Source organism: Phocoena phocoena, chromosome 16 (genome assembly GCF_963924675.1).
Source record: "Phocoena phocoena chromosome 16, mPhoPho1.1, whole genome shotgun sequence".
In the NCBI taxonomy this organism is placed as follows: domain Eukaryota; kingdom Metazoa; phylum Chordata; class Mammalia; order Artiodactyla; family Phocoenidae; genus Phocoena; species Phocoena phocoena.
In genome coordinates this window covers 60,705,514-60,775,764 of record NC_089234.1, presented here as the reverse complement: position 1 = coordinate 60,775,764, position 70,251 = coordinate 60,705,514, and the positions used below count along the sequence as shown (strand labels likewise).

Below are 70,251 nucleotides of genomic sequence, written 5' to 3'. Positions count from 1 at the left end.
TCATCTATGCTGCCAAGGAGCTGGACTACGAGATCAGCCATGGCCGCTACACCCTGATCGTCACCGCCACGGACCAGTGTCCCATCTTGTCCCATCGCCTCACCTCTACCACCACGGTGGGTGGGTGGGTAGATGGGACAGAGCCTCAACTTGGGGGTGGGGTAGGACAGGTCACAGAAAGGTCCTGTGGGGAAGCGGGGTTTCTAGGAGGAACGCCTAAATCCACGAGCCCTGTCCTGGTCTCAGCAACTCACCCAAACTTGCAGTGTGACTTTGAGGAGGTTACTGAACCTCTCTGTGTGGCTGCAGCTATCAGATACATGATGACACCTGCCTTCCTCCCCTTCATGGGAAGGGCACAAACTCCAGTCAGACCGACAGGGGTTCATGTCCCTGATCTTCTACTTCCTAACTGTGTGACTCTGGGCAAGTCACTTAACCTCCCTGAGCTTCACTTTCCTCCTCTGTAAAAGGGGGATAATAAAAAACTCTTTCAGGGTGTGGGAGGAGCAAATGAAACCAGAAAAACGATGACCATAGTACAGCAATAAACAGAAGTTCATGGCATTATTATTAATAATATTATTATGCCCATAGAGAGACTTTGGCAATAACAATAGCTTATCCACATGAGTAGCTTAAAAAGCCCTCCCACATCCGTTAACCAGTATGATTCTTCCATCACCCTATGAGGCAGGGTTACCAGATCCAGTTTACAGATGAACAAGGCTGGCTGGGGCGCAGTCCTGACTAAGTTCGCTCATCGTCTCAGGTGCTTGTGAACGTGAATGACATCAACGACAATGTGCCCACCTTCCCCAGAGACTACGAGGGACCATTTGACGTCACCGAGGGCCAACCAGGACCCAGAGTGTGGACCTTCCTGGCCCATGACCGGGACTCGGGCCCCAATGGGCAGGTGGAGTACAGCATCGTGGACGGAGACCCTCTGGGTGAGTGGGGCCTGAGCTGGGTGATGGGGGTGGCATGACCCGGCAGGCCTCTCCCTGACCCCACTCAGGAGCAGGATGAAAAAGGAGGTCTCAAGGCAATTAGCCCCACCATTGTGTGATGGGGCCTCAGTTTCCCCACCCATAAGATGATGAAAGTAATCTTCTCCCAGGAATATGGTGAGAACACTCTGAAATCTGGGAGCAGAGGCTGGTAGCCTTGGAAGGTCACAGACTCCTTTGAGAATCTGATAGAAAACATCCCTGTGTAATACCCAGAGAAAAGGCTCCAGGCGAGAGGAAAGACGAGCATCCTTGCCCCAGACCTACAGGACCCCCCCAGATGCACACATGCAGGGAGCACCCAGATTTCTCTGCACATCTCATCATCCCTTAATAGCCTTCACAACTAGCCCGACTCTTCTCCTCAGTTGAAGAGCAGGGCTTGCCTGGCCAGAGCAATTTCTCAGGATAGTTTTTACTCACTTTTGTAGAGTAGGAATCCCAAACTCAAGGCCTACTGGGGCCACGCAAGGAGCACACATGGGAGAAGAGGTCTGGGCAAGAGAAGAGGGAATAGTGGGGGCTGCAGCAGCCACAGCTCCGCTCTTGCCGGTTGTGGTCAGGTTGAAATGCAGGCCCCGGGGTTGGGGCGGGGGAGCCCTTCCCGTTTTTAAAAGAAATGCTGGAAATCCAAATCTTCGTGAAACATCCTGATTTTTAATTGAGCGCTCAATAAGTATGTATTGAGCATCTGCTGACCACATTCCAGGTGCTGAGGATACAGAATGGTAAAAAACAGATACAAATCCCTGCCCTTATAGAACATACGTTCCAGTTGGAAGGTACAGGCCATGAACATAACTGGTCAAGCAGACGACTTAGTCTATTGGGAGGTGCTAAGCGCTATGGAGAAATATAAAGCCAGGAGATGGGGAATGCCAGGGTGAAGGCTGCAGTTTTAGAAAGAGTGCTCAAGGAAGACCTGTGCAGGGAGGTGACATTTGAGCAAAGACCTGAAGGAGGTGAGGAATGGGTCATGTGGACATCCAGGGAAGAGCATGACAGACAGAGGGAGCAGCAAGTGCAAAGGCCCTGAGGTTGGAGTGTGCCTGGCTTGTTCACAGAGGAGCAAAGCGGCCCAGTGGCTGGCATGAAGCCAGGCAAGGGGAAGAGTAGGAAGAGATGAGATCAGAGAGGTAATAGAGACAGATGTTGGGTCTTGTAGGCCATTATGAGGACTTCGCTTTTTCTCCGAGTAACATGGGAACCGTAGGAGGGCTTTGAGCACAGGAGGGATGTGATTTGACTTAGATTTCAACAGGAGCATTCCATTTCCTGAGCTCAGACCAGACCATAGAGGTTAGGGAATGCCTGGTAGGAGCCTGTTGCAGTCACTGGGGCTAGAGATGGTGTAGCCGGGACCAGGGAAGCGGCGCTGGAGATCATGAGGGTTCTGGTATATTTCATAGACGGCCAACAGGACGTGCCGACTGATTGGATGTGAGATGTAACCTAAAGTCAAGGATGACACCAACATTTTGGCCTGAGCAGCCGTGCTGTTAGCAGATGGGAAGACTGCAGCAGGAGCAGGAAAGGTGGGGCAATGGGGAGGAGGGTGAGGTTAGGTTTGAGATGTCAGATAGGCCTTGGATATACAAGCCAGGAGTTCAGGAGAGAGGTCTGCAGTGGAGAGAGGTATTTGGGAGTAGTCACCCCAGAGATATTTAAAGGCATGAGATGAGAGGAGCGCACTGACACAGCAGGCGGAGGAGAGGTTATAGAACATGGGATGAATTTTCAATTAAGAGGCTACAAACACAAACCCACCTCTGTAGGGCCAGACTTGGAGCCCCTGCTGTCCAGGGCTTGCGGTGGGCCACTCTGTTCTGACATGTCACCCTTTCATGTCCCAAAAGTCCTTTCCCTGGCCAAGCACTGTGCCTTCCTGCTCTGCAACCAGGAGAGCATGGGCCTTTCTCCTGTGCTCTTGTCACACACACACCCAGCGGTTGTATCATGTCATGGGAGCCCTGCTCCTGTTCGGGAGGATGCCAAAGTCTGCTTGACAGGTGGCTGCTGGGTGGGCAGCTGAGCCCCTCCCTGGAAGGGACCCTCTCTGCACCCGCCTCCAGGGTGCAGGGCTCGCACTCATGCCCAGCAGACTGCAGACTGCTCCCTGCCACGGGCCTTTGCTGTCCTGAGCAGAACCTGCCAGGTTAAGTGCACACAGGATCGGGGCCAGCCTGGGGACTTGCGGCCTCATAGGGGCAGGCAGAGAGGCAGGCCCCTGGGGCAGTGAGAGGGGCCAGGAGTTTCCCCAGGCTGACCCGGCCTGGGGCTCCCTCCCCCTGGAAAGGAAGAGTAGACATTCACAGCCCAAAGATAACTTGGGGATCACCGAGCACTGCCCCCACTCCAGAGGAGATAAGCGGAGGCTGGGCAGGGTGAGGTGGGTGACCTAGTGCTGTGCTGGAGCGGCTCGCACAGGTCGCGACATCCACTCCCCACCTCTCTCCTCACCTCCGGGTTCCCTGACACCATGTTGGTAATTTGAAAAACTGACAAACACTATAAATCAGGGCTGTTTTCCTGGAAAGCCAGTTGAGCAACACCACGGGTGAAAGGATGTACTCCAAGCCACCTGGCTTCAAGGTCACCTTCCCACCACTGCAGCCTGAACCTGGAGGGGGCTCCTGCTGGTGGGAAGACATCAGGGCTGCCTGGGCTCTTATAAGCCCCACTAAGCTGCGAGGAGACACATGATCAAAGAGCAGTTGGGAGGACTTCCCTGGTGGCGCAGTGGTTAGGAATCCGCCTGCCAATGCAGGGGACACGGGTTCGAGCCCCGGTCCGGGAAGATCCCACACGCCGCAGAGCGGCTAGGCCCGTGAGCCACAACTACTGAGCCTGTGCTCTAGAGCTCACGTGCCACAACTACTGAAGCCCGTGCACCTAGAGCCCGTGCTGCACAACAAGAGAGGCCACTGCAATGAGAAGCCCGCGCACCGCAACAAAGAGTAGCTCCCGCTCAGCACAACTAGAGAAAGCCCGTGCACAGCAGTGAAGACCCAACGTGGCCAAAAAAAAAAGGAACGGTTGGGAAACAGGCCATGTCATTTGCACCTCTCCCCCCTCTATCCTGGCCTTCTCAGAACCACCAGCGGCCCTTTCTGGTCAGGTCCACTCGTTGGACCCCTTCCTTACATCCTCATCTTCCGTGTAAGCCCCCAGCTCCTTCACAGGCTGCCTGGGCTCCCTTTCAGGGTGCCCCTAATGATACAAAGAGCTGCCGTGGGTCCAGCATACACGAGGTGAACTGGGGCTTGTCCAGTACCTGCACAACCCGGCTGTGGTACCTCTTTATTAGCCCATTTTCCAGATGAGAACATCAAGGTGAGATTTAATCACATGCCCAAGGGCACACAGAGCGAAGTCAGCATTGCAGACCGGGATATGACTGATGGGAAGCCTTTGCTTTTAACCCTCTATCTCCAGAAGGAGTGGAGTGTTGGGGGGTTCAGGCCCCGGGGCAAGCTTCTGAGGGCATTTTGCTGTTTGGGGGCCTTTGACCTGCCTACCTCCCCCACTGAGCTGACCTTGTGGGGGTCTAGCCTGGGCCCAGCCCCCAGCACCTCAGGCCTGCTCATGCAGGCTGCCTTCGGAACCTCTTCCCTTCCATCAATGGGGTGGTTTGCTTTGGAGAGAAGGCAGCTGGCCATCTGCTTGCACGTGGCCAGGGGCTGAGACAGGGCTGGGAAACCCCTAGAAAGGGAATCCCCTGTTCTTTGGAGACCTTGGATTATCAGCCTCAGGAAATCCTGCTTCAAGTGGCTTCCGCCCCTCTAAGCAGGGTGTAGCCCATAGGACTGCTGGGAGCAGAAGGGCTGGTGGGAAATCCCAGCTGCAGGTGGGCCGCGGAGGGGCTGTTTTGGTAAATCAGAGCCGTAGGAGCTGGAGGCAGGGAGTTGTGAGGTAGGTAGAAGCAGGCAGAGAAGATCGTTGGGGAGCTTGGGCCTCTGTCCTTGCCACACCCTTACGTGCTGTGTGTCTCTGAGCGAGTCATTGCCCCACTCTAAGCCTTTTCCCCCAGATGCCAAAAGGGAAAGTGAAGGAAGTAACTTTCTCACTGTTCCCAGTTCCTGGGGGAGTGGCAGAGAGGTGACCCCCTCTTCCTCACACTCTCCCCTCCTCCCTCACTTTCCTCAGCCCCCTAAGCACTCCTGTCCAACTGGGACCCCACTGGCTCCCCTGTCATCCTGCCGCTCGGCTCTTCTCCTCCACCCCTACCTGTTCTTACCCCTCCCACCCTGGTCAGCTCTGAGTGGTAAGTCCCATGGATGTAGTGAGCTGAGATGCAGAGCCCTAGGTTCGAGTCTCGGTTCTACTGTTTACTTGCTATGGGGGCTCTAACAAGTCATCACCCTTCTCTCCCGTTTCGTTTTCCAAAGGACACGGGATGGTCTCTGAGGTCTCTTCCAGTTCAGAGCCTGAGAATCTGAGGTTCTTGCTCTAGACATCCTCAGACATCTGGCCCCTCAGCCAGGCCAAGACAAGGATTGAAGCCAAAGGGCCAGCTGAGGGTCCTCAGCAACCTCAAAGAAAGGAAATCAGGGCCACCTAGGCGCCAAGGGATGGCCATAGGCCTGGGAGAGCCCTGGCTGTGCTCCATGTGGCTCCATACCAGGGCTGAATGGAAGGCAGTTGGGGGCTTCCCTGTCCCCAATCCCTCCCGCTCCGTCCTGCCCCGGTGCCTCACCACTAGCAAGGAGTCCCTTTGGGGTTAGCTTTACCCTTCCCCCATATGCTGTTTTACAAGATGTGGTATCTGGAAAGGGTCGCACCTGACAAAGCTTCCGACACCTTCGTTAATTGATTTCAGATCAATAGTGGTGACAAAGAGAGTGCTTGTGTAGAAAGGGAGCCCTCACTTTTTCGACATAACCATCCTACCCAAGGTGGGTCCCTGGCCTGGCATCTCAGGCCCATCAGGGCATGAGTGGGCCCCTGCCCGCTTGTACCCTTAGGAGTTATCTGTTCTCCTGCCTCCTGCACTTCCCAGCCCTTGGCAGGTCCCACGAGGGTCTGAAGCGGGGGGTGCTGGAGGGCCCATGCCCCAGCTGCCCCTGCCCCTGGTGAGTAAGGCTCAGTAGAGGAAGCAGGGGAAGGCCTGGGCTCTCCACCACTCTTGGCCATTCTCAGCTGACGCTGGCTTCTCCTGGGTGACACCAGGGGAGTTTCTGATCTCTCCCGTGGAAGGGGTGCTGCGGGTCCGGAAGGATGTGGAGCTGGACCGGGAGACCATTGCCTTCTACAACCTGACCATCTGTGCTCGAGACAGGGGGGTTCCCCCGCTCAGCTCCACGGTGAGTCTGGGGGCCCCATTCCACTGGCTTCACCTCCCTGCCCCCTGAACTCTCCATAGAGGCTCCTATAAACGCTGCCACCTTCGTGCCCATAGCAACCTCAGGCTGCTCTGGAGCCAGTCCGGGCCCTCAGGGCCCCTACCAGACCTGCAAGTGCCTCGTGAGGCTCACCCGTGGAGGCTGGACCTGGCGCCTGGCAGCCACAGCCACACAGAGCTCCCTGGGGAGGCTGTGCTGTCAGCCAGGCCTCTGCACCTGTCACTCTGCCATTTCCAGCCTGCCTCTGCCTCTGTTTTTCCTCCTTCCCTCTTATCCTCGTTTTCATCCTCTTGCCTTTTTTGTTGTCATTTTCTTGGGCTTCCTCTTTCTTGCCCACGACGAGCTGCACCTTTCCTTCCTCCGTTACCACTGCTTTGCTGTCCCGCTCCACCTGCCTCCTTGCCTCTTCCTCGGCCGCCACGTCCACCATCCCGTTCTCTGCCTCCCCTCTCTCCTCCATCTCCCCCGCGCCCCCTTTTCCCCTGGTCCTTCTCCTTCACTTCCTCCTCTTCCCTGACGTGCCCCAGATGCTGGTGGGGATCCGGGTGCTGGACATCAACGACAACGACCCCGTGCTGCTGAACCTACCCATGAACATCACCATCAGTGAGAACATCCCCGTCTCCAGCTTCGTCACCCGTATCCTGGCCAGCGACGCTGACAGCGGGTGCAACGCCCTCCTCACCTTCAACATCACTGCAGGCAACCGAGAGCGGGCCTTCTCCATCAACGCCACGGTAGGGCTGGGTCTGACCCCAGGGAAGCCCCCAGGATTTTTCCTAAAAAACAGGACCCTGCCCTAGGGGCTTTTCTACTCTGCTGTCTGGGCTTCTGTTGGTTCCACTTCCTCCTCAAGTCTCTACCCTCCACTGGGATGTGGGGTCTGTGTGGGAAGCATGGAATCTTGGATTCCTAGGTGAGCCACTTCTGGGGTCCCTGTCACCCCAAGGCTTGTCGTGTGCAGGGATGGGACCAGAGCTTCGGTACCACTTGGTTTGTACCAAGATGCACCAAGAAGTCCTCGCTCGACCTCTTGGAGTGTTACCGGCTGCTGTCACCGTGGGGTCCTCCGAGGGACCGTCCCTTTCAGGCAGCAACACCTGGGCATTGGTGGGTCACTCTTGCTCTGGCAAGGCCCTGCTGATCCATTTTGGTCCTTCTAGACCCTATCTTTGGTGATTTAGGGCGAACATTCACGGCCATTCCTACAGGCAGAGCAGTTGGGCCTCCGTGGGCCAGAGCCCAAAGTAGGGGACAGGTCATTGCTCAGCTCACCAGCCTCTACATCCCAGACAGGGATCGTCACTGTGAACCGGCCCCTGGACCGCGAGCGGATCCCGGAATACAAGCTGACCATTTCCGTGAAGGACAACCCAGAGAATCCACGCATAGCCAGGAGGGTAAGGCTGGAGGGCATAGTGGGGAGCAGGGCCGGTGCTGGATATACCCAGGCGGCACGGCCCGCGGGTTAGATGCACAGGTTTTGGAGTAAGCAAGTGCTGGGTTCAAATCCCACTTCTGCCTGTCAGTGGGTGTGTGGCTTTGGCAAGTTATTGTCTCCCAGCCTCCACTTTCTCTTCTGCCAAATGGAGACATACCTACCCCAGAATCGTGGAGAGGACTTGAAGGAGCCAATGTCTGTCAAGTCCTCGGCACAGTGCCTGGCATGTGGCAAACGCTCAGTAAATACCAGCTATCATCTCTTCTCCCCAAACCACAGATACTTGGGCACACACGACAGCAGTGTCAGGGGTGGCAGTCGGGGGGACACACGTACACAAGCGCGTACTCTGGGGTTCTGAAAGGGTTGCGTTTTCCAGGTGGCTTTTCCCTCAAAAGCCGAAAGGTTGGCTCTTTTTACTAAGAGGAAGTGGGTATTGCAAAGCAAACAGTCCATTTCGGGGTAGGAATCAGCCCTCTTCCCAGCCCATGAGATGAGCCTAGGTCTGGCTCATCTCAGCTCTGCTTCTGACTAGTTGTATGGCTCAGCCCTTTCTGGGCCTCAGTTTCTGCATCTGTACAGGCTGAGGAGACTTCGGGCTGGAGGTGCAGGCCGCTGGCGTCTCTCATCCTGTGCTCCTCGCCTTCCTTCCTTCTCTCACGTCCTCCCTCCTTCTTTTCTCTCCCTCTGTCACTCCCCCGCCTCTGCCTGTCCTTTAGGAGGGCCTGGGTCATCCTGGAAAGCAGCAGCATTGGGTGGTGGGAACCCAGAAGCTTGGAGGCTGGTTGCCACTCTGCTGCTAACTTACCACGCGGCTGTGAATAGTCACCCCCTCTCTGGACCTTGGGTCCCCCACCTCTGCAATGGAGAAGCATCCGGGGCACTGGGAGGTTCTAAGAGATAGGATAACTGTGGTTTTTGAAAGGGATGAAGTGCAGCACTGAGTGGAAGTTTGGATGAACTCTGACCAGGGCACCAGGCCAGCCAGGAGGGTCTGGAAACTAAGACTCATCTTCCTGGCTACAGTCTTTCCTTACCACGAGATGGAGCATGATTGAGTACCACCCACCTCCCTTCCCCTGTGAACTTCACAACATCTCTGCGAGGGACTTAAGATCCCCATTTGTCAGATTGGAAAACTGGGGCTCAGATAGAGGGAAAGATTTGCCCAAGACCACCCTGTGAGCTACTAGCAGAGCAGAGGCTTGAACCACAGGTCTCCAGACCCGTGGCGGGGGCTTTTCTATCATCTATCTCTCTGCTTTGACCCCCGCCCTCCTTCCAAGTCCTTCTCCCACTGGTGCACTTTGCTAGAACGTGGCCCACAACCTGTCCCCCCGCCGTCATGCCTCCCACAGGATTTTGACTTTCTGCTGATCTTTCTTGCGGATGAGAACGACAACCACCCCCTCTTTACTGAGAGCACCTACCTGGCGGAGGTGATGGAGAATTCTCCTGCTGGTAGGTGCTGGGCCCACCTGCTGCTTCCAGGCACCCCCTGGGCCCCAGATGCCTGAGGACCTCCCTTGTGCCTGGTGGAGGCCCAGCTGAGGCCTGGCTGAACACAGACCTGGCAAGTGCAGAAGGGTGTGGAGGGGAGAAAGAGGCACAGCTCCGAAGGGCTGGTGGGCCAGGGCTGCCAGGCCTCCTAGGGGCCACCAAAGAGGCCAAAGGTCAGGTTGGATGTGGTCATTGGTCTCCAAGGCTGTCTGAGAACAGCCCCACTGCCCCTCCTCGAGGGGAGTTAAGGTGTAAGGACTACCCAGGAGGGGAATAAGCCTACTCCTCCCTGCTCCCTCCACTCCAGGAGCATAGGGCCCCCTAGAGGCTTCTGAAAGCTCAGGGAGCATCTGTAATCACAGGTGGGGGGCCGGGGCCCCTCATAGGTCAGTGTGGCCCTTTCCCCACACGCATGCACTGACCAGCCTCACCTCCCTTCAAAGGGACAGAATCTCCTCTTTACTGTCTCCCCAGGGGAGTCCCCTCACTCCTCCTCCAGCCTCCCCCGTAGCTTGGATTCTAAGTCGGAAAGGGATGGGCTGAGATACTCCTTGTCTCTGGCTGGGTGTCTCCCCTGAAGGAATTTGAAACTGCCTGTGTATATGCTCACATGTGTGCCAATGCACGTCCATGTAAGGCGTATGTGTGGGCTTACACCTGTGCACAGACACACACAGGCACATGGGTGCCTGCACAGTGCACTCCGTGTGCAAATATGCCCACCTGCAGAGGCAGACAAGTGCACAACCTGGGGACTCCCAGGCCTGCAAGTGCTACAGTGTGAGTGCTCGTGGCCGTGTGAACACGGAGTCCTGCACACACACGTGGGTTCCTAGCCATGTATAGTCGGACAGCTGTTAGAGCATTGTGGACACACATGCGTGGACAGACTGGGCTGGGGGTGCATACCTAGACAGGGCCCCCACATAGTGAGGGGACATCAGGGAGCCCCCAGACCCTCCCTCGGAGTGGCCAGCCTCAAAGGCTGCTGGGAAGGCAGGCGTGCTCCGGGCGGGCCGGAAGAGCTTGCTCACCATTGTTGTGTTTTCTCCCCAGCAGGGCTTTGAGGCCGCTCCCCAGCCATCTGCGTCAGTCTGCCAAGGCTGCCGCAGCCCGGCCCAGGGTCTCCCACCCCGTCCACTTCACCTCCTTCCCTCCCTCTCATCCATCGTCAGCCATGGCTCACCGGGACTGGGTGGGGAGGGGGAGAGGCGGGCGGGGGGCCAGGTCGGCCCTGCAGTGACCGATCTCCCCCGGCCCAGGGACCCCGCTGACGGTGCTCAATGGGCCCATCCTGGCCCTGGATGCAGACCTGGATGTCTACGCCGTGGTGACCTACCAGCTGCTGGGTGCCCAGAGCGGGCTCTTTGATATTGACAACAGCACCGGTGAGGCCTCTGCACCACCCCAGCTCTCCCATCCTGGCTCTGGGTACTCCTGCTAGGGTGACCCCACTGCTAGATCTAGGGTCTCCTTTCTCAGTGCTGGATCCAGGCTCTCCATAGAGACCCCATTCCTCACAATCCCCATCTTACAGCTGGGTTAGGCCACCTGGGGGCCGGGTAGGAGGAACCAGGAAGACACTTGGGGTCAACAGAAAAGACCTGCTGGTGCATAAGCTCTCAGGCTCGGCAGAGAGCATCCCCAAACCCACTCCCCCATCTCCCCTTCCCCAGCCCGGAGAATGGGGCTCCTAGTCTGCCAGAGGAAGTCAACGGTCTGTCCTCAAACCAGACCCAAAGCTCCCCAGAGACTGTGTTACCTCAGTCTGGCCCTGGCCGATTGAGTGACAGGTGACAAGGAGGGATATACTAGTACCTCTCTCAACAGAGCTGGTCAATCCTCCAGCCTGGGTCATTCATCCCAGGCGGGACTCGGGAGAATTGCAGAGGGCACCTGCAGAAGGGACAGGCACGGAACACTGGCACCTACGGGACCTCCCTAAACAATGGTTGTTGAGCCTTTGGGGAAGAAAGTCATTGGGTTGCCTTTTCTGCTCCTCTTTCACATCGGTCCCCATCAAGCCTTATCTTTCTCTGTCCCCTCCCTGTTGGTTCTCACCTGGTCTCCCACTGCATCTCTTTTCCTTTGTATCTCCCCGGCTGGTGGCGCTGGGTGCCAGGCGTGGTGACAGTGAGGTCAGGTGTCACCATTGACCGGGAGGCCTTCTCACCTGCCGTCCTGGAGCTACTGCTGCTGGCTGAGGACATTGGGCTGCTCAACGGCACAGCCGACCTGATCGTCACCATCCTGGATGACAATGACAACTGGCCCACCTTTAGCCCTGCCGCCCTCACCGTCCATCTGCTGGAGAACTGCCCACCAGGTACGCAGGGGCAGGCCCCAGGCCCCAGCCCCCAGGCAGGAGCTGGCTGGTGGTCTGTGGGGATTGGAGGCAGAAGTCACGTCCAGCGGGGAGAAGGATGGGCAGCAGGGTGGGTGGAGAGGGAGTCAGGAAACCCAAGTGCCCCTCACCTCCCTTCTCGGACCCACAGCGTCTTGTCTGCAAAATGAGATTATTAAGGTATGTTCCGTCCGTGTTACTGGATGGAAGAACTGACTGTTTGAAAATCAAAATCAAACATGATTGGGGAGATAAATTTGATTCTAATGGTCATCTGGAAGAAAAAGGACATTTTGAAAAATAAGTATAATAAAGCCAGATTTGTCTTACCAGACATTTATAACATATTACCAAACTACAGTATTTAAAACCACGTGATATGAACACAAGACTCTGGGGCAAAGTAGGCCAGCAACAGATACCGGTAAATTATAAGGAATGTAATATGCGATAAAGGAAACAATGAAACCAATAGTGAAAACTATTTCGTGTGCAAAACATCTCTTCTTATTTAGTCTAGATTCTCACCCCATATCAGACACCAAAAAGAAACCCAAAGACATCCTAAAGGGACTGTAAAAGAGTATAAAACATTAAAAAATGAAAGAAGACACTTCGGGTGAATATTTATCTGATTTCGGGATAAGAAGGTTCTAAACATATAAGAAACAGAAGAACGTCAAAAAGGAAAAATGCTAAATTTTGGTGCATATGAATTTTAAACTTCTCTACGTCATTTAATTATAACCAGTATCGAAAGGCAAACAACAAACTGAAAAAAAAAAAGGTATTTGTCACAAGTTATCATAATTATACAATTTATATAAATTGACAAAAATGGGCAAAGGACAAAGGCCAACACTTTGCAGAAGAGAAGATGCAACTAATCATTAAATTATTAAAAACTGTTCGGTCTCACAAATAATCAAAGAATGCAAAATAAAATAGGATACCATTTTCCTAGAAAATTGCAAACATGCAAAAGGCATAAAAGATAGATGCTTATTTGCAAAATCAAAATAGACTCACAGACTTTGAAATCAAATTTGTGGTTACCAAAGGGGAAAGCGGGGGTGGGGAGGGATAAATTAGGAGTTTGGGATTAACAGATGCACACCACTATGTAAAATAGACAAACAACAAGGACCTATATTCGATATCCTGTAATAACCTATGATGTAAAAGAATCTGGAAAAGAATATATATACGTATACGTATCTCGAAATATATAACTGAATCACTTTGCTGTACACCTGAAACTAACACAACATTGTAAATCAACTATACTTCAATTAAAAATAAATAAATTTAAAAATAAAGTAGGCTTTATATATAACAATAAAAACAAAGATAGCTGCTGGCAAGGCTATGGTGGGAAGAGGCCCTTGTGAACCTCCAAGAAAAGTATCTCGGTGTGGTGTTTTTAGAAGAAGCCACTGTGCTCAGCTGCTCCCCATTCCCACCCCCACAGGATTCTCAGTCCTTCAGGTCACAGCCACGGATGAGGACAGTGGCCTCAATGCGGAGCTCATCTACCGAATAGAAGCTGGGGCTCAGGACCGCTTCACCATCCACCCAGTGACTGGTGTCATACGTGTCGGCAATGTCACCATTGACAGGGAGGAGCAGGAATCCTATAGGCTGACAGTGGTGGCCACCGACCGGGGCACCATCCCTCTCTCGGGCACAGCCATCATCACTATCCTTATCGATGACATCAATGACTCCCGCCCTGAGTTCCTCAACCCCATCCAGACGGTGAGCGTGCTGGAGTCAGCTGAGCCAGGCACGGTCATTGCCAACGTCACCGCCATCGACCGTGACCTCAACCCTAAGCTGGAGTACCACATCATCAGCATCGTGGCCAAGGATGACACTGACCGCCTGGTGCCCGACCAGGAGGACGCCTTTGCCGTGAATATCAACACAGGTACAAGGGCCTGCTCCCCCCAGCCTTCCTCCTGACTCCCTACCCCAGTCTCCTGGCTCTGCTTTCTCCCTTACCCTCCTTCTATCGGTTCTCTTGCTCTGTTCCTCCCTTTCCCTCAGCTGCTCCTTCCTCCTCTCGTTTCCCCACTATTGACAGCACATCCTTCCCTCTCTCTGCCATCTCTCCCCTGGCTCCTTCCCTCTCTCCCTTCTCTTCTTCCTTCTCCCTTGACCAGCTCCCTCTCTGTCTGACTCTCTTACTCTACTAGTATTATATGAGAGTGCCCATGTCACCACACTCTTGACGGCATTAGATATTACAGTTTTCGTGTTTGTAATTTCATAGGTAAATGGCATCTTGTTTTAATATGCATTTCTTTAATAACCGGGTGGTTGAACACTTTCTTCATATATATCCGGGCCATTTAAGTTGTCTCTAAGTTTCATATATATGTATATAATACAGAAAAATATATATGATATATATACACACATACATATTTCTATATTACATATGTGTGTGTGTGTACCCTTAATGATTTTCTTACACTATCACAGGACAAAGCGAACTGTGGCTTATCTTTCATGACTTACGCAGCTTATCATAATTTTGATGGTTTTACCATTTTTCCAAAAGTTCAGTGTTTTTGCTCCTTTGGGGAGTTAAGGAGGGGACATGGGACAAACTTACAGGTGTCCTTCTTGGAAGGCCCAGAGGAGTGACAGAAAAACTAACGTGGCTATGAAAAAAGGCTAAAAATCATTGTTATTCAGAGAAATGCATAGTGAAACATCAGTGAGATGTTGGTTTTCCGTATGTGATTAGCAGACATTAGGATGCTGGGCAGTATTGAGTATTGGTGACAATGTGGGGACATCCTATACTGCTGTAGGAATTTTGAATAATTTCACATCTAGACGGCAATCCAACACAAAGTACACTCACACCCTCACACCCCATGACCCAGCAATTCTGTTCCTGGGTATACGTGACAAAGAAACTCCCAGGTCGATAATGGGACTATCTGAGGAGGTTCACTGCGGTGTTACTGGTGACAGGAACTTGGAGGCAACCAAGGCATCCATCCCTGGGATGTTGGAGAGTAAAATGTGGTGGGTGCACATCATGGGATACCAGGAAGCTATTAGAAGCAACAGATGAGACACACACAGAGAAACATGGGTAGACCTTAGAAACAAGTGCTTACTGAAAAGAATAAGAAATAGGATGGGTTATATATACCAGAATCCCATTGCATAAAATTAAAATACATACACAAAAACAATACATGATTTTCGGGAACACCTTCGAATAAAAAATACACTTTAATACATTGCCCAAGGGGAGAGGAGTATGAGAATAAAAGGGAATAGATACGTACATAAAACAAGAACAGTGCCCGTGACCATAGTGTGCAGTGAACCAGAGAGTATGATTAACTCAGTATGCCTCTGAGGAAAAAGGAAAGAAGAAGACAGGAAAACCATGAGCCACTAGGAGGAATTAGGTAGCTTAGTCGTGTGTCAGGTTAGCAAAATTCCTGCTGCAGTGCTCTCTCAGGACCATGGAGAGCTACTCCATGACCCAGCCCAACTTTATGCTGTACTGTTGCCCATTTTTTTCTGTCCTCCCTCCCTCCAACTGACTCTGTTCTCTTCTGTTTTCCTTTCCAGTGTCTTCTCTGCCCCTCTTCCTCATGCTCTCCCCCTCCCTCGCTCACCTCTCTCTCCTTTCTTCCTGCCAGAGCCTCAGCCCTCTGAGTGCGCCTCTCCAACTGGGTTCCCACTTGCTCCGCTGGCTTCCTGCCCCTCTGCCTCTTCCCGTCCACCCCATCCCTCCCAAACCTCCAGCCCTGGTCAGCTCTGAGCGCTTCCATCCCCCACACCCTACTCTGCTCCCTCCCCTCTGCACCCTGAACTAACTGACGTTGACCCTCTTCTCTCTTCCTCACGGCTGGCAGGCCCACAGGTTTGAGCTCTGATTCTCTGTCGCCTCCCACCTCATCTCTTCTCTGCTTCACCCCATCGCCTTCCTCCATACTCACCACACCCCTACCACCCTTCCCACCCCGTGGGGCCTGGGCCAAGGCCGTGGCTCAGCCTTTGCAGACTGAATGCAGCCACCCTCTCCCCATCCTCGCTCCCCAGCCTCGGGGGACGGGGAGCGAGAGTAGGAAGAGGAGGAGGAGGAGGAGGAGGCGGCGGCCCAGGGTAAGTGACTGCCCCCTGGCTGGGGCCCCGAGGAGGACAGGAGCTCAGCAGAGGGATCTGCCAGGGGGACGGGAATCCCAGACACCCCAACGCCTGAGTGGGAGCTGGGAAAAGAGAGAGAGACGAGGTTTCACCCTAGGATGAGGCCAATGGGAGGAAGAGCCACCAGGCCCTCAAACTGGCAGGAAGAAGAGAGGTCCCAACAGAGCCAGGCTGAGATGGGCAAAACTCGTTCTGTCCAGTTCAAGCCCAAGCCTCTGGAGGGCAGGCAGGGGCTTGGGGAGGCGTTGGGTAGGAGAGAAGGAAACAGCTCCTTGCTAGTACTGCCGTAGGGCGGTGCTCCTTTCACAGTGCCCCAGGCAGCCCAGCCACGTCATGTCTCACGTAATCAAGACAAAGGGGTGGGCCTTACTGTCTAGGCTGTGCCACCACTGTCCCCTCCAGGGAACCCCCTCAGGGCTTTTTAGCTGCCTTGACCTTCCTTTATGCTTGATCTCCCTAGAATACAAGCATTTTTTTAATCTTGATAAAATACATATAAAATTTACCATCATAACCATTTTTAACCACGAAGCGTGGAGTCCTAACCACTGGACAGCCAGGGAGTTCCAACAAGCAGTTTTTTTTGTTTGTTTGTTTGTTTGTCGGCCTCTCCCGTTGCGGAGCACAGGCTCCGGATGCGCGGGCTCAGCGGCCATGGCTCACGGGCCCAGCCCCTCCGCGGCACGTGGGATCTTCCCGGAACCGGGCACGAACCCGTGTCCCCTGCATCGGCAGGCGGACTCTCAACCACTGCGCCACCAGGGAAGCCCCCAACAGGCGTTTTTTAAACAAGCAATTGCATAGCACTTTTTCTAAGTGCCAAGCACTGTTCTAAGCCCTTGACAAATGTAAATTAAGTTAGTTGTTATAACCCTCTGTGGTAGGTACTATAATTACCCTCATCTTACAAATGAGGAAACAGAGGTGTAGAGAGGTTAAGTAATTGCCCTGCTAGTAGGCGGTAAGTGAGGGGCTGAGTGACGTGCCCCCAGCTTGCAGATGGCTGTGGTGTCATCCCAGCCAAAGATGAGACCGGCAAGTCCTGGGCCCTTTGGGGATCATTGCCCTTGGTGGGGATTGGGAGGGTTGGCCAGGAGCACCCCTGGGAGGCCCAGATTTTAGGGGGTTCCCCTCGGGCTGAACCTGACCTGGTCTGGTCTACAGGGTCTGTAATGGTGAAATCCCCCCTGAACCGGGAACTGGTTGCCACCTATGAGGTCACTCTCTCAGTGATTGACAAAGCCAGCGACCTACCAGAGCTCTCCGTCAGTGTGCCAAATGGTAAGGCTCCCCACAGGCATCTCCCACACGATCCCGTAGAGAGACAGACCCAGAACCGGCACAGGCCTGGCCCCGGGGGGGGAGCAGCGGGACCCAGCTACTGGGCTGCCAGTCGTCAGGCCACAGGGGGGTGGGGGAGGTGGCAGCTACAGTGAGGCTGAGGGAGGAGAGGCCCTGGGTCCCAGCTGTCAGACAGAGCTCAGCAGTGGGGGATCCAGAAGCCCAGAATTGTGTGTGATCTTGAACTCCAAAGGCTCAGAGTAGGGAGAAGGCTTGGTAGAGGCTGGAAGGGGACTGAGAAGAGGATGGATTGACAGAGACTTAGGTTGGAATCCCATTGTCAGAACTGGGAAGCAGGGTGTGGGTGGATGTGAGATAGGAACTTCAGGTCTGAAAAGAAGCCACCTGGTCAGGCCAGAGGAAGCAAAGAGCAAGGAAAGGTGAATTGAGGCCACAGACACCACCCTGGGGGACACAGTCACCACGGCAGAGAAGAGAGGGGCACGCGTGCTGCCTTCTGCAGCTGGGCACAGGCCACCCGGCCTGCAGCCTGAGCCCGGACGGGCTGTTTAGAGGCACTGGATTTTGTGGGGGCCAAGCAGGGAGTGGAGAGGAGGGTGTAGGGATGGGGTGGCCTCACATGGGCTCTGCCATGAGACAAGGACAGCTGCTGGGGTGGGGAGATAGGCCTGGCAGATACTGGCTGCTTATCTTTACAGCCCAGAGGCCCAAGTTTTCAGGAAGGAAGGGCAGACCTGGCCTTCTCCTGTGCGTTGGCCAAAAAGTTCATTCCGGCTTTTCCGTGGCATCTTACAGAAAAACCCGAACAAACTTTTTGGCCAACCCAATACTTGTCCCAGGCTCAGAGAGGCAAAGGGCCCAGGCTGGTTATATAGAGGGAACAACTCAGAGAGGAAACAAAAGGCTAAATCATGAAAAGGGTCTTAAAGATCATCTTACTCCCGTCTCACGGGACAGGTTAGGAAACTGAGGCACAGTGAAGGCCAGGGGTTCCACCAGGGTTACCCAGCCAGTTGGCAGAACCTGAGCCCCTTTCCCAATGGAAGAGTGAGTGACCATACCAGAGGCAAGGGTCACATGCCATGCCACCGCCTGAGGCTTGGGGCAAGCTTTAGGGCGCCCCAGGGGGACTGTGAGATGCTGCCATCCCCTCTGGGTTTGGCTGAGGCGTAGGAAGGCCTGGCCCAGCCACACTGGGGCCCATTCATGCCACTCTCACCCCCTGCCTCCACCCCAGCCAAGCTGACGGTCAACATCCTGGATGTCAATGACAACACGCCCCAATTCAAGCCCTTCGGGATCACCTACTACACGGAGAGGATCCTGGAGGGGGCCACCCCAGGCACCACGCTCATCGCTGTGGCAGCTGTGGACCCCGACAAGGGCCTCAATGGGTTGATCACCTACAGCCTGCTGGACCTGATACCCCCGGGCTATGTCCAGCTGGAAGACTCCTCAGCAGGTAGGTGGGAAATCTGCCAGAGGAGGGTTGGGGGACAGGTGTCTGTACCTGCTTAACCTCCGAGAGGGGCCGTGGTTCGCTTCTCACCCTCCAGTTGGGGCCCCTCAGTGGGCTAGGCCAGATCCAGTATGGCTAACATTCTAGTCACTCCCAGATGCCCAAACTACAGGCAAGGACAGAGTGCCTAGCTCTGGGTCGGGATGGAAGCCCCTTTCGGTGTCTGCTGGAAACCTGGAATACTCCATCACCCTCCCTACCATCCAAGCTCCACAGTTAGTATCACTCAGGGGGCAAGAAGCCCAAGAGGGAATTGTCCCAGAGGAGGTCCTCAGCGTGCTAGTGTACATGCCTTTGACTTGTGCATAGGAGAACAGCTGGATGCCAGTGATTCTCGGCCCTCTGGCCTGGGCAGTGCTGCCTGGCTACCCTCCTCCTTCAAGGGACCACACTCATCCCTCAGAGCCCCAGATCTCTCTCTTCATACTTTAGAGAGCTTCCACGAGTGAGGGGTGGCCAAAAGGGCAGTGGGTGTCTCTGTGTCTTAGGCAAGGTCATTGCCAATCGGACGGTGGACTATGAGGAAGTGCACTGGCTCAACTTTACCGTGAGGGCCTCAGACAATGGGTCCCCACCCCGGGCAGCTGAGATTCCTGTCTACCTGGAGATTGTGGACATCAATGACAACAACCCCATCTTTGACCAACTCTCCTACCAGGTAGGTGGCCAGGCCAACAACTTGGGTCTGGGACCTGCATCCATTCCTTGGCACCTTTGGGCATCTCCCACTCCTACCCTGCCAGCCTTTAAGTCCCGTGGGAATGACCACCCATGAGTAGCTTGATGCCCTGGGTTGTCTGCATCAGTGAGTTTCTCGGGCAAGGGCTGAGACTCTAGGACTGACCATGGCCCATGCTTTCTCCCTGCCCACTGGGCTCCAGGGAGCCATCTTTGAGGATGTTCCTGTGGGCACAGTCATCCTGAGAGTCACTGCTACTGATGCCGACTCAGGCAACTTCGCCCTCATTGAGTACAGCCTTGTGGACGGCGAGGGCAAGTTTGCTATCAACCCCAACACAGTGAGTGGGCAACGGAGGGCCTGGGTTCGGGGAGTGGGGAGTGGGAAGTGGGAAGGGCCCAGGGTCACAGGCTGAGAAGCCACCAAAAGTATTACAGTCATCCCCCTGTTTCTGGGTCCTGCCACCTGGACATCTATAGCCTCAGAGATCTTTCAGCCAAGTTGGCAAGCCCTGTTCTCAGAGTCCCAGACATCCTGTAGACTGCGGCCTTTCTGTCCCAGGAGACATGGGAGGAAGTGGCCGAAGTCTTTTGGAACTAGCCCCTTGTGGGACAAAAACTGAGATGTGTCTCCACCAGACCGGAAGACTTGATTCAAGTCCATGCGACTGCTTTTTGAAACTGTCAAAAATAGGAAGCTCTGCGGAAAGTGGGCGCAGTATTTGAGCACCTACTGTATACATGGCCCTATCCTCAGTGCTGGGAGAGGGAAGAAGCACCCATGGACATAGCCCCCATGCTCCCATGGGTCTCAGACTTGTAGGAATGCAGAAGTTCAAGAGAAAAATGGGTGATGATTTTAAATGTCGGCAAATTGGTTCAAAGTTGCTCTTGCAGTACAGCGAGAGAGCCCTGTGGCCTGGGGGTGGCTGGCCAGGCAGGGCCTTCCCCAGCTGTGGGGCTGGAGCTGGACTTTCCCTCCCACCGCCTGCCCACATCCCCCTGCACTCTGCCCTTTCAGCAGGGTTTCTCTCCTTCCTCTTGGTGTGAACAATAAAACACACTCCTGGCCTGGCACCATGAATACTTATGGAGTACTACTTTGTACCTGGCCAGGTAGTGAGCTCCAGCCTGGGCCATTCATCCCATCTCCAGGTGAACTGGGGTAGTAAGGACAAGAAGAACCACTAGAATGAGAGCTGCACGGGGCACAGGGGCTGTGGTCTCTTCAGTGCTATATCTCCAGAGCCCAGAACAGTGACTGCACATAGCAGATGCTCAATAAATACCTGTTGAATTGATGAAGGACCTGACTCCACCCTCCCCCTACTAGGGTGACATCTATGTTCTGTCCTCTCTGGACCGGGAGGAGAAGGCTCACTACATCCTGACTGCCTTGGCCAAAGATAACCCTGGAGATGTAGCCAGCAACCGTCGAGAAAATTCGGTGCAGGTGAGGGACCCCTGCTCTCTGCGTGGAGCAGAGACACTAAGGACTGCCATTGTGGAAGCAGTAGGCAAAGCCTTTAGAGCATGGCTGCTGCAGGGCAGGAACAGAACCGTCCTGGCCCCTCAAGAGGTGTGGTGGCAGGAAGGAGAGGCAAGAGCTTAGCTGGGGGTTCACGATGGCTGTGGCTCAGGGAGACGGGGACTCTGTAGGAGAAACTTCTTGTGTCAAACCCCTGCTAAGGCAGCTAAACATACCTGGCTGTAACCCAAATAAAGGCTGGGGCTCCACATGGCCCAGTGTCTCCATGCTGTCCCATTGAAAGAAACACAGTCCAGCAACCAAACATAATTATAAAGCATTTATCTTTATGTCTCTTAACAGTAATGAGGAACTTTGGTCTTCAGAACCGTGAGAGAATAAATTCCTTATTTTAAGCCAAAAAAAAAAAAAAGAACATTAATGAGGGATCAAATTCACAACCCCATTTCCATTCCAGGTCTACTGTCCACACAGTTGCTCTGGGGAGGCCAGCATCCCACCTTTAGGCTCTGTCCCCATTTCCATCCAGAGTCCCACACCTCAAGACTTTGCTTTCTCTTTCTTTCTCCCCCTTCTTTCTGCCCTTTCCAGTCCTGTCTTTCTGTATTCAGTTCTTCCAATTCTCAGCAGTGACCTAACCATCCAAAGAAAAGTCTCCTGAAGGGTGGTGGGGAGGTGAGAAGCTGGGTGGGCAAAGAAGAATTCTCTTTGGCAGGTAGGCAACCGAGCTGGGAGCGCTCGCACATACCTGCATTCTGTCCTGTCACATAGGCACGCGCTGTATTGGGAAGAGCACAGTATTTGTAGTCAGAAGCCTAAGGTTCCACTAGCTGGGTACACTGCATTTGTCATGTAACCTCTCTGAGCCTCGGTTGTCAAAGCTGCAGGGAGTGGAGGGCAGGGGCAGTGATGATGATGCCTCCCTCCCAGCCTGGTGGTGAGTCCAGGAGATGGGAGGTGGGAAAGTGCTTTGTGCCCTGAAAGGGGTTCTTAAAATCATGGCTGTGAAGGGCTCTGTTACGGATGCAGTCAGGCAGGGCCACAGCAGCCAGGGAAAAAGGGCCTCCTGGTGTATCCACAGGACCTGCCTTGGGCTCTGGGGTCAGCAGAGCCCAGTCCCAGGCCAGACACAAATCCCAGTCAAGAGGGGCGTCCAGAAAGTAGAGTCAGATATATGGGGCCACTGTGGGAAGGAAGAGAGGACAGAGTAGGAGATATGTGGGGAGGAGTCCCCGCTTCAGGACCCAGACACAGATTACCTGTTAACCACGGTACTAGTTGCTGAGCATTTACTCAGGCCGGGGACTGCGCATAGACCATCACGGACAAGCCTCACAAGCCCGAGAGATAAAATCCTATTGTCCCCAGCGTACACCTAAGGAAACTGAGGGTCAGGGGGTTAAATAAATAGTTTGGGGTCGGACTAAACAGTGGGCACTGTCCACCTCGGCTTAATCCTGTGTGACCGGGTCACCAGAAGCAGCCCCCAATGTGCTCCTGACCTTTGAGCTCAACCTCCCCTCCAGGTGGTAATCCAGGTGTTGGACATCAATGACTGCCGGCCACAGTTCTCCAAGCCCCAGTTCAGCACGAGCGTGTATGAGAATGAGCCAGCGGGCACCTCCGTCATCACCATGATGGCCACCGACCAGGATGAGGGCTCCAATGCGGAGCTGGCCTACTCCCTCGAGGGCCCGGGCGTGGGTACGTAGCCTGCTCCCCACCGAGGATGCCTTAGGGGGTGGGAGGGGCGGGCTGCCTTCCTGCAGCCCCAGGCCAGGCGTAATAGGAGGAAGGATGGGAAGGAGGTCTCAGTTGGAGCCATGCCCTGCTCTCCTGCCCCCACCTGCCAGAGGCCTTCCACGTGGACATGGACTCGGGCCTGGTGACCACAAAGCGGCCACTGAAGTCCTACGAGAGGTTCAACCTCACCGTGGTGGCCACGGATGGCGGACAGCCCCCACTCTGGGGCACCGCCATGCTCCTGGTGGAGGTCATCGACGTCAACGACAACCGCCCCGTCTTCGTGCGCCCACCCAATGGCACCATCCTCCACATCAAAGAGGTACTGCTGACCCCCGGGGCCTCCTGCTACCTACACCCCCTTCCAGTATTCAGCCCGCTCCTCCATCCTGCAGTCATCCTGCAGCCTGAGAGGGTAAAGGGGCCCCCACTGCAAAAGCAGGGAAACTGAGGCCAGAGTAGGGAACGGGCCAGCTCAGTGCCACACAGGGCAGTATTGAACAGTCGTTAGTAAGAAGGGCTGGGCCAGCAAAGGCTCTTGGATTCACATCAGACTCTATCGCTTACCAGCCAAATGACCTTGAGCAAGTGACTTCTCTGAGTCTGTTTTTTCATCTGCAAAGTGGGACTTATAATAGTAGATGCCCCATCTCTTGCTCCTAAATGTCTGCCAAGAAGGACAGTCTCCCCGCAAGTCACTTCTCCTACACTTGTCTCAAAATAAACACATAGCCCCTTCCGTCTGTCTGTTGTTCCTGCTGATGCCAGTGTGGAGACAGCCTGGGACTTGAGGATGTGCATCAAAATAAGAAACAAGGGGAAGTGGCTGAGCTTCTGACTACCTCCAATTCTTCTTTCATGCCTTGCTCTCAGTTGTCTTGTAAAGATGGGGAAGTACTCCTTTGACTCCTGCCCTTCCCCTCCTTCCTCTCAGCACCCAAGCCCAAAATGCTCCTTGGTAGAATACTTGGGGTGTCTCCCACTTGTTCTTTGCTCCCCAAACTTCAGCATGTCTCCACATCTCAGAATGTCAGTGTTAAGTCCTTGCTGTCACTCTTATCTCCTCTTTGAGGTCCCACAAGAGAAATTTCTCCCAGGGCTGAGCTCTAGGAAACTCTATGCTTTTACCTTGTGATTTGCCCTTTCCTGTGTCTACTGCAATGATGCAGTGGCCCTCTTTGCTTTGCCCACTAGGGAGCTCATAGTGGTCAGCCCACCGTGAATGATGTTGCAGGGACTTAGCACACACGCCTTATCTCCCATCCCTCGGTTTCCATCTTCCTGCCAACCATGGTTTTTCTTTACCCTGATTTTTTTTTAAACTTATTTACTCTTATTGTTGTGTATACATTCTTGTAAGCTGCCTCAAATCTTTTTCTGTAGCGTGAGGCAGGGTATCAATTAATAATAATCTAGTTCTTTTGCACGCCAAAGCCCCCCCTTTTACTAAGTTTCTTCCCTTCAAGGGGTCCCTACTTTGAAAGATTCATGTCTCCCAAACAACCAGCATTTGTTAAGGAATTATGTCTGTCATCCCACTTTCTGTCAATTAGATGTGACTGCCATTTGGAGTTTCTGATTGTCGTGATCAATGAGATAAACAGCGAAACCATGCTGAGCTGATCATTTTTGAACTAAAAGCAAAGAAACTTGTTTTTTTCTTGTGCCCTTGGCAGCCTTTTCATGGGTCAATGTCTGACGTAAATTGGGTTTTTTGATATATCAGACTTAACTCGAACTCGGGAGGCTGAGGCACAGAGAGGTGAAGTGACATGTCTAGGTCACGTGGTGATTTAGTAACAGACTAGCATGCACGTGTCCAGTCTCTAGCCACCGTGTCATACCATGTCACCCTACCTGCATGCCCCCCATTTTCAGGTACCCCATTGGGTGGATGGTGTTGTTTGGGGATACCTAGAACTTCTGTGATTGGGGTAGAAGAGAGCAAGACAGACCTGGGAACAGAGGCTGGCTGTGGCCTCAGCTTTGGGATTCCCCTTCTGTCTTCTCAACCTCAGCATGCAGTGGGATCGGAGGGATGGGATAGCCCCCGGCAGGGTGTCACCCTGAGAGAGTCTGCAGCATGGTGGATCCCAGGCTGGACTTTCAGTGGTTAGTGGCCTTAGCTGGGGGTGGGGTAAAGGGATGTTCTAGCAGATGCTCAGACTCCAGGAGAGTCCAGCCAAGCAGACAGGCGTTTCCTAAGGATGCTGAAAGGTGGTGAGGACATTCTGCTAGGGGAGGAGAAAGAACAAGAGCTCCATTGGGTCTGGGAGCTGGGATTCTCTCAAGACGCCCCAGGAGCGTCCCTCCTGTGCCCCCTGCAGGAGATCCCACTGCGCTCCAACGTGTACGAGGTCTATGCCACAGACGAGGACGAGGGCCTCAATGGGGCCGTGCGCTACAGCTTCCTGAAGACAACAGGCAACCGGGACTGGGAGTACTTCACCATCGACCCAGTCAGTGGGCTCATCCAGACCGCGCAGCGCCTGGACAGAGAGAAGCAGGCAGTGTACAGCGTAAGGGGGTGGGGCATGGCATGAGGGGCGGGGCCAAAGAAGAGACTGCTCTGGGCACAGGACCACAATGTCCCCACCTAGAATGTCTGCGAGGGTAGTGACCTGTCCTCTGGGGATGCCTGCCTGGGGCCCTTCGTCTCTTCCTCTGACTGCACTTCTCCGCCCCCCCAGCTCATCCTGGTGGCCAGCGACTTGGGCCAGCCGGTGCCTTATGAGACTATGCAGCCACTGCAGGTGGCCCTGGAGGACATCGATGACAACGAACCCCTCTTCGTGAGGCCTCCGGTGAGCTCACCCATCCCCTGCACTGGTCACCCACACAGGGACTCACCTGCCTGCAAGCACACACTTTCCTGTGCACACTGTACCGTAGACACACGTGGTTGGTTACACGTGGAAACTGCACAGCACTTCACAGAACGAATATTTATTGAGCAGCTACTAGGTCAAGGCACTATCCAGCAGTCAAAAAAGCAGACAAAAAAAAAAAAAACAAACAAAAATGCCTGACTCGTGGAGCTGATGTTCCCATATTTGTACACACGCTCACACAAGAAGCCTGAAAATCAGTTCTGCTTTAGCGAGCTGGGGCTAAACCTCTTCATGTGGACTCAGACCCTCTAACTTGGTGGTTTTTTCTTCTTGTGCGCACCTAGGATGTGATGTCTCCTGGAGACCGTGTGCGTGCGTGCGTGCGTGCGTGCGTGTGTGAGAGACAGAGGGAGAGCACGCTCAAGCTCATGCCCTCCTCATTCAAACATCCATCTAAGTGCTGGGAGACTTCAGACAATGTGCCAAGCCCAGCCCTGCCCATGGCGGATGTCACGGGTGACACTCCCTGAGGGCAGAGCTGGAGTGTCTCCAGCCCAGCCCCTGCTCCCTTGAGGTTACAGCAGTTTCTCTCGCCCCACAAGGCCTGGGCAAAAAATTCCCTCAGCACCCACAAAAACACTGCCTAGAGCCCTCTGGCAGGAGCCAGGAGCTCAGGTCTTCCCTTGGCCTCCCATGACCTCCCTCTCCCCCTGCAGAAAGGCAGCCCCCAGTACCAGTTGATGACAGTTCCCGAGCACTCACCACGTGGCACCCTCGTGGGCAACGTGACAGGCGCTGTGGACGCAGACGAGGGCCCCAACGCCATCGTGTACTACTTCATCGCAGGTGAGGCCTGACGGGGCTAGTGCCTACCTACCCTGGGGCTGGAGATGACCCAAATATGCCCCCGCCCTGCCCCTCACGCTGTGCCTTGGTCCCCCCCTCAGCCGGCGACGAAGAGAAGAACTTCCAGCTACAGCCCGACGGGCGTCTGCTGGTGCTGCGGGACCTGGACAGGGAGCGCGAAGCCGTCTTCTCCTTCATCGTCAAGGCCTCAAGCAATCGCAGCTGGACACCTCCCCGTGGGCACTCCCCAGCCCTGGACCTGGCCACTGACCTCACCCTGCAGGAAGTGCGTGTCGTGCTGGAGGACATCAACGACCAGCCCCCGCGCTTCACCAAGGCTGAGTACACTGCAGGTGTGCAGGCCCAGAGCCCGGGCCCGGGGCGTGGGACGGCCTCGGCCCTGCCGCTTACACCCGCTTGCCCGTTCCTGCAGGGGTGGCCACCGACGCTAAAATGGGCTCAGAGTTGATCCAAGTGCTGGCCCTGGATGCAGATATTGGCAACAACAGCCTCGTCTTCTACAGCATCCTGGCCATCCACTACTTCCGGGCCTTTGCCAATGACTCTGAGGATGTGGGCCAGGTCTTCACGATGGGTAGGGGCTCCAGCCACTTCATGGACTATCGTCTGGAGGAGATATGGTCTGTAGGGTCACCCCAGGGTATAGGTGGCCGGCCAGCCAACCAGCCGTGTCAGTCCTTCCATTCGCCCACCCATCCATCCATCCATTCATCCATCCTTCAGCCAGCCAGCCAGCCATTATCTGTTAATCCTTTTATTCATCCACCTATCTTTCGATCTATTCTCTAATCCACCTATCCATCTCTACATCCTACCCACCCACTTTCTTCTCTTCTCCTTCCCATCTCCTCATCCATCCACCCACCCACCCACCCCACTGAACAATCCATCAATCCACCCACCTATTCATCTATCTGTCCACCCATCCATCCATCCTCTCATTCATCCATCTGCCCACCCATCTACCCATTTGTCCGTCCATCCGTCCATCCATCCTCCCATTCTCCTTTCCATATATCCACCTATCTTTCCATCTGTGCACCTCACCCTCGCCTGCATCAGGCATTGCGCCAGGTAGGCACTGGGGAGCCAGAATTCTCCCCAGGTGTACAAAGCACACTTGTACGTAGAAGTATGCATGTTTGCTTGTGAATCTGCCTGTGTGGATAGCTGAGCGTCTCTGTTAGGTTCTAGAAGGTGTTCTAGGAGGTGTCCCAGTGGGTGTCACATTGCCATACCTCCAGCTCCAGCCCCTTCCCTGCTCTTCTCTGCCTACAGCAATCAATCCAGCCTCCTTGGCCTGGCTTTCAAAGCTCCCCAGGTCTTCCTCCTAATCCCTCTTTCTGGTTTCACAGCCCCTTACTACCCTTGAGTGCACTGCGCCCACCCAGGCTGACCTGCTCACCATGGCTTCAGCCTGCTCCACACCGTCCTCCCGTGGCCTTCACCTCCAACTCTGCCTTCAGATATGCTCCCGCTAGCCACCCTTTGTAGTCTAGTTCATGAGCTGCCACCCCCAGTCACACAACTAGACACCATCCCTTTGTCCTCTGAGTTCGCACTGCTCTTAACCTTAATAAGCATACAGAGGCTTGCTAGAAAGTGGCAGATTTTGAACCCAGGTCTACTGCCTTTTAAGAGCAGACTATGCTGTACCACTGCTGGTCATCTCTCAGCTATGGCTGTGGAATTACGAAGCACATGTGTATGTGTAGGAGACAGAGAGATGATAGGAACTCAGAAGTGTTCTGTAGCATCCCAGCATGGGACAGCAGAGTCCCAAACTTGTCCGAGTTGTGTTTTAATATGCAGCGTGTTTAAATAAAAACTTAGAATTCTCCAGAAAAAGTGCACCACCGCCAGGCTTTCCCTACAGGGAGTGTGGATGGCATCCTGCGCACCTTCGACCTCTTCATGGTCTACAGCCCTGGCTACTTTGTAGTGGACATTGTGGCCCGAGACCTGGCAGGTCACAATGACACAGCCATCATTGGCATCTACATCCTGAGGGATGACCAGCGGGTCAAGATCGTCATTAATGAGATCCCCGACCGTGTGCGTGGCTTCGAGGAGGAGTTCATCCGCCTGCTCTCCAACATCACTGGTGCCATCGTCAACACCGATGACGTGCAGGTACCCCATGGAACCCACCCTGGGTCTAGGGGCAGTGGAGGGAGAAGGGGGACCAGGCCGCAGGGACAGGGCATTGCAGAGAGGTCAGGGGTATGAAGGGGGATCAGTCATTTCCTAGATGCATGGCCTTGGAAAATTCCTTCCGGGTCTCTGGGTCTCAGTTTCCTCATCTGTAAAATGGGAGCTAATGGTAGTGCCTGGTTCAGCGACTGGCATCGAGCTTGGCCCCTGGTGAGCATTCAGTAGTGATGGGTTTACTGGCAGGGTAGGGCAGGAGAGGCTGTTAGAAGAGGCGCCCATCCCATCCCTTGCTCCTGCCACACACCCCATGATGCCCCTTCTCGCCTAGTTCCACGTGGACACGAAGGGTCGGGTGAACTTTGCACAGACAGAGCTGCTTATCCACGTGGTGAACCGCGAAACCAACCGTATCCTGGACGTGGACAGGTGGGTGGGCGTCTGAGCTCAGCCTGTCTTTCGGTCTGCCTCCCTGCCCTGGAAGTCGGACAGGGGACCCACTAAGGAGGCACGGATGACGCCATCAGGCCTGCTGTATGGGGGCTCTACCCCAGACGTGGGCAGGGCGGGTGGAGAGCACACGGTCTGGGTGTATGAGCAGAGCTCCACCCCCCTGAGCCTTACCCTCCCCACGTGTGAAATGGGAGTATTACAGCAATTGTGAGCAGCAGACAGGAGCTTGTGTGAAGGGATGGTGAACCCTGTTAAGATACAGAGCTGTCCGAGCTGGGTGGGCCTTAATCTTGCAAGGCTTGGTCGGGGATGTGAATGTGGGGGGCAGGCTGGCCTGAGTGGGACGGGCTCTTGGGGAACGGCCGAGGATGGGAGCTGAGGCCCCTGCCCCTCGCCCAGAGTGATCCAGATGATCGATGAAAACAAGGAGCAGCTGAGGAATCTATTCCGGAACTACAACGTCCTAGACGTGCAGCCCGCCATCTCTGTCCAGCTGCCCGAAGACATGTCCGCCCTGCAGGTACCCCTGGTGACACCGCCCCCACCGTCCCCTTGTTGCCCCGGGTGCTCTCAGCCACTCATGCTTGGCCCTGCTGCCCTAGATGGCGACCATCGTCCTGGCCCTTCTCCTCTTCCTGGCTGCCATGCTCTTCATCCTCATGAACTGGTACTACAGGACCGTGTGAGTGACCCCTACGTGCCCTGCCTTTTGAGACAGGCTGACCAGCCCCGCTGCTGGGACAGTCAGGGAGGCAGGCAGGGCCATCAGGCCCTGAGACGCCAGCCCAGCCGCAGCCTCCTTCACCGGCCCCTCTGCTTCTTTCCAGACACAAGAGGAAGCTCAAAGCCATCGTGGCTGGCTCGGCAGGTCAGAGGGCTGTGATGGGTGGGGAGGTGGGAGGGCAGGAGGGGCCCCTGAGGGTCTAGGGTGACAGCCCGGGCCCCATAGGGCTGGCTCAGGCCCAGCTCCCCAGCCGGGTCTACCCGTCCCCCGACACCCCAACCCTTCTCTTGCAGGGAATCGCGGCTTCGTTGACATCATGGACATGCCCAACACCAACAAGTATTCCTTTGACGGGTGAGTGAGAAGTGGTGTCCCTGAACCCTGCCGGGTGCACTTTGGGGAGACCCACCCAGGACCCAGCTGCGGTGCAGTCCCCGCTGCCTCTCGAGCACTGAGGGCATCACGGACTGGCTGAAACCTGGGGTGTGGGCGCCCCCTGCTGGGCCGGGTACCCCTCTCTCTCCACCGAGTTGGGCTCCCCACCCTGACTGGGTCCCAAGTTCCAGGGGGCGTAGGCTTTGGGCATCGGATACAGGGTGAGGACTGCACCAAAGCTGATCCAGATGGACACGTTGTCCTGGTTCTAGCAGGATCCTGAGGCGGGAGGACGCACTCACGGGTACCACAGGCAAGGGCCCTGCTTCTCACGGCCCTGAAGGCCCAGTCCTGTGGAAAGCACAACTACGGCCTGGGAAACGGTTTGGGGGGGGGGGGGGGGGGTTAGGGGCGAGACTTCAAGGGCATCTGTCCACTCGAGCCTGGAGTCAACCCCACTCCCCACCTGCAGGGCCAACCCCGTGTGGCTGGATCCTTTCTGCCGGAACCTGGAGCTGGCTGCCCAGGCAGAGCACGAGGATGACCTGCCGGAGAACCTGAGTGAGATCGCCGACCTGTGGAGCAGCCCTACCCGCACCCACGTGAGCCCAGGCCTGGGCCGGGGCAGGGATGGGGTGGACGGTCAGGAGGGACAGGTGGAGGTAGCGTACGCTCTTTGCCATCGCTGGCCAAGGAGCTGGCTGGCTGGGGGGGAACCGGTCCACTGCCCTGGACGTGTGCGTGCGCGGTCTACCTCAGCTCCAGCTAACGCGCCCCCTCTCTCCCCAGGGAACTTTTGGGCGTGAACCGGCAGCAGTCAAGCCTGATGATGACCGGTACCTGCGGGCGGCCATCCAGGAGTATGACAACATTGCCAAGCTGGGCCAGATCATTCGGGAGGGGCCCATCAAGGTGAGCCCTCCTCGCAGCTCCTGCACCCAGACCCCTGGCTGCGCTCGGACTTGCTCCAGAGGATGCAGGGAGTGGGGAGGATCCTGGGAAACAGCTTTCTCCACCTCTAGGGACTCAGCTAGACCTGCCCTCCACGGGGGCAAGAACACCAAGGCAGATAGGGGCCAGGGCCCCGGGCTGATAAGGAGCTGCTTCAGCCTGCAGTGTCCTGGAGGCCGGGACTCTGAGACACAAGCCCACGTGGGCTCTGTATGGCCGCCGTCACCAGGCTCTGCTCTCAGTCCTCTACCCTAGGATCAGAGGCCTGTACATCCTACACTCCCAGAGTGCCTTCCGTCACCCCCACCCGAGTTAGTTATGGGAGTGAGTGATGGGCGGCGCAGGCAGGGGAGGGCCTTGGTTGGGGGTTAACACTTTCCCTCCCCCAGGGCTCGCTGCTGAAGGTGGTCCTGGAGGATTACCTGCGGCTCAAAAAGCTCTTTGCACAGCGGATGGTGCAAAAAGCCTCCTGCCACTCCTCCATCTCCGAGGTAGCGGGTGGGCCGGGAGCTGTGTGCTGTGCCCCAGCCCTGGGGGTGCGCTCTCTCTCTCTCTCTCTCTCTCTCTCTCTCTCTAGTTCATCCTCCTCGGAGTCTCTGGAGATCAGCAGCTAGGGCCCAAGACTGCACTGGGTGGGGGTTCAGAGAGTCAGACAGCGGGCTCTGCTTCTGCCATCTGGGCTCCACAGCGGGCTTCCCCAGGGGTGGGTGGGTGTCGAGGCAGTGTTTCTTAGACTTCAGGAGCCCCAAGAAGATACCTTTGAGAGGTGATATCATTTTAAGAAATGGGCTGTAGGGTCAAGTAGATATACGTATTTATTTGCCTGCAGTGATATGTCAACACTTTAGAAAGTCAGACTTTATCTAAAAACCCAGATTTCCAGCTGGGCCAATATTCTCAACTGGAGTAGCTAAAACCGAACAGCTCCACACAGGACAGAAGTGCCGTTTGTGAGTCTCTGCTCTACCTTATTAATCCCCTCCAGCTTCAACTGTGGACACTTTCCAGCTGGCCACAGTTAGGAGTTGATCCTGCTTAAGGCCAACATGGTAACCAATCCAGATGCCACAACCACAGTCACAGGGTCTTTACAGACCAAAGTGAATACAGGAGATTTGAAAGATTCTCACGGGAAGCCCACGCTCCGGAGAACACATCTGTAGCACCAGAAGTAGCCATGGCTTCCCCTCTGTACCCAGTTCGAGAAACACTGCCACAGGCCGCACAGGCCTGCTGCGGCACGAGCCCGGGGTTCCTCGTGTGCAGAAGGGAGGCAACAGGCCCATAGCAGGTGGGACTCGGGCCATCCACCTGCTCGGGGCCTGGCCCTGCCCTGAACATGTGCGGGTCCCGGCCTTCTTGCAGCTGATCCAGACTGAGCTGGAAGAGGAGCCAGGGGAGCGCAGCCCCGGCCAGGGCAGCCTGCACTTCTGCCACAAGCCACCTACGGAGCTCAAAGGGCCAGACGGGATCCACGTGACGCACGGCAGCACCGGCACGCTGCTGGCTACCGACCTCAACAGCCTGCCCGAGGATGACCAGAAGGGCCTGGGCCGCTCACTGGAGACGCTGACCGCCGCCGAGGCCAGCGCCTTCGAGCGCAACGCCCGCACCGAGTCCGCCAAATCCACGCCCCTGCACAAGCTTCGCGACGTGATCGTGGAGAGCCCCCTGGAGATCACAGAGCTGTGACTAGATGGGGGGAGCCCGACGGGTGTGAGCAGCCCAACCCCACCCCTCCCAGGGCGAGAGCAGGGGCAGGACCTCCGGGCGGGGGGTGGGGGGGCCGGGGGAGGGCCCTCCCCAGGCAGCTCTGGGCGCGCAGCCTTGGGTTGGCCCGGAGGCAGGGCCCACGTCAGCTGCTCAGATTCCACTTCTGCCAGACGCTCGTTCGGCATCTGATCTCTACCTTCATAAAATGTTATTTTTTTAAGAAAACCAAACAGAAAGGGTGAGTATCTAAGAACGAGGTAAGGAGGGTCACCGAGAGCCCAGGAGTCTGAGGATGATCTCAGCCCAGGCTGAGCCGAAAGAGGCCAAGCCGGCCCTCTGCCCCTCCCACCCCGCCTCACAGCACAGGAGTCCAGCACCAGGGAGGGAGCCCAGAGCAGGCATACCCTGCCTGGCCTTGACTCTCTGACCCCAGTTCAAGTCCCAGTGCATTTCTGCCACATCCCTGGCCGGACATCCAGGTGGGGACAGTGAGTAATCCCTGCTTCCCCACACAGACATGGTCATTGTCGGCCAACGGCATTCTCTCCATTTCCCTGGCTTTCCAAACGTGCCGGGCTCATAAAACGACTGATGTTCCCTTGGGTTTTGAATATAGTGTTCGTGTGTATTCCTTTTTTAAATTAAGTTATTCCCTCCATATTCTCCCCTTGGTTTTGTTCAACTGATACGCACTGAACGTTTCTGGAATGGTCTGAATTTAAAAAAAAAAAAAAGGAACCGGCAATTCACTCTGGCTCTGGTAAACTACCCGTGGGGCTGGGCCGGCGGGTTGCAGGGGTAAGGACAGGGCAGCTCTGGACCCACCTTTGGGGGCACTCCCCTGACCACTTGCCCACTGCTGGCCCCAGGTGTGTCAGGGAGGACCAGATGGCATTTTCTTTCTCTGGCCAAACGGGGCCATAGGACTGCTGGGCACTTACAGGTTCACGGCCTCGGAGCTCAGCAGCAGCCACTCTTCCGGCTGAGGTGTCACAGAAACACTCGGCCTCTGGTTGACAGACTTTATTGTTAAATCACAGAAATTTTAGTGCAAAACAAACAATATCGATAAGTTCATTTAATAGCAACTGCACGTCTCGCTGTCTCCTGGCAACTGGAAGTGGAGGAGAGGATGCAGCCAAACTGGAGAGAAGGCAGGGCGACGGCTGAGGCCCCAGGCCAGCAGCCCCTCTACCTGGAAGCCAGAGGCTTAGGAGCTTGTCATCCACATTTATTTGCAGGTCAGAAAGACCATCTACAGGGAGGGGGGGGGGGTCAGAGGGGAGGGGGCTGTACTGCCCAGAGCAACGGGGGCGCTGAGCAGCAGGGTGGACACAAGAGCGGGCATGGCGCAGTCACCACTGTCCACACACACAAAAGCAGGCCCCCAGGACCTCCACAAAGAGCTAGCAGGTTACATTCATGCAGGTTTTTTCCCCTCCCACCCCAAACCACAGAACTCCAAACACGGCATCAACCAGGAAAGAAAGACAGGAAAGCCGAATCAAAGGCTGACCCAACGGTAGCAAGCCCGGCCCCACCAGGTCTCCTGAGCGGCTGCTTCCAGCAGCTCTATTACAGTGAGAACCACACTGTTTGTTTGTTTGTTTAAAAAGCCTAATAATTATTCTGAGCCTCTCATCTTTCCTATAAAACTGCCTCTGTCTGGCAGATCAGCAGGCCCAACGAGGTGGGAAGGTCCCTCCTTAGAGCAGGCCTCCGGAGGCCTCAGCACCCAAGGCCCATGCAGGAGGACGGACAACCTCAGTCAAGAGGCTCTGGCTCATGCCCACAGCCAGAGCCCCGTCTCCTCCGGGTAACCACCATGCAGGGACAGACTCAAGAGACCTCCAGTGTACGGTATGTCGGCATCCATGTAGCAGGGAGGAAAGGGACACTGAAGCAGCTACGCCAGCGGCCTGCTGACAGCGATGCTAAGATGAGGGTGAGAAGAAAGGGACTGAGGGAGAGGGCTCCTATCATTTTTATAACAACAACAAAGCCAACAGATCTGTGTGTTCGTTCCCCCAGACACAAGCAGGGAAAGAGGCTGCAGTTTCTCTAAGACAGACCGTGCCTTCTAGTTCCACACGTGACGCTTGCAATGCTCGACAGCCTGACAGGAGAGAGGAAACAGTTTAGTCTGCAGGTGACAAACGCTATCCCTGGCCCATGAGTGCATCAGCCGGCACCCGAAAGTGGGACCCGCTATCCTGTCCCAGATCAGCCGGGATGGACCAGATGCTAATAAAGGCCCGGGACAGCATCTCATTTAAACTCGGGGATAGTAGGTGGCTATGAGTTTTGGGGACTCATAAGGCAAGAGTCACAGCACCCCTGCAGGTAGGACCCAGGACCCCCTTCCTCTGGTTACACACCCGAGCCCCTGCCTCGAGGCCCCCGAGGCAGAACTCCTCACCCAAGAGTCAGAGGTATACATCAGCTCACGCAGGCTCAGAAACGGGCCCCGGTCCCCAGGAGAGCGACAGAAATGCACTCCACCACTGACGGTGCTACAGGGTGAGGGTGCTGGGGCAAGGGGCTCGGCAGGGTGGGCCTCACCCTCCTCCCTGCAGCGGCCCTGACGCCGGCTTACCGGTCATGAAGAACCCCCACGAGGAAGAAGGTGCACAAAAAGGAACATTAAGTAACAGAGGCTGAGCCGAAACGTCCCCACCCAGGAAAGCAGCACGGGTCACCCCGTAGTGGCTGCCCAGCCAGGAGCCAACTCCCGGGCTCCCTCCTCAAAGACAACAACGCAGCGAGCCCTGCTTTTGCTGGTGCCCATAAGTAAGCCTAACTGCCCCTCTGGGCCTCAGTCCCCCTCCCCCACCCAGCTCCCCACCAAAGACAGGGTACAGCTGATTGCCAAGGAGCCTGTTAGAGCAGGTTCTCCCTCGAGCTGCCTGCCTGGCGGGGGTCCTGGGGAGCAGCTGCTGAGCTACTCACGTTGCACAGGGCTGCCGACTCCATGTTCTGGCACCAGTAGCTCGGGCCCCAGACACACTTCTCAGTTCCCAGAAGAGGCTTACGGGCTGAGGGACAGGCTCCAATTTTCTATAAGGTCAAAGGAAAGGGGGAAGAATTAGGTCTGCCCAGCTAATCCTTTTCAAAACTGAGATGATTATCAGCTTCTAGAAGCAGCTAGAATCAGAGCTCTAATAAGCACTTTCCAGAAAAGGCAGGGTTGCTGAGTCAAGTGGTGGGGCCTGGACGCCTGGTTCTCCCGCACACCAACCCCAGACTCCGGCCCCGGCCCCAAATCTCAGAGGAACCCTTTCCAGGGTCCATGCAGCACCTCCCAGGTCACACTGCCCAGGAACCCATACCGGGCCCAACGCCGCTTACCAGGCACACAAAGGAAGGGTCCAGCACGTCCACCAGGATCTCTAGGAGCACGGGCTCGTACTCCGTCACAAACTGATCACACTGTTAGGGAAACAGCAATGTGGGTCTAGGTGGGCCCAGCCAGAGTGCGGGGCGCTGGCCATGCTCTTCCACCAGAATTCCTGGCCTCGCCAGCCCAGTGGGCCCAGGGCCCCCCTGCCTGCCCGGGTGACACACCTACCCCCACCTGCTCATGTTCTTCTCCCCCTCGTGGCTCCACTTGAGCCAACAGAGCACCTTTAAGAAAATCTCAGTGGACTCCACGCCAGAGGCAGAAATGGCTGCTTCTCCCTCAAAACTTCAACCAGCTCCTGCGTGTCCCAAGCAGGTTCTGACATTCTGGCCGAAAGCAGCCCACAGCGTACCTGCTTCTGGTACGGGTCAGGCAAGAGGCTGCAGCCTTTCTCGAAGGCAGCAAGGATCTGCTCCTTCGTGCTGTTCTTCTCCAGGTTGTGCTCCAAATAGGTCACCAGCTTCTTGCACACCTCACAGAAGCCACCGTCCTTCCGCGGCATCACGTGTGCTATGCAAGAGAGCACAGGCTCAGTGCTGGCAAGGCCCTCCCTAACCCGAGAGGGGCCGGCCGGCCTCACGCGCACTGGGCTCACCGGTCAGCGCAGGCAGCCCCCGGCTGGAGCAGAGATGGAGCATGCTGCACACCAGCTCAGGGCTCGCCTCCTGCAGGAGGATCGACAGGATGGAGCTGCCGTAAGTGTCCACCACCTCCTGGCACTCCTCGGATAAGGACGAGGGCAGCTTCGAGCACACGGTGTCCAAAGCATGAATTATTTCTTCCTGAAACACAAGAAGAGAGGCTCATGTGAGAAGATGGGAGGCTGCGTGGGGTGGGAGAGACTCTGAAAATGCCAACAGCAAGGCGCTGTTTTCTCCCTCAAAGGCTAGACCTACAGAGCAGGACAAAGAGGCTGCCTCCGGCCCCAGCCCAGAGGGATCCGCTGCTGGGAAGTGGTGGTTCCGACTCCCGGGCTGGTGTCCCATACCCACAAGGGCCAGACCCAGCTCTCGGGCTGGGTCCTCCCACCAGGCCGTTCTGGCTCCAGGGCCAGGAGCGTTCGCGATGGCAGCATTTCCCGAAATCCACGTACCTCGGTCCTGTTGTTGTCAATCAGCTTGACCACCTCCTTCACCACGTACTCGCACACCTCACAGTAAATATCAGCCTTCGCCGGGACCGGATCCTTCTGTTGAAAGGGCAGAAGAATACTAACCCTGAGGGCCTCGCCTCACTCCTCGGTCCTGCTCCTCTAAAGGAGTGGGGCAGAGGTCAGGACGGGCTAGCGTCACACAAAGGCCACTTCCTGTTGCATTCAGAATGGGGTGTGGCTTCCTCCCAGTGTCCAAGCCCCAGTCCCTGCTGCTCCTAGATGGTGGGAAACCTGTCCCTTTCCCCAATCCTCTATCACCACCCCAAAACCAGGAACAGAAGCAGTGAAACTGTCCCCCAACCCCAAAGAGCTGTCCATCCAACGTCCGTTTGGTTGCAATCACCTCATCATTCAGCATTCATTCTGGGGAGGCGAATGGGGGAGCAGGAACAGAGAGAGGATTCACTACTGGTCTACTATTTAGAAGACAGCGTTTTAAACGTGTTTCGGGTCTGCTCTTGCGTTTCGAGTCTCAGCGCCCGAGACTGCCTTTCCAGAGCCTACCTTTGATAAAACAATACTGTTGAACATAATTTTCTGTGACAGTGGCAACATTCTCTGGCCGTGCCACGCGATACAGCAGCCGCTAGCCACGTGAGTCTACGACTAAGCACCTGAAATGTGGCTAGTGTAACCAAGGAACTGAATTTTTTTCTTTAAATTTTAAGTATCACATGTGGCTAGAGTACAAGCTAGAACTCTCCATCTTCTCCAGCCACTAATTCAGTCAGCAAGGTGGGCGTCTCGACTGGACAGGAGGGGCGGCAGCAGCGCTTCCGACTCTGCCAGACACAACCCTTGTGTGGTCCACACAGTACCCGTGCCGAGAGAAGACAACAGGAGGAGACGAGACAGCTAAAGGTCAAGTGACACTGACATGGAAAGTTCTGGAACAAGAAGTGCACACACGTGCCATGTGATAAGACGTCACATGGCTGGGCGCCTGTTCTGGAAACATCAAGTTTGTACCACGGCCACAGCATGGGGGAGGAGGTGGGCGAGGCCACAGAAAGCACATCGGAAAGGTTCGGTCGGAGCCGGGCACTGAGAAATGATTTCGAATGGTGTGCTAAAAACGTAGACTTGATCCCACGAGCACTAGGGTTTATAACCAAGGAGATAAATGTACGAGGGTAGGGGGCGCTGCATCAATTTAGGGGGTACTGTAAACTAATGGTCTCAAACTCAAATACCTGTAAAAGCCAAGCAGGGAGGGCTTCCCTGGTGGCGCAGTGGTCGAGAGCCCGCCTGCCGATGCAGGGGACACGGGTTCGTGCCCCGCTCCGGGAGGATCCCACACGCCGCGGAGCGGCTGGGCCCGTGAGCCGTGGCCGCTGAGCCTGCGCGTCCGGAGCCTGTGCTCCACAACGGGAGAGGCCACAACAGTGAGAGGCCAGCATACGGCAAAAAAAAAAAAGCCAAGCAGGGAGCCAAATGAGCTGTGCCTTGTAGGGCGTGACAATGTGGAGTGGCGGGGCATCACAAAACCAACGGCACCAGGTACCTTTATGGGCTCCACCAGCTCCAGGGCAGGGATGACGTTCTCTGAGACCACCTTGGCAGGCACCAGAGTCTTCATGGGCACCTCCTTCACCTCGTCACAGAACCCAACCAGCCCACAAATCTCCTTGGGTTGCTAAAAAGAGCACAGAAGCAGCAGTGAGAGGCAGGCCCAAACCCACCACCCCGTCCCACGCTCTACACACAAAGTCGGGGTGCTGGAGGAACATCCTAGACCCAGTGTCAAAGCTGACTGCCCCCCAGACAGGCAAAGAGCCCACATTAGATCTAAAGGGGCTTGTGCAAATGCAGATGTACCAGTTCCACATGGGGAAGGAGGTCATGCAAAGCTTTGAAGAGTGATCAGACAGAACTACTATCCGCTCCAGCCGGGGAGCACCCAGGGAAGCAAAACTCCTGGCACCTTTCAAGGGCAATCGAATCAACTCCAAGGACACCTGGTCTGTTTTTCAGTTGAGCTGGCTCGCCCTCAGGAGGAGGAAGTAATAAGCTACATGTTCTTTCTAGAGGAAGAACTACGATGCCCATAAACTAACAGAAAGCCAAATGTGTTAGAAATAAGACCACACCGGATCTTTCAGTAGCAGGACCCTTTAAAATTATACATTAAGGGGAAATACTGTCTTTTTAAAAAGCCACATTACATTCTACGTTCACAATTGCACACACATGCGCACATACACACACACACACACACACACACACCCCAAACGAAAACCCAGTCTCCCCATGTCATGAATCTTTTCAAGTCACAAGGTCTCCAGATCCCCTTTCCCCTCCAGATACCAAACCACAGAAGAACTAGATAGTTTGGACAACATCTTGACCATTTCACTACGACAATGGCCAAGAGCAAGTGAAGTATACGCACTTGGTATACTTTGTAAACAAATGCAACTAGCTCTGGCCTGAGATGGCATCTGCTCCCACCGGCAAATCATAAAGCAGCAGGAACAGGATTGCTAAAACGGGCTCTGTTAAGGGGAAAGAGTAGCTCACGGCTATGGTTCATCTTGTTTTAATATGCGGAAGGCTCTAAAATTAAATAAGGCTGGAGGATTCTGAAAAGTATATCCTAGAAGTATCCTATCTCTGGCAGGCTTTAAGAGCGGGCAAAAATCAGAAAGGGGTGGAAGATATAGCAAAAGCTTTTTAGAAAAAGGACAAAGATGAGGAGGTGTGGCTGCTTTGTCTCAGATCAGCTTTGCTACACTAACTCCTTGAGGCCTAGGTGGAAATTCAGATATTTCAACCAAAGTCCTCTCCTCTTAGACTTCACAATGCCTTTGAAAATCTTTAATTCTAAAAATGGATACCAGTACTCAAAAGGAGGGCAGTGCTCAGTACAACCCCGAAAGGGCACTAGCTCGGTAAGTCTAGTCTGGGGGCTCGGTCCCCATGTCCCCATGTCTTGCCCCCAGTGGCCTGGCTCCTGAGTTGTCTCGTGTGGCTCCAGAACCCAAAGGACCCCGTCACCCAGAGGGGCAGAAGCCATCAAGAGACTGTTTCCAGTTCTCTGGATCCAACAGACAGGGGAACAGTCTGCCGGCTATCTGCAAATGACTCGCTCATGCAGCAGAAGCATTTCTGGGGCGATGAAAAAACACGACCAATGACATGCAACGCTCTCCCGAATCATGACAGAAACAAGGTGTCCCACTGAGGTCGGGCCTGCACTGAAGGAAGCCGAGGCCACCGACGGTTCCCCACCACACTGGTGGCCTGCACGTGGCTGGCTGGGCGCCGATTCCGACCAGGGTGCAAGGCTCCGCGGGCCTCATCTGCTGGGCCCCCCGAAGGGGAAGTGAGGCCCCCGGCCCCTCCCAGTGCTGACTCACACGGGAGAGATGCGGAAGCTCCCTCGCCAGCCAAGTTATTAACACGGAGAGGGAGCCCGCCTTTCCCAATCCTTCCTTGTTATCTGTCAGAGCTGACGATGCCGCACAAAAAAAGATGAGCAAACTTAACAAGAAGCAGCAGCAGACCCACTACTACAAGCAAATCCCCAGCACATACCTGATCCTGCTGAACAAAAAAACAGGAAATCGGAGATGACAAAAATGAGAGAAAGGAAAGGACACAACAGTTAAGAAAAAATTAAAACACCAATAATCAAGCAGTTAACCAGGTATAAGGATGTCTGTCACCAGAAGTTTAGGTGAAATGCCCTTCCGGTCACCTATCAGCAACCTACCTTGTTCCTACTATTGCATGCACATGGGGACCCTGAAAGCTACTCTCTCCTTCAAGGGTCAGACCACGCTGCCCCCAGAAGCCTGTTGGTGCACCATCCCCGTGCCCCTAACACGCCACGGCAAAACACTGAGCAGCAGGTCCCCAGAAAACATGCTAGGAGGGGCTTTCCTTGCTCAGAAGCCAAGCCCACCACGCCTGCGAGGCCCACACCTCAGACTGGGGATGAGCGGCCGGGAACGAGACACAGGGCTGCTCAAATCAGGGGCGTGTGTCCGAATACCTAATACACCCGGAGGCGTCACGGATCCCCAGCCCAGGTCTCAGGGCAATCTGCCCCCAGGTGGCCGAATGCCAGCCTGGAAGGCTGGTTTGACAATGCAGGCGTACCTCACTTCATTGAGCTTCACAGATTTTACAAATTGAAGGTCTGTCGCAACCCTGCTTCAAGCAAGTCTATTGGCCCCCATTGTTCCAATAAATGGCATTTCCTCACTGCATGTTTCTGCGTCACATTTTGGTAATTCTCACAATATTTCAACTTTTTACTGCTATGACTCACTGAAGGCTTAGATGATGGTTAATGGTTTTTAGCGATGGAGTATTTTTTAATTAAGGTATGTACACTGTTTCTTTAGACCTAACGCTACTGCACACGTAACAGACTACAGTGTGGTATACACGTAACTCTTATATGACTGCGAAGCCAAAAAATTCGTTTGACTCACTTTATTGTGATATTCACTGTACTGCAAGTGGTCTGAAACCAAACCTGCAGTATCTTCGAGGTAAGCCTGTGTTATTAAAAGCCCTGCCCTTTGACTCAGCAATTCCAGTCTTAGTTACCTATCTTAAGGGAAGGGAAAAAAACAGGGATGCGCATGTGTATCTACTTGTCCCTGAGGAGAACAAACTCAAGGACTGTAGGCCAGTCTCAACATAGTTAGGAAGTCAGCATGACAGAGAAAAAAAGGACAACTCACCCCTCACCCACTGCAGATCAGATCTCAGGAGGCCAATGCATCTTCCCCATGTAAGGATGCCTTCAGACCTCCCTGCCCTGTACAGTTTGCTGCATGGATCGAGCCGGCTTCACTGTGCTTTCTGGATATTTTCTACCTCTAATAATGAAGGAATGCCCCTACCCCCTGGATGCATGAGAAGCAAGTGCAGGAGTTACGGGCTCCAGCAGCAGCTAAGCTAACACTGCTGCAGAGTGCAGGACCAGCTCTGGGAGGCGGATGCTCCCCCCCTCAGAACTCAGGCTGGAAGACAGCAATCCTCAGGCCTGGCCTAGCTACAGAGCAGACTATTCCCAAGGGTCCCAGAATGAAAGCCAGATGCTAGAAATCTGATGGCCAGCTCGCATATGCACCGGCAAACAAACCACCAGGAATCCAGCAGGGCAGTCCCGGGGATCAGGCTACTTGAGCCTTTCCCCTACCTGGGGAAGGCAAGGGGGAGGTACTGAGTTGCAGGTGGACAGTCTGCTGGTCAAAGAGGGCTCATTTTGGCCCAATTCAGTACTTAAAGGTAAAAGGGAAACTAAACCATATAATTTTCAAAATCCTAGAGATCACAGTTTGAGACAAAGAAAAATGCTAACAAGGAGCTTCCCCTGCCACCTACCATATGCATCACCATTTGGATAGCAATTTCCGAATACTGGTTGATATAGTTCTTGCACTGGGGAGAGAGAAACAGACGGTTAGCGAAACTCACTGCTACAACAACACACCAAAACCCCACCCTTTCCAACAGTGTCAATAGGTGAGTATCAAGCAAGTTGCCAAGAGTGGCATCATCAATGCCTGCTCTGGGCCGGTCTCAATAAGATAAAAAATGGCAATCTGGTTACTCCATACCTTACAGGAAAACATGTGTGCAAAAGTGTTTTGAAAATGTTTTCCAAAGGCCCTTAGAGATGAGGTCCTCCAATCTCCTTTTATGGCCCATACTTTCCCCGCGGTCACACGGCAACTACTCAGTGGCAAATTTAGAGTTGAGAGTGGCTACAAGATACACTGTGATGGATCCGAGATCACCTTTCAAATCCGTTCACACATTCTTGGACAGGATCATAAAGTCTAAATCCAGTACAATCCAGTTAAGTTATAATGATTTTCATAAAAATTTAGGTATCACCTGCAGACCCTATCTGGTCATGACTGGGGAGCCTCTATACGTGAGAAAACAGGGTGATATGACAGCTCTCAGAGAGGTTAACCTGGGGAAGCCAACTGACACAGCAAATATACCAAGATCCTTCAACGAGGCTAAAAGATTCACAGGCTTTAAAGAAAGTTAACAGAAAGGAACGCTTAGCTCCCAGAGCCAGCCATGCCCACCCAGAAAGGCTGCTCTAGATCCCAGGCCCACGGACTTCTTACAGCTGGCCTCCCCACGTCCAGCCTGGCAGAGGTTCATTAGTGGTCGGGTACTAAATGGCATTTTGGTTTTAGACATCAATCTCGTGAGTGTGGGTAATAGGAACAGGGTCCGAGACATAAACCCCCCACGGGGCTAATGAAGAGTTTCTGAGCCTGGAGGACCAACATTCACCAAAGTAAGGAAGGCATCCCGGGTGAGCCTCTTACAAGCCAGGCGCGTGCCTTCCCCTGGGCAACCACCCTGCTGGCGGCGGGGACAGCACACCTAGAATTACGAATAGACAACTCAGGCCTTAGAACCGGAACAGGGTTCTAAGTGGTCCTACTGTTGTTTCTTAAAGTTGTGGTGACTGCGAGAAAAAAAGAAAAAAAAAAATCTTCACAAAAGTGGTCTCCTTCTCCTTCCACCATTTTGTCCCACGAGTTCTGTTACATATCCAAACTCAATTAACCAACCAGGTATTTAAGTCCCCACCACATATCTGGCTGCTTTCTGGGAACTGGGAATTGTCTGAACATCTCTTCCTCAAAGCCCTCAGGCTGGATCTTGAAATGGCACCCCAGGAAGTGAACTTTTCTTGCCTCCCCCACTGCTGTCTCCACAGCCCAGCTCCCTGGCCCAGAACGTCCTCCGATGCCTGAGGTAAGGCTCACCATGTCGGCCATGCCAGGCCCCAGGCGGTCACACTCCTCCCTGGCGTGGTCCACCAAGGCCTCGACAAAGCTGGAGTTGGTCCTCACAGCAGTCTGCACGTCAGTCACCATCTGAATGCAGTCCTGGCAAACGTCCCCATCAGCCTAGAGACACAGGGGCAGTTGGTCTGTAAACACTGCATATTCCTAAAAACAGCTACGAGTGTTCAGATTCCGACATGCTCGTAACTGCAGCACCAGGGGTGAGTCCCTGAACTGTTCCTAATGCGTTTTTACAGGCTCTAAAGGGACTGACAGGTTTATAGTAAAGCTTAACAGGAAGGGGGAACCATCTCTGCGTCTGTTAGATATCCCGGTTCTTCAGAACCTCCATGCGCAACCATCTGAACGGTGGGTTGTGGAACTGCAGAATCAAGTAAAGGAATAAGGCCCCAGTCTGAGAGCTGTACGCACATGCCGCCCCCTTTCGTGTCACAGCTCAAACCCAACCAAAGACGGGGCCCTGGGCGGCCAGGCCCGCCGCCTCACCTTGTGCTGGGGCTTGCTGTGGGGCCCGTCCTGAGGGTAGAGGAGGAGGGGCACGTTGGCCATGAAGGGAGCCACCACCTCAGCCATATCCAGGTCCGGGATCTGATTGGACTTGAGCTGCTTCTGGTGATTCAGCTCTGCCAGGTGCTTCTGAAGAGACTCACAGAGGTTGAGAGCGGAGCACACCTCCCCGGGATGGCTCTGGGGGGAAAGAGGCACAAGTGGAAATCCTCTCCCCAGAAGGAAACAGGCCACCTGGCGCCTTCGAATTCTCCCTTTCCTCATCTCCTGGCGTGACTCACGTGCGCACGCCCAGCTAACAGGCACATCTCAAACCAAACCGCCCAACCTGCTTGGCCAGCCCCATGGCTCCATTATGACAAATGGTTCCACCACCGTCCTCCTGGAGGTGCCAGCCACAAACATGGAAGACATGCCTAACTCCTCCCCTCCACCAGCAAGTGCAGTCCGTTTATCCACTAAGACCACGTGCAGCTGTCCGCCTCCACTGTCCCCATCAGATCTCACACCTGACTGTCCTGCCAGCTTCCCCTCTTGCAACTCCCAATTGGTGGGACCCAGACCAGACCAACCCCCTTGAAAAGGGATCATCTCACCTCTCCCCGTGAAACCCTCCAAGACCTCCCCACTGCACCGACAATCCTGAAGGAGTGTCTAAAAGGTCTTGCGTGATGTGACCCCTGCTTTCCTTACCAAAACCTTGGTCCCATCTCAGGACACTCCTGCCCCACTGGAGGTTTTTAGGGTCCTTCCAACTTCCACAAACCTGGCTCCTTGTTCCTTGCTGAAAACCCAACCTCTGGCACATGGTTTATGCGTAACAGATACTCACTGAATGAAAGTCAAGCATCCTTGTAGCTGACATGAGTTATCAAGTCAGCACCTATAACTGTTATACCAGTTTACATTCCTTCATTAATTCTATGAGTTCCCATTTCCCATACCCTCCCCAACCCTTGAACGTTACAAGCAGAGTGGTCTGCTGTGCCAAAGCCATTCTGGACGAAAACTGTACAAAAGATCTGTTGACGAAATCTCAGTCTATGAACGGACTTTCCATCTTAGTCACTGTAATCTGGTCTGGAACCTGCCCCGGGCCCCAGAGGTGCCTTGAAGGAAGAGTCTATCTATTCTCCATCACGTACCATTTGTCCTTTAATCATGTCCAGGATGACCGGGAGGTAGGAGTCGACGATCTCCTTGCAGGAGGCAGACATGTTCGGCTTAGGCAGCCAGTCGCAGGTCCTCTCCAAGTACACGAGGATCTCTTGCTAGAGAGGACAGAGGCAAGGATCGGACCAGGATGGACTTCTTCTCCACAAACGGGCCGAAAGCGAGAGGCCCTCCACAACTCCAGAAACGTGAAGGCTAGAAACAGTGGCCCTCGGGGAAGAGGACCTGGGAGAGGGCTAGTGTGGAGCCGTGGCCCTGCCAGGTCAGTGAGGCAAAAAGCAGATGCGAACAAAGATCCTCTGACCTGCGGTCTCACTGGCACGGGGAATTCTGAGCAGAAGTCACCAAAAATGGACCTAAAGGTTAACGGCATGTGATACAAAGTCCCGATCAACCTCGGGCATTTGACGCCTAGCCCAGGAGTCAGCAAACTAGGGCCCGCGGCCCGTTTTTGTACAGCCCGTGGGTAAGAATGGTTCTTACATTTTTAAAGGATGGGGCTGGGGGACGTTACATGACAGAAGCAGTCTGTGGCCCATAGGACAGTTATTTCCGACCTGAGCCTAGACCATTCCTCGCTGGACGCCCTCAGTCACAGCTCTGTACGGAACCGATGCACGTGGCCACACGGCCACCGCTCACACGCAGTCACACACCCCGGTGGCGGCTCACCTCAGTGGCGTTGTCTTTCAACATGTCACCGGCTGCAGTGATGACGTCTTTGCATATGTCGCAGGGAAGGGATTTCTAAGAGGAAGGAACACGAGGGAGAGAGATCTGTATCCGTAGGACATAACTCACACCGCACACAGCTGAAAACTGCCATGGCTGCTTTCCTGTTTCATCTAACCATGGCCATCTCTGACACACTGGCACATCCTGGTCCCCCAACCTAGGTGAGAAGCACTGGACACCGCGGGGGAGGCTTAGATGTGGCTGATCACAGTACGCTGTGCTTCTACAGGATAGAAACCCTTTTCCTGTACCCTCTATACCCCTCAGCGCCTTGCTCAGTGCACACGGCACAGGCTACATTTTGCGTTCATGCTCCCAACAGCTCTGTGAAGAAACTGAGCCTCAAGAATCAGCTGGAACTCGGGGCAGCAGAAATCAGAGGAAATCGGTAACGTGACGGAACATCACAGAGTAAGAGGGTGCGGGCAGTGAAACAAGGCCCAGTCAGACCTCTGCGCACTCCCACCAGCACTGCTGCCGGCACTCTGTCTGCCTTCCACCTCCCGGGCAGTGCTGTGTGCCAGTGAAGGCCACACGTCACCACTGCAGAGCTCAGAGACATGACGCGAGTCTTCTAGACAAGCCTGGCATCCCTACATGGCCCAGGACCACGGAAATTCTAGCCAGTCCTCAGAGCTCTTGGGGCGCTCCCTTCTTTATGTCAACCAATTTTCAACCCATGAAGAAGGAACTAACACATCTGGGTGAGATTAAGGAACACCTGTGAATTTAGCCGCATTGAGAGAAACCGCCTTGAACCTTCGGACCTAATCAGGCTAATACTGTGCGTGCGGCCACTCAGGTTACATATGCCTTTTTTTCAGTATCGTAAACTTATGATATCGTGAATCTGTGCATGATGCCCGAGAGGTTCCGGTATCCACGAGACTGTCCTGTCAAGAGAGAAAGATCTAAACTGCCCCCGTGATACATTAAACTTCAAAAGAGGAAGCAGTATTAAAAACAAGATCAGAAGCAAATTAGAAACCAAATCTGAAAGTAATTTTGGCCACAGAGAGTGGTTTAAGACAGTGAATTCAGAAAACTAACAGAACAGTGTTACTGGATTAATTCTTCTTCTCTGACTGAAGGAGTACTAGAGGCCAGCGACAAGTTTTAGACCTCAAGCTCCACACAATCAACCCTGCCTTGGACCACAGGCTGAAGCACATCCCAGAGCAAACAAACAGCACTTCCTGTAGTCCCCTGGCCCAGCCAGCAGATCTCGGGTGTCTCCTGAGAGGACTCAGGTTGCGTGGAGTATGCACCTGAGGTCTGTCATCTTAAGAGTATTCCCCATATTAATGTGCTATATTTATCACTGTTTAGATGAAAAATCAGTGGCATCTTTTCCAGTCTGGCTATAGTTGGAAATAAAATTTTAGATAGCTACCAAGCTCTAGGGTCTGAATCGGTGATCTGCCTGTTTAAAAGACAAAAATACCAAAAAGGGGGGAAAGGATTTCAAAAGCTTAGCATCTACTTTGAGTGAGTGACCAAGGACAGAGCTGTACCCGTGTGCCCTGTCCTGGGAATGGGAGCTACACCTGCCGGTCCCTTATGTGGGGTAGAGAGGTGGGAGCTGCATCTGGAGGGCAGCATGGGGCACGCGGTGGAGGACAGGCAGGACCTCCCCCTATCTGTGCCACCAGGACACTGGGCGGCCTTGGGGGAATGGAGCCTCCCCGCTCCAGCCCGCCACTCCTCCGCATGGGTACCCCCACCCACAAACAGGTCTCAGGTTCACCAGGAAGAACAAACAAAAGGAAGCAGGAGAGAGCGCTCCGTAAAGGTCAGCAGTTACAGACGACACAGAGGCCCAGCAGTCGGAGGCACTCACCACGGTCGGCTTGTTCCAGACGGTCTGCAGGCAGTGCTGCACGGCCCCGCAGTCAGACGCCGTCTTCACGTTCTGGCACCACACGGCCGAGCCTCGGGTACATTCTCTCAGGCCCAGGACAGGGCTGGCGAGAGCTGCAAGCGGAATCAGTGTGAGGATGCGGCCCATTCCCACATACCAGGCCCACCTCACTTGCTTCCCCAGCATCAGGGGCCTTGGCATTTTGCAGGACACTAGGCTGGCCCCTCACCAGCTGTATGAGCCACAGAGCCAAGGAGCTGCGTTGTCACATCATATGTCACAGGGCTGAGAGGGACTAATCTACCTGGTTCACCGTTTTCCTCTCACACTATTTTTAAGCAGTATCAGACAGATCAGTCCTTTTAATCTTTACCATCTTAAATTTCCATGAAGTAATGAAAGAAATCAAAAGAGAAAAGACTGGCAGGTTTAAAAATAGAAGATTTTAACGTCTGTAAAAATGAAAAATGGCCAAAGTTAAAAAAATTGTAATGAGGGCTTCCCTGGTGGCGCAGCGGTAGAGAGTCTGCCTGCTGATGCAGGGGACACGGGTTCGTGCCCCGGTCCGGGAAGATCCCACATGCAGCGGAGCGGCTGGGCCCATGAGCCATGGCCGCTAAGCCTGAGTGTCCGGAGCCTGTGCTCCACAGCGGGCGGGGCCGCAACAGTGAGAAGCCCGCGTACGGAAAAAAAAAAAAAAAAAAAATTGTAATGAGAACACAAAGAGTCATATCCTCATTACATAAAACAATGGCTTTTAATGTTCTAGTAGAAGAGACCTTTTATAATCAACTGGGTGAGTTTCTGCACATAAACACGTTTGCTAGCAAAAAAACAAAACTACATAGCCTGGATATCACAAAGTGTAGGTATGTCCATTCGAAACCAATTGCACACACGGAGTTTCATCTATGGTGTAACAAGGAAAGGACTCGGGCGGAAGTCACAACCACAGAAATGTGATTAGGGAAAAAAAAAACAGAAGAAAGGTTCAAGTCACCTGGAACCAAAGAAATGCAGGTTAAAGCAAGAAGGTACCATATTTATAAAGTCAAAATAATAGCCAACGGAAAACAAAAACAAAAAACCTTACCACCAAATAGTGATAAATTTGTGGAAAAAGATGCATTCTTATAAGGCTGACAGCAGTGTGACTAGTAAGTACTTCTCAAAATATATTAATATATTTCAAGAACTGAGGGGAAAAAAATCCCTCTTCAAAAATCCACTTCTAATAAAACATCTTAGGGAAATCCAGTAATTCAAGAGGTAAAATACAATATGCCTAAGTGTATATATATTAAGTCAAATTCACGACATTAAAAAAAAGGCAGATGTAACCTGAATGGTCAAAACTAGAGGGAAAAAACTAGTGATATTCTTACCAAAATATTATGCAGGGGCTTCCCTGGTGGCTCAGTGATTAAGAATCCGCCTGTCAATGCAGGGGACATGGGTTCGATCCCTAGTCTGGGAAGATCCCACATGCCACGGAGCATTTAAGCCCGTGCACCACAACTACTGAGCCCGCACTCTAGAGCCCACAAGCCACAACTACTGAGCCTGTGTGCTGCAACTACTGAAACCCATGCCCCTAGAGCCCATGCTCTGCAGCAAGAGAAGCCACCGCAGTGAGAAGCGCGTGCACTGCAATGAAGGGCAGCCCCCGCTCACGCTCACCGCAACTAGAGGAAAGCCCATGCGCAGCAACGAAGACCCAACACAACCAAAAATAAATAAATATTTTAAAAAAAATATTGTGCAGTTGTTAAATATACATATAAAAATGATGTACGTCAAACAGAAAAATATTCAAGAATATGAAACTGGGGTTGTACAAAAATCAGAAAATAAAACAAGGTGGTTGGCTAAATTACTTTTTTAAATTCCCCATGTCATGTTGCTTGTGTGTACTTTTAAAGAATATTTTATAAACTGCCCTGAGAGAACTATGGTATTCCTTGATTCTGGAACTAAAAACTGGGAAGAAAACTCTCACATTCACACCTCACTAGGAAGCAACAGATTACACCGGCACAGGGGTCAAACCCCAGGAGCTATCACAGGAGGGCTGAAGTAACTTCTACTGTAAACAGAAGAAAAACATGTGGCTTGGGTCTGAGAAGAAAACCCCACAGCCACGTAAGAAACAGACTTAGAACCACAGGAGTCATGCTGCATGTCGCTTCACCTTGTAAACCAAGAGAGGACACAGTAATTCTATAGACATCTCTCTCCCTCGCTCTCTCTCTCTCTCTCTCTCTCTCTCACACACACACACACACACACACACACACCATGGGCTACAACACATGGAGGGCAGCGCAGTGGTTGAGAGTCCTCCTGCCGATGCAGGGGACACGGGTTCGTGCCCCGGTCCAGGAGGATCCCACATGCCACGGAGCAGCTGGGCCCGGAGCCATGGCCTCTGAGCCTGCGCGTCCGGAGCCTGTGCTCCGCAACGGGAGAGGCCACAACAGTGAGAGGCCCGCAAACCGCGCAAAAAAAAAAAAAAAAAAAAAACTAGAAGGAAGGAAAGGAAATACTGTTATTACTTTACTAGCTATTCAAGACTAGCTATAGTTCGACAAACTGTTCATGCAGACACGGAGTCACAGGTCCCCAGAAAAGCCAGATGATCTGCGCCCCTTCAGACACCACCAAACGAATTCTTAATCTGCCCAGATTACAGCCTTCTCTGCCCTTTGGGGAGCAAAAACATCACAACCCACAACCAGTTCATGAACTCAACGGAACTGGCCTCATTCCAAAAGCTGTTGGTTTGATCTGGTCTCTGTGGGTGAACATGTGCCCGATTCGTAACAGCAGCACACTCCCCAGATGGTTAACCATAACGTAGCCGAGCTAGGCTGCGGCCTTCAGCCGTAGGTCCTGGGAGGTCAGAGGGGAGCAGGAGTCCCATCACGAAGGAAAGGGCTCTGGGGAGTGAGGGGGTCACAGAGCCAGCCCCAGACCTGGCAGCTCCCAGCAGCGCTTCCCACGCTCCTCTCAGGCACTGGCCTCCCAGTTCCCCTGAACAGTACCCACTAAGTACATCACCTGCTTCTACATCTGAATTAGGAGCCCGAATTATGAACAGGAGGCTACAGAATGAGTCTCTAGGCAAAGGAACATACAGAGATACACAGTGACGCCGGAAGGATGGACCTCGGCAGATAAAAGCAGGGCTCCCTGCACAAGGCCTGACCACCACTCTCCATCCTTACAAATACTCAGTCTAGGGACTTTCTCCAAACTTCCAGCCAGGAACCGGCTGTAACTGACCAAAATCTATCAGGTTTCTCCGAGCACAATGCACTATCACAGGCCCAAGCTGTAAGAATACTTTGTAACTTGTTTACTCCCCCTAGAAACTTGAAACAGTAATCACCTGCTATAAAGACGTGTTACTTGTTTTGGCCAGGCTATTCTGGACCAAAAATGTAGCCCCTTCTATCTGAAATTGGTCCAGCTACTGCAGAACCCAAGGTCATTTCCCAATCCTAACAGTTGCTGAATGGTAACAAGCCCCCACCTCAGAACTAGAGGTGAAATATATGCCTGGTGGCCAATCTGGCAGACCTAAGAGCTCACCCACCCAATCCAAGCCTAAAACGGACTTCAGGGACACTAAGAAATGAAAACTGAAGTCCCAGCTCCCAGAAATTCAGTTCTCACCAAGACCTCCCCATTTACCTCCAAACTAAAGCCAAATTTATAAAGGTGCATGTTATTAAAATGGTCTGTGGTGCGATTTCCTAAGATGACCCGAAACAACTGCGTGTCCTCAGGGTTGGTAATGAGGCTGAAACAAGCCTGGTGATGCCAAGTGCGTGACCTGCTGAGAGGTTCAGGGGCTTATTTCGGGAGCCCGTCTCCTGAGAGGGAATCAAACAGTGGGTCAGAACACGATTGGAACATAGATCCCTTCCTCAGAAAACGTACTAATACACAAAACCCTCACACCACTTCAGGGGGTTCCCAACACCTGTCCAGGGACTCCAGCTGGGGACTGAAAGCTCTCGGGGTAAGCATGGTTCTTCTCCACAGAAGTGGGACAACAACTAAGATGAAGACGCAATTATCAACTCCATTGACCGCGACAAGCAGTGCTTTCAGGTGGGAGGGACAGACACAGGAATAATGGTGCTGCGTTAGCAGAAACACAGAGCTGCAAGGAGAATGCCCAACTGTTCCGGGGTGCCGGAGGTGGCTTCTTCAAAATGAAAATTGAACTGGCACCTGAAAGAGGGCAGCTGAAAGACTGGTGGGGCGGGGCGGGGGGAGGGGGATTCCTGAACATTCTGAGGGAGAGCAGTGATCTTTGCTGAAGGGAAAGAACACTTTTGTCTTTTCGGGAGTGGGGCTCCAGCAGACCTCAGGCCCACTGGGAAAGGCCCCACCAGGCACCCATCCTTTCTGATGAATGTCGCCCACGGTCCATGCTGTGGGCGACAGCTCGTGTTAGTGTCACCCAGCTGTGATGTGGCAGAAACGAGGGGGAGGTGGGGAGATCCAGATGATGGGCACCTAAATGGAGCGGAAGGCTCATCCCAAAAAGGCTGAGCAGGGACAGCAAGGGCTGAAGACGACAGCTGGGAAAATGAAACTCTCCGGGTTAAATTTAAATGTGAAGTCTGTTGGGCTGAAAGAAAAAGCAGGGCAGCAAAGACCAACAGCACAAGGACAGAGGTGGGGCTCAGAAGCTGCGGCGTGAGTGGACACAGGCAGGCAGAGCACACCTGCGCGCCCTGCTTCCCGTGGGACAGTGACAAGCGCAGGTCGGAAGGCGAGGCCCTTAGGAGACTGCAGGTGTTTAGCTGGGAGAGAGAAGGTTTCCGGGATAAGCACAGTTATCTTCACAGGTGAAGGACACCTTCCATCTCTGACATGGGGGTGGATCTGCTCTGGGTGGTGGCTTCAGATCCCAGACCTCACCTCAGAGTGGTGGGTAGAGGTGAACGGAAGCAGACCACAGCTCAAGGTAAGGAACATACTTAACACCCACAGGCTATAAAAGGGGAATCGCAGACTTCCCTGGTGGTCCAGTGGTTAAGACCCCACGTTCCCACTGCAGGGGACGCGGGGTTTGATCCCTGGTAGGGAATTAGGGTCCCAGATGCCACACGGCACAGCCAGAAGAAAGAAAAAAATAAGGGAAACCTGTGAGAGATTAAGCAAGTTCTAACTAATAAGTGCAGAGCCTCAACTTGAAGTCAGAGCTCTCACTCTGAAGCCTGAACTGTCCTCTAACCATTAAACTGATGCTTAAAAAAAAAACAAAAACAAAAAAAAAGGGAATGAGTTGGCTTGTTATGTGATGACCTCTACAAGAGTGGGAGCAACCAAGCAGAAACGAAATGCCCAACCTAGACGGATTCTGTGTTAGAGGGATCCTGAGTGGTGAGCGGGGCTAGAAGACCTCTAGGGGCTACAAAAGTCTTCACTGTTACAATAATGAGGCAAAGGACGTTTTCAGTATTTACACATAACCAATATTAAAATTACCCTAACCTACGTTCTTATGAGTTATTTCTCAAAACATATTCCCAGCAAAGCATTCATCTCTATTTTCATCTTCCCACACTGCCCCGGAAAATCAACTTCCTTCCCTGAGGCAACAGGCTGAACTCTAAGACAGTTCTTAGAATGTCTGCCTGACACCCTGGAGATTTCTGATTAAATTTGTCCTATTAAGAAGGATCACTGCTCAGGGTAAGGTGAGCACTGCACTTCTTAGTTCAAGGGCCTGGCATTCGAGCCCTCAGTGACAAATGCTGGCGGGCTGGAGTCAGAGAAATGATCACTTCAGAGACACTAAAACCCCACAACCAAGTTTCATTTTATTAGGACAGGGTTTCAGGTTTGTTTTTTGTTTTTTTAAGACTTCAGTGGTTATTTCCTTAGGAAAGGGGTGGGGGCTCTGTTTCCTTCTTACTCCTAGGCTTAGAAGAAAATAAGCAGATGTGCTCCAAACCACTCCACATGTAGGTCACTTATCAAAGATAGGCTGTAGTGGAATTTTACTGTCTTGAGAACAGCTGCCATGAGCTGGATCAGTCATGGGTTTTGTGGCCGCTCTAGACTCTGACCAAAAGTCCTCAGTGAGCCTGGGAGGGAGGGAAGGAGGGAGAGCTTACCATAGCCGTGTGTGTTTTAGGTGCTCTTACGATGACTTCTTAAGTGAGAAGGAGCTAAACCCCAAGTTTAGAGTGAGGCTTCTAAGGCAACTTACCCACCATCTAACAAGTTAAATGTTTTCAAACACGGTATACTGAAAAGAAAATAAGATCTGCCTGCAAGTCCTGTCCAAATGACCCTAAACAAATCACCATCCTTCTGAGCTTGTTTTCCATCTGTAAAATGAGGATGAAGCCATTGATCACTGGATTGTTTTGAGAAAAGAGACGACGTAACTATGCACTTTCAACAGCCAGAGTATTAGTCTCTCAACCATCATCTATCTCTCTAGTATCTTACTTTACCCACAGTATCTTGACTCCCCTACCAGACTGCCTCTGAAATCAGACAGTGAAGGTTCAGATCATGGCTCTACCACTTCTAGTCATGTGACCTTCAGACTTTGGTCTTCCAATCTGCAAAATGGGCCTATTACTAGCACCTACTCCAAGGGATTTGTAAAAATTAACCAACTGTAAAACACAGTGCAGTGCTGGCATGCTACAAAAGTCCAGTGAGCGCTATTATTATTATCCACAGTAGCGACTGGAAGACCTTTTTCACATCTACTGTCTTGCCCAGAACAGGTGTTCCACAAATAGCTGAATCAAGGATGTTCTATTTGCTTTCTCTACATTTAACCAGGTCATTAACTGGCAGCTCAAAGACCTAGAGAGCTGTTTCCCAGCAACCTCAGAAGTTGTTGGCTGCTAAATTCAAGACCCAGAAATCACAAGGAGAGTGAAGCACACGCCCGACGGTAATGAGCCCAGGAGTCGATACTGTGTAGCTAGGAGCTAAGCAAGAAGCCCTGCGTGGGCAAAAATGAGAGGTGCCCAGCGAAGCACCAGTACCACCACCAGTGAAAAGCTTTCAGTAATTCACGTAATTGGAGCTACAGGCTGATTGGCCCTCCAATCCCAAGAAAGTTGCCACTGTTGAAAATATTTTTGGAACCCACTTTTTAGAAAAGCCCCCTCAAAAACCTCTCCTTCTCTGGAAGGGCACAGAGGCAGTATGGCAACATGATCACTGCCCTGAGTGTTGGGGGTAGACAGACCTGACGAAATTCCTGCTCTGCTGTCTACTAAAGCCAAGCCTCAGACAACTTACTAACGCCACAATTATCTGCAAAATATGGAAAATAAGAGTGCCCTTGGGGCTTCCCTGGTGGCTCAGTGGTTAAGAATCCGCCTGCCAACGCAGGGGAAACGGGTTCGAGCCCTGGTCTGGGAAGATCCCAGATGCCGCGGAGCAACTAAGCCCATGTGCCATGGCTACTGAGCCTGCACTCTAGAGCTCGTGAGCCACAGCTACTGAAGCCCGCACACCTAGAGCCCATGGTCCGCAACAAGAGAAGCCGCTGCAATGAGAAGCCCACGCACCGCAACGAAGAGTAGCCCCCGCTCAACACTAGAGAAAGCCCACACAGCAACGAAGACCCAACGCAGTCATAAATAAATTAATTAATTAAATAAATTCCTTTAAAAAAAAAAGAGTGCCCTCTTCTCAGGAATTCTGTGAAGATTAGTAAGAAGGCACAGAAAGCACTGAGAGTGCCTGGTACTTATGAAGCTCAGTTAATTGTACACTGGCTTGTTAATGGTGGACTCGAGGGAAAGGATGACAAAGGGAGGTGTTCACATTCTAATTTTTGTATACCGGCATACATTAATTTTTTCTCATGTTACTTTTAAAATCAGAAAAAATAGTTAAACCTTACCACCTGTTTTAGGGAACAATTATCACCCAGTGTGGCACAGACCACAAGCTGCTTCCTATATCTATTCTCCACTCCTTTCAAAGGAACAGAACCACAAATTCTTAGCTACACACATGGCTGCCAAAATTTAAAACATTTCCCAGTCCCCCTTGTAGCAGGATCTGGCCATGAAACCACATTCTGGCTGATGGGATGTTAGTAGACATTACTACACTTTTAAAGACAAGTGATGGCTGGAACTCTGGCAGCCATGATGGGCCATGAAGAAAGGGCCTAGACCTCAATGATGCAGAACACTGAGCTAGAAGAGTCTGGGTCTCCAAATTCTTTTGGAAGTAGAACCACTACGCTAGCCCTAGACTGCCTGGCTCCTGAACTCGCTATGATAGATGGGAACAGTTCAATCATAATTAAGACACCATTATTCTAGGTCTCTGTTGTCTGCAGTCAAACCTAAGCCTAACTATAATACCAGCTTAATCATCTACCTCACTCACCAAAATGGTCTCCAAATGACAGGTCTTTACTAAGGTCTACCTCCACTGTGGATATTTAAAAGTCCATGTACACCATATAATTAACAAAGATTTTCAAAAACCACCTCAGAATGAAAGGGATAATCATTCCTAGAATGTGTGTTTTATGCCCTATTTGTTAAAACAGTCTTATTATTTTAGCCATATAAAATCTTTTTTATTCCTTTTAAATATTTCAGTTAACATATGCTAAATACCGTTCGAGTCTAATTATCAAAAAAAAAAAAAGGGGGTAACAGAAAATGCAAGCAGCCTCCCAATCTCAACAATCAGAGCACACATTCCACAGGGCAGTGGATCTGCTGCCTGGGTGATGCATTGCCATGGCAACAAGCCGGTTGCTAGGAAACCAAGAGAGAGGAACCCCAGGAGAGGCAGTGTCTACCTCAGGTCCCCTGCACTCAGACATTTCTCAGGAGAATTTGTGCACTTAGATTCCCTAAGAGCAGGAGACGACACAATGCACTCAACACTGACTACTCGATGAAACAGCTGGGGTCACAAATACCTTCGATGACAAAGAGCACTTGTCCCTTCTTTAGAGGATCTTGCTTTTGGAAAACATTCTGCAGAGCAGAATAAAAATACTGCCCATTTAATCATTCTGAATGGCATACGCTTAGAGGCAGCCTGCCTTGATCTGGAGGAAGTAAGGTCCAAATAGTCCTCTTATCACAGAAGGAATCTGTGGCAATAAAGCTTTCAAGCTGCTAGGCTGACATCCCATCACCTCTGGCTCAGATAAGCTATTATTTCTGTTACTTAAGACAAAGGTTCTTTCTTCCCTGCTTCTCCTCTCGCACTGCCCCCTTACTTTTTAATTTTCCTCACAAGCCAGATCATTCTAGGACAAGAAATCAATCCACATGAAGAAAGCAACAGAATCCTCAGGTGCACTGCCTTGTGTGATAACACACACTGAGGGGCAAGGCTGTGATCTTCTTAGATTGTAAAGGAACGATTCAATTTGGCATAATTGATTTTGGGATGAGAAATTCCTATCTAGTTCATTCAAGAGCACTCCCGGGCTTCCCTGGTGGCGTAGTGGTTGAGAGTCTGCCTGCCGATGCAGGGGACAGGGGTTCGTGCCCCGGTCCGGGAAGATCCCACATGCCGCGGAGCAGCTGGGCCCGTGGGCCATGGCCGCTGAGCCTGCGCATCCGGAGCCTGTGCTCCACAACGGGAGAGGCCACAACAGTGAGAGGCCGCGTATCGCAAAAAAAAAAAAATTATTTTAAAAAATTTAAAAATAATAACAGGCTTTTTTTTCCTGATTACCAAACCACGTATGTTCACTGCCTACAATTAAGAAAATTCAGGAAAGCACAAAGACGGAAGGAAAAGTCATACTCAGAGGGGCCCAGAAGGAGCTGTGACCAGCACCCCACCCTCATGGGCCCTCTTCCACCCCTACCTGGAGTCACAGCCTTGAGGAAGTTCACTGCCAGCCAGAGCCCTCAGCTGCCTGGTCACATGCTTTTGGTAGGAAGCCCAACCACAGGCTCATCCCTCCATAGAACCACCTGGGTGGCTGAGAAGGCCTGGGGTCATATACTTAGCCACAGATATGGGACCAAAGTCTCCAAACCAAATGTCATCACTTTCAGAAAACGAGTGACAATCAAAACTCCCTTCCTCCTTGGTTCCTGGCCTCAGGCCATGAGCAAAGGCCACAGTGGAGCCCTGCAGTACAGGGCTGAGACCCTGACCCTGAGGTACCAACACCAGTTAAGATAGAATTTTCAGGGCTTCCGTGGTGGCGCAGTGGTTGAGAGTCCGCCTGCTGATACAGGGGACACGGGTTCGTACCCCGGTCCGGGAAGATCCCACATGCAGCGGAGCGGCTGGGCCTGTGAGCCATGGCCGCTGAGCCTGCGCATCTGGAGACTGTGCTCCACAACGGTAGAGGCCACAACAGGGAGAGGCCCGCGTACTGCAAAAAAAAGAAAAAAAGAATCCGCCTGCCAGTGCAGGGGACACAGGTTTGATCCATGGTCCGGGAAGATCCCACATGCCGTGGAGCAACTAAGCCCGTGCGCCACAACTACTGAGCCTGCGCTCTAGAGCCCGCATGCCACAGCTACTGAGCCCGCATGCCACAACTACGCAAGCCCGTGTGCCTAGAGACCGTGCTCCGCAACAAGAGAAGCCACTGCAATGAGAAGCCCGCACACTGCAACGAAGAGTAGCCCCCACTTGCTGCAACTAGAGAAAGTCTGCACGCAGCCACGAAGACCCAAAAATAAAATAAATAAATATATATTTAAAGAAAGAGCACTCTAGTCCTAACACAACACTGTAAATCAACTATACTCCAATAAAAAATATTAATTAAAAAAAGAAAAAAGGAGCACTCCAGTCCAATATAAACTCCTGTCAGCAAAGCTCTTCTTCCAAAGTGTCAACCTATCAGGTGATGATCAGACATAAACTTAAATCACCTTAGATAATATTACTCGACAACTGGACCATGAAGAAGTCCCTGACAGAAATGCCCAAGGTCCAGCCAGGTGAATGGGTACAGGCAGAGGTCAAAGGCACATCTGTATGGTTCTACACTCAGCCCAGGGTACAGCCTAGAAATCAATTCAGCCAGCCAGCCAGCCAGAAGCCGGCCCAGGCTCTATCCCATCCCTGCTAACCGGCTGGGTGGTCTCTGCACCCCTGAAGAAGACAATAATATGCATAAGAGAAAAAAAAAGAGATTTCATGCAAACCCACTAATAAGGAAATTCAGTGTTCTGGGCTCATCGCACATGATTGTTTATTAAGTAAAAAGTTTCAGATACATGCAAGTGTGTCTACTATAAATGTCACTTTTGAGTACTTAATACTTAAAAGGAATACCACCTTCATTGGAAATGCTGAAATCTAAAACTCAGACCAGAGCATGGATTAGGGCAGGATATTAGAATGTCCCCAGCATTCTGATTTAGTTGCTCTCACCTGAGAGGGCTGCTATGAGGATAAAATGTTAAGCAAAAAGCACTTAGAACAGTGCTGGGTACACAATGAACTCTCAGGAAGTGTCACCTACTATGATGTCTGTAGTTCCTGCAAATCAGCTACACTGGTAGTTCACACTCAAAGCGTGGTCCACAGAACACTGAGGGTCTCAGAGATTCTTTTAGGGGATCCATGAAGTCAAAATTCTCATAATAGTAATATGAAGATGTCAGTTGCCCTTTTCACTCATTCACTCAAAAATGAGCAGTGGAATTTTTCTGGAAGCATATGACATGTGACAGTGCAAAAGACTGAATGCAGAGGCAGCTGAAAATCCAGCCAGGTGTTAAAAAGCTTGCAAAAATGTAAAGTAAGTTGTTCTTCTCACTAAATAGGTTTATGTTTAGGAAAACAGCTATTTTTCATTATAATCACAATACGTTAACGTGTAATGGATTTTTTTTTTTTAAGGATTATTTTTAAAATTCTGTCAGCTTCATTTATAAGACGGTAAATATCACAGATATAACCCAGATTAACAAAAGCTCTTTGGGGTCTCTCAATGACTCAGGAGTATACAGGGATCCTGAGACCAAAAAGTTTGAGAACCACTGGGTTAAACATTTAAAAACAACTAAGTTCTGGAACTAAAAAGAGGGGAAACAACTCCTCAGATTATAGCTGGTTCCCTTTTCAGATTTACCTCAAATCAGGGCCACCAGGGGTATCTTAGTTATGTTAGGGTCCTGTGTCCCTAACCCCTACATAAAATCCTCTCCAAAAGGCTCGAGGTGGGGGTGGGGGTGGGGGGGATTGGCTCTAACCTGGACACGAACTATTATTAAAAGCCAACACTTCACTTGAGTCCAAAGTCACTCTTGATTTGCAAACTCCTAAACACAATTTCGTAAAATTCGTTTCAGTTAATAAAAGAAGATGCTTTGTTTAATCGTAATAAAAATCTGGCACTACCAGCATTTAAGTTTCATGCACACTGACCCACCAGCAGTTACTGAGCTTAAGTCCTCTTGCTACAGCTCACACCACGGTTCAGCAGGACTGAGCACCTATTACAGGCCAAACACTGTTGTACGTGCTGCAGATCCAGTCAGTGACCACGACAACAAATAAAAACACATCATATGGGGCTTCCCTGGTGGCGCAGTGGTTGAGAGTCCACCTGCCGATGCAGGGGACGCGGGTTCGTGCCCCGGTCTGGGAAGATCCCACATGCCGCAGAGCGGCTGGGCCCGTGAGCCATGGCCGCTGAGCCTGCGCATCCGGAGCCTGTGCTCCGCAACGGGAGAGGCCTGCGTACCGCAAAAAAAAAAAAAAAAAAACCACATCATATGATGCAAGGCAGTGCCAAGTGCTACAAAGAAAAATGAAACCAAGGAAGAGCAAGACATGGACATTTCAGACAGAGCAGGGTGCAACTCTGGTAAGGCAACACCTGGGCAGAGAGTAAACTACATGATTACCTGGAAAGGAGGATGACCCAGAGAGGTAGAACACAAAATGGGCAACAGTAAGTAAGCAGCCCTGACCTGATGGGAGAGGAAGAACTCTGAACAGCAGCCAAGGGCCAGATGACATGACCTTGCAGAATAAACGTTAGGTTTGACTCCTAGTGAAACAGGAAGAGCCACATGACCCTCTGGCATCAGTGCCTGCACATGGAGACAGCATTCCAGCACAGCTGTTAAAGGAGTTGTTTTGTTTTTACTATAATAAGTGACGCCACTAAGACTGGCCAAAAGAACTTTCTATAACATCTCCTTCAATCTTATTTATGTAGTTTCCTGTCAATGTAAAGAATTTCTTTTCAAAAGCAGTATCTATCCAAATGTGGCCAGAATTTAATTTTAAAATTTGGAAGTGTCATTAGAATCCATCTCACTTTTTCTGTGACACAGATGTCCATCAATAGGTTTAACTAAATTGACACATCCATACAATAAAATACTCTGCAGCTATTTTTTTTAAAAGCTGGGAGGTAGAAGGTGATTAAGAAGATAGGACAACTTAAGTGCAATGTGGTACTCTGGATCCACTCCTGGAACAGAAACAAGAGATTACTAGGAAAACTGATAAAATCCAAATATAGTATGCAGTCTAGTTAACAGTAAGGTTAATTTCTTACTTTTGACAAATGTACAGCGGTTATATAAGATGTTAACAGTAAGGGAAGTTTGGGTGCAGGGTATATAGAAACTCACTGTACTAGCTTTGCAACGTGCCTGGAAATCTAAGATTATTCCAAAATTTATGTTTTCTTAGAAAGGCAGTAGTATAGATCTATCTGTATTAGCATGAAATAACCTCTAAAGATACAAATAAAAGGAGAAATGCAAATGAAAACCACCTCACCCTTTTATCATGGCAAAATTTCAAGTTTGACATCACATGTTAATACTGCAACTAAAAACCGCATATTCTGTGGGAACAGAAATTCCTAAAATCATTTTAGAGAGTAATTCAGCAATTTCTAATTAAGGTGAAAACAGATATACTCCGCAACTCAGCAATTCTGTTCCTAGGTATATCCTCTAAGGAAATGTCTGTTCATGGGCACAAGAGTATTTATAGAAGCAGTTTGTAACAGAACAATAAAACAACTGGAAATAATCTAAATGTCTATCAACAGAATGGAGAATAAGTATGATATAAATGTAATACTGTACTGTAGTGAAAATGAACGAAACAGATCTAAACATTTTCAAAATGAATGAACCTCACTAGCAAAATAAAAAACAATTACTAACCCAAGAATATATATTATTCATAAAATGTTTAAAATATCCAAAACAGGACTTCCCTGGTGGTCTAGTGGTTAGGACTGTCGCTTCCACCGCAGGGGGCCGGGGTTCAACCCCTGGTCGGGGAAGTTCCACATGCCGCGCAGTGCGGCCAAAAAGGTTAAAAAAAAAAAATCCAGAACAATACTACACATACCGCTGAAGATTACACACATATGTATGAAAGTATAAAGACAGACCTGCAGGGGGATGATAAACACCAAGGCCAGGAAGGTGGTTATCTATGGAAGGCAGCGGGGTTGTTCTATATCTTAACTAGAGTGTTATATACATAGGTGTTCATTATCATTACTCTTCCACTTTTCCGGATGTCTAGAATGTTCCACAATTTTAAAAAAGAGCAAGGAGTGAAACAGTGTAATATGTGTTTGTGTTAAAAAGAAAAACAGAAGGGGAAATCATACACACAGCCACCTATAGGTAGCTCCGGAAGGCTCCTAAAGGAGCTGGTACCAGGCTGCCTCTGGGAAAGGCCCAGGGGACAGTGGTGGGAGGGAAACATACTTTTTACTCTATGCACTATTACACCGATGGAACTTGTTTACTGTGTGCAGTTATTATCTGAACAGTTCACCGCCATTGAGGGCTGGGGAAACCAGACTGGGGCGGGGAGTGGAGAACAGACTTACCCCAGGTACCATGGTTAGGAACAACCAGCCTAGAATCTGAGTAGTCAGGTTACCAGGAACCAGCCCTGATGTGCTGGGCTGTTCTGTTAAAAACTGATGTATAAACCAAGAGTTTGGCTGCCTAGCGAAATTCTTTCCCACCTCCCTCCTAATGGCTGACTACCTACCCTAGTTTGTTTTCTGATCTGGTAATTATGTCCAACATAACATATTTACAAGTCAATTTAATTTTGTTTGTTGTTAAATTTACAACATCCCATGAAATGAAAGAAGGCAGGAGACATCACAAAATCAAGGGCGGAGACTGATTTTGTCCTTGTGCTGGTGGGACAAGGACATTAACAAACATGGTATTGTTTTTTTGTGGTTTAACAACAAACCCTATAGTACTTATTTACCTATGCCTTGTCGTACAGTAAGTTATTAAAGCATCACATTATTAATCCCATTGTACAGATGAGGAAGCACAGGTGAAGAAAACTGCCCAAGGTCAGTCAATGATGTGATAAAGTTAAACTTCTATTCTACAGTATCATCTCACTCCCATCATAAAGAATTAGAAATTCCGCAAGAAAACATGGAATTTTGACAGGTTGTTTTTCAGTGCATAGACCATTACCCAAGGCCAAAATTCAGGTTATTTTCTGGAACTTCACGGAACAAAAGTAAAGCAATGAGTGCTTTAGCCAACAAACTGTTCATCCCAATCACTGTATTTACCATCAGTTTTAAAATGATTTTAAAAAAACAAAAAACAAAACAGGCAGGGCAGGAAAATCCAGACCCTCCTCCCAGGAGGCAGAAGCAGATAACTGGTGGCGGAAGCAAGGCTTAGAGGACCTAGAATGCCCATGCTAGAAGACTGCTTCCAGAAGCTGCAGTGCACACTTGCCCAAGCGGCATGGTCTTGGCCCTGAGAGCTTCCCATGCCTTATTAGGTACTTTCCCCAGCCAGCAACACCCTGTCGCCCTTCCTCGTCCCCATTCAGTTAAGCCACAGCCCAGCCATTCCAGCTTCAGAGCCCAAGAAAATGGAGGAGCAAGTTCTCCTTCCCCATCTAGAAAAATCCTGACCACCTGATCTAATACGCTTCAACTGTCGCAGGAGGTATTGGATACACCTTGTTAAATGCAATTAAACCACTTACCAAATCCTTGTTATTTTCAGAGTAAAGTTGATGATTGACTAAAAATTGTTAACCAGGGGAATTATCCAAATTCCTGGCAGGTGAGAACTGGAGTTGTTGACATTCAGCAGGCTGTGCTATACGTTCATGTCTTGCATCTTAATAAAAATAAGCTATCAAATGAGTATATGTATTTGTACATAACACATTCTAGCATCCCTAGAGAGCTACCTGCCTCAGTGGCGGGTAAACACTATTCAGCTGGTTAGCCTCTACACAGGTGGCAGTAACAGGGGCAGCTAAGTTTCAGGGAATAGGTACCACATCCCAGGCACCAAGCCCTTGTTTTATACTGACCACCTCATTAACACCGGGCCTGCCTTTTTCCACTAGAGGAATCACCCAACAGTATGTCCTTACTATATGATCCCATTTATAAAAAGCTCAAAAACAGTAATTAGGTTCTTACATTTACAGGGCTAGAAGCTAACAAAGCGGTTTCCTTCGGGGCAAGTTAGATAGGGTGAGTGGATGGAGAGGCACAGGGGCTTCTGGATGCTCCTCCTTTATCTTGGGGGCTGCTTACAGTGGGCTCATTCACTCTGCAGGAATACCTCAATCTGTACACTTAAAAGGTGCATGTTTTCTGTATGTAAATTACAGCCCCATAAGTTTGTAAAGTTAAGCGCTTGGTGTAGATGGAAGGATAAAGAGCAAGCACTGTCAGAAGTCCTGGGTCCTGATTCTGACTTCGCCAGTAAATGGCCTACGATTTGGGGGAGTCATTTCTGGGGGGCCTCAGTGTCTTCACTCCTAAGAGGTTAGAGGAGATACTCTCCAATTCTCTCAGTATACCATCACTGCCATTTCTTTTCCAGGTGGAGAAAAAGGAGGGGCAACTGGATGAGTAGGAAAATAACTCAAGAGCAAAAGTCTCTACCACCAGGACATCATTAAAACACAAAGCATAAAGCCTCTCCAGATTCAGGATGACACTCTCTGGCGCCACACTGGAACAGCAAGTTCTAAGCTCTCAGGGAGCAGATGACGGCTGCCGTCACTAGACACCTTCGTTAACAAGCTCACTATCAATATTAAAAATTTTAGGAATACATTTCCAAAAAGCTACACTGGGGCCAGAGCTGTCAAGGCAAGCGGGCACTCATACATTGTGTTCAGAGCATGACCTTGGCATAATCCTAAAGGCTGGGCAGCAAGATTAGAACAAGGCCATTATTACACACTCCTATTTACCCAAGTGTTCAGGGAAAAGGGTATCTAGTTTAACTTAACAGTCTGGTTAGCCATAACTCCCATATATACCAGAGGAGGATTTTACATTTCCAAACAAACAATTTAGTCCTTTTTGTGTGGGCTGAGTGATTCAGAACTCTTAAGGGTCTCGTGAGGAGTGAGTCACTGCCAGTAAGAACAGTTCGATACTGAAAAACAAAAAACTCGTTTTCAATCAGTATAGAAAATTTAGAGACTAGCATTACTTTATCATACTGACTATGGAATAAAAGCAGTATCAACCCCAGCAAGAAAGTTTCTTTGGTGACTATAAAACCAAAAATCTTTCTTTACAAGTTGATTGCCTTTCATAATCCACAAGTAAAGCAAGTTTAGGAGCTTGGTTTAAGGTTAAGACACATTCGTGGAAGTTGCTGAAAGCTAACATGAGAAAAACACCTTAAATCTATCTCACCTACAAATATCTTATTTGATTCCCATCAACTCTGTCATCCATTACATTACTGTCTATTAAAATCTGGATTGCTGCATGAGTTAGAATGGAAGCTAGCCCTTAGATTACAGTTAACTAGAAACAGAAACTGAGGACGGGCCTGAAGATCAGGTTTATTGCCCTCAGTGGGCTATTACCCGAAAACATCCAGATTTGGGATCCTCTGTGTATTTAAATTAAAATCTGGCTCCAAGTCAATCAACCTCACTCCTTTCCCTTTACCATCATGATTTAGATGAGGTTAATGAAGGCAAGAGTTGAGGGTGGAGGGTTGGTCTCGATAACATGGGAAGGGCACGGGACCCCTCCTAATTCCAGGAAGGCAGTACAGCTGGTTCCCAAGCATTGGCTACATAACCTGCGATGATTTTAACAACCGTCAGTACTATTTCAGGACCACAATTTCTCAGGTACTTAGATTTTCCCCAAAATAAAGGCCACTGCCAAAACCTGCCAATGGCCATGCAAGATGAAATGAGGACTCCATTGCAAACTCATCAGGACCACAAAAACCCCGTATCATCTTCAAGATGTAGGATCAAGAGTAAATATATATGCAAAGATAAACATCAATACAGAAGATATACTTAGGTGCTTTCTGCAACTTCAATACTCTTAAAAACTGGGGCAAGTGAGGCCAAGGGCCAAAGTCTATCCAGAAGTTGGGGCTCCAGTCCATCTCCATGACGTGCGTCCAGCACAAGCACGACACAGCTGCAGGAGGGGTCACCCTACAGGCCCACCCCGAGAGCTGGACCGGCAGCTTAAGGGAGCCCCAGTCCGCCAACTCAGGCCGTGAGGGAGACGCTACTTCCCCGGCCCCGCCCGCCTCGCACACAAGCCCGACCCCAGCCCCTAGGCAGCCAGGCTCCCAACCGCCTCCCGCCTCCAGCAGCCCCTCCGCCGCCCAGCAGGTACCCGGCTCTGCGCAGGCGCCTGCGCAGTGCGCGCCCCTCACTAATCCCTATGGGGATAAAAGGGGCGAGGCCCCGGTACAACCCGCTCCGGGACTAGCGGGCTGCGTCCTGCGGGGTCCCCTTCCCCAGGTTGGGGGTCCCAGGGCTTACCCGCGCCCAGGAGGCTGGCCAGAACCAAGAAGGAGTACATGACGCCTCCTGACTCCGCAGTCTGCAATGCAGAGCGTCAGCTGATCCTCAGCGAATATAAACGTGCCCCGCCCCAAAGCCGCCCACCGCGCAGGCGCAATCTCTGTCCCGGCCGGGCGGCCCGAATTCTCCCCGCAGCCTGACTCAGCGCCGCACAGGGCGCCTGCGCAAAAGGAAGGCTGGGAGGTGGGAGGAGTGTGGAGGCCGAAAGGATTGAAGGAGCATGGGAGGAGGATAAGGAGACGGAAGGGAATGGAGAGGTCATCAAAGAATACATAAATGAAGAAGTCAACCTCACCTTTTTTCTATGAAGTACCATTTTCTATTATTAGTACCATTTTTCAGTTGAGAAGCCGTACTCAAAAAGGTTATCTACTTTTTCTAAGCTCTCACAGTCAAAACTCAAACTCACCACTTGACCCACGCTGTCTCTTAAATGACGTTCATAGTATTTTCGTGGCTGGGCCAGCGTGTAACTTCATTCTGGGTCCTGACTTTCCCTCTTAGCATTTCATATCCACAATCCCTTCTCCCCATGACTCACAGACAGGTTTTTCAATGTTAGATATGTAGGGTTTCACAACAGGTCTCTGAGATGTGGTACTTTGGCATGTGGATTCTTTTGGCTAAAGGCAATGGAGAGCCTGTGGGCTCAAGAGGAATTACTGCCCCTCCCTTAACTACCTAGAAGAATTTAAATGGGGGATTTTTCCCAGAAAAGGTGTTATTATCAGGAACAAATTTTATCTAAGTGACCCCATCTATACGGCAGAGCAGACACCTAATTACGGAAAAATCTGCTCTTCTTATCTGCCTGTGGATGACCCTCCTGTCCTTGGACGCCCCAGGCCCCTATCCCATTTCTTAGCTCAGCATGGTGTATACATCTCATTTTACCTCTCTGTCTCTGACCCTCTCATGTCTGTGGGGTTCCCGCACATATGAAATTAAATTTTATTTTCTCCTGTTAATCTGTGTTACATCATTTTAATTGTTTGACCAACCAAAAAGAACCAAAGAAGGGAAGGGAAATTTTCCCCTTCCCAAAATATGCAAACACTCCCAAGGCCCTCTCATGGTTTGTCCCAGAGTTGGAGGGAGTGGAGGAAAGGGATTGAGAAGCAAGATGGGGGAGGATAGAAAGTGTCTGAGCCATTGGAGAAGGAAACAGAGAGTGAAGCCTGAATTTGAGAATCAGGCTAAAAATCAGCCAGGGGCCTTTATGGAGAAGGAAGCTGCCCACCCTGTCTAGCCCTCAATCCTCATCTTACTCCAGAATAAGAAAGGCCTGGGTGGCCCACAAAACCACTTGCCTTCTACCTGTGGTTGACCCTCTGGTTCTGAGCAGAGGGATGACCACAACCTCGCTGTCCTCCAAGGGCCAAGTACCTACAAGCCGAAGGGAAGGAAAGGAAGGAAACCTCAGACTTTTAGGGCAGGCCCTTGAAGGTCATTTAGTCCCATTCCATCATTGTACCAATTGGGAAATTGAGGCCTGGAATGGGAGGGACATTTATCCAAGGTTACACCTGACCAGGGAGGGGCAAACCCAGGGTCCCATCCGTCTGTGACAATCTATAATGCTTCCTGAGGAACAGCCCACAGACAGAGGTCTCAGCACCTTTGGCTCAGCTCCTCCACCACCACCCACACAGCGAGGCTTACTTCCCACTGGGGAGCTGGATGGGGAAGTGTGCACCACAGCGGGTGATGTGAAAGAGCTGAGTAAAGTTGGGACAAGATTTGGTCTAAACTGGATGCCTCACTGGTTGGCCTCAATGGCAAGACGGAGGCTGCAAGGCTGCCCCATCTGCAGGCTTCCTAAGTCCAGGCACAGCATGGGGCAGATTACCCCAACAGCCAGATAAATGCAAGGGAGGTGGGGTTCTAGGACACAGCCTGGTTCCCAGCTCCTAGCCGATGAAGGAGGCAAAGCATCCCACACAGAGGTTACAAGACCCCAAGCCAAAAGGAAACTTGGAGACCTTCAGATCACAGGCTCTCACTTGGCTGGAGTAACTGAGCTCTCAGAGCTACTTAATGACAGAGCCTGAACCCACCACGACTCTTTTTAATACCCTCCCCCGCAACTAGAGGGATATATGTCCGTGTTTTTGAGATGAACTTTTGCTGCCTTTTATTTGCACACCTGGAACACAAGAGTAATATGTTCCTTCATCCACCCCCTTCCCTGTAAGGACAGAATTTTAATAAAGAATATAGAAGCAGTAAGTGGGTTATTATAATTTTTTACCAAGTCAGTAGATGCTTCAATCCTCTTTAAATACCTTCCTAACCATCTGTGTGTAGGCAACAAGAGCTATGAATCTATTTGGACCCTTTGACCCTATAATACCATTCCTAGCTATATACCTCCCCAAAGACATAATCCAGAGCTAAGAAGTACCTTATCCGAAGTGTTCACAGAATAGCCCTTTGTAACAGTAGAAACTGGAAAGATTTCAAATGCTGAACAACGATGGGCTAGTTAAGGAAATGGGCCGGGACAAAACAACGTTACTTGAAGCAGCTTTGAAGCATGAGGCAGAAGCAGCAAGGTGCCCTTCTCTCTCAGAAGTGGCAGGATTTCCAGAAGAGGAACAAAGAATTGGAAGTGAGAAGAGTCTTCTGATTTGGGGTTTACCCGTCATTGCATTATTTCACTCATTGTAATGTCCACGTTTTACTTCATACTTCTTTTTTTTTTTTTTTTTTTTTACTTCATACTTCTTAAAGAAAAAATTACAGGAAAATTTTTAAAAGATAAGAAAATCCCCTTCTTTTCCTCCCTACTATGAGCTCAAGTTTCCAGGGAACTGCAAAGATATTTTTCCTTGGAAATGTGATCCATACCGGAGACCCTGGCGGGGTTCTTGATGACCTTCCAGTTCTGGGTCCCAGCTCCTCACGAGGCCCCACTTCTAGTGCCTGAGATCTTGTGAGACTCCCACCTGTCAGATGAATAATTCCCCTTCTGGCCCCAGAAGCTTCCATCTGTTACTGCTTCTTTTGTGCAACTGAAAGAGCACTGGGCCGAGACAGCCGATAGAACAGAGGCCTCCACTGTGAAGGCCCAGCCCACATGCCTGGCCCCAAAGCTCCACTCTGGCTCCCCCAACAGCCACCCTGGTCCCACCCTGGAAGCACCCCCTCCCCCCATAACACACCCACACTGCGTCTCAGAGAAGGAA

At 51.8% G+C, this 70,251-nt stretch overlaps 2 protein-coding genes across 4 annotated transcripts; one reads left to right on the top strand and one right to left on the bottom strand.

The window, feature by feature from the left end:
• The first annotated feature begins 16,994 nt into the window (after positions 1–16,994).
• On the top strand, positions 16,995–32,597 carry LOC136136150 (cadherin-23). 2 transcript variants are annotated; one of them, XM_065894124.1, is made up of 22 exons: positions 16,995–17,103; positions 18,362–18,586; positions 19,132–19,301; positions 19,525–19,662; positions 20,655–20,774; positions 22,337–22,514; positions 22,664–22,875; positions 24,881–25,072; positions 25,244–25,357; positions 26,101–26,230; positions 26,332–26,583; positions 26,664–26,825; positions 28,128–28,384; positions 28,734–28,831; positions 29,255–29,375; positions 29,458–29,537; positions 29,683–29,723; positions 29,873–29,933; positions 30,427–30,556; positions 30,744–30,866; positions 31,295–31,396; positions 32,271–32,597. In XM_065894124.1, exons 1-22 carry the CDS (start codon positions 16,995–16,997, stop codon positions 32,595–32,597), a joined length of 3,342 nt encoding a protein of 1,113 aa, XP_065750196.1. The 2 variants fall into 2 exon arrangements, with proteins under 2 accessions (XP_065750196.1, XP_065750197.1); XM_065894125.1 differs by lacking the exon at positions 31,295–31,396.
• A 2,045-nt stretch (positions 32,598–34,642) lies between these two features.
• PSAP (prosaposin) lies at positions 34,643–67,073 on the bottom strand. Of its 2 annotated transcripts, XM_065893730.1 has the most exons (15): positions 67,022–67,073; positions 48,227–48,360; positions 46,324–46,398; positions 45,624–45,749; positions 44,458–44,658; positions 43,930–44,073; positions 42,515–42,571; positions 40,709–40,717; positions 38,676–38,807; positions 37,112–37,207; positions 36,614–36,800; positions 36,371–36,528; positions 35,967–36,047; positions 35,568–35,675; positions 34,643–34,734 (listed from the first exon to the last, which is right to left on the bottom strand). In XM_065893730.1, the coding sequence occupies exons 1-15, from the start codon at positions 67,059–67,061 to the stop codon at positions 34,699–34,701; spliced, it is 1,584 nt and encodes a 527-aa protein (XP_065749802.1). In that variant the 5' UTR covers positions 67,062–67,073; the 3' UTR covers positions 34,643–34,698. The 2 variants fall into 2 exon arrangements, with proteins under 2 accessions (XP_065749802.1, XP_065749803.1); XM_065893731.1 differs by lacking the exon at positions 40,709–40,717.
• Positions 67,074–70,251: the final 3,178 nt, after the last annotated feature.

What these genes read in the sequence shown, in the direction of transcription:
- LOC136136150 (XM_065894124.1), top strand. Translation starts at nt 16,995, where the DNA reads ATGGTGAAATCCCCCCTGAACCGGGAACTGGTTGCCACCTATGAGGTC. An exon ending in GGGCCAGGTCTTCACGATGG is followed by an intron (nt 26,826 to 28,127) that starts GTAGGGGCTCCA and finishes CTTTCCCTACAG; the next exon opens with GGAGTGTGGATGGCATCCTG. An exon ending in TTCGGGAGGGGCCCATCAAG is followed by an intron (nt 30,867 to 31,294) that starts GTGAGCCCTCCT and finishes TCCCTCCCCCAG; the next exon opens with GGCTCGCTGCTGAAGGTGGT.
- PSAP (XM_065893730.1), bottom strand. Translation starts at nt 67,061, where the DNA reads ATGTACTCCTTCTTGGTTCTGGCCAGCCTCCTGGGCGCGG. An exon ending in TGAAAGACAACGCCACTGAG is followed by an intron (nt 45,750 to 46,323) that starts GTGAGCCGCCAC and finishes TGTCCTCTCTAG; the next exon opens with CAAGAGATCCTCGTGTACTT. An exon ending in ACATGATTAAAGGACAAATG is followed by an intron (nt 44,659 to 45,623) that starts GTACGTGATGGA and finishes CTTTCCCCCCAG; the next exon opens with AGCCATCCCGGGGAGGTGTG.